Below are 71,270 nucleotides of genomic sequence, written 5' to 3'. Positions count from 1 at the left end.
TTTAAAGTTGAAATGTGTTCCCTGTATTCCATCTTATCACAATGAACTGAATAAATAAATGATTCATGCTTTTGCAAATATGTCACTATATGATACTTGCTTTCATCATAGCAAGAATTGTTTTTGCGTATAAGTTATCTGTTTTTTATTTCCTCATCTTTAGCAAACTTTCTTTTCATGTTAAGATTTTGAAACATACTAATCTGATCAATTTATGTCTTTTGGTTATAAATAAAAAAAGATGCTTTTGGTTTTACAGCAAGCACAGGTGGTGGTGGACCAACTTGGTATGAATTGGGATGAAAATTTTATGACAAAGCGTATATACCATTTTCAGCCGGTTTTATTGGCAGGTTACAATAAAGCACCTTGTTATTGAATAGAACGGGCCCTGACTAGTTGGTTGAGATGTTTCAAACATTTTTTTTTTTCTTTCTAAAGAGCGGTAATAATTACATACTGTGCGTACGAGATACACAAGGTCACATCAGCTAAAATCATGAGTCAAACTTGTGAAAACACGATTTTAAATGAGTGTGTAACAAAAATTGACCTCTTCCTAATATCATTGTCCGGGTTATCAACCTTCATTACCAGAAAGTTAAATTTATCAAAACGAAATACTTTGGCAAAGAAAGCCCAACCAATCAAAAGCCTAAACAAAACTCTACATGCTATTAAGTCTTACCAATGTAATCGGAATTCTTGCCAAAACGCTCACTAAATGCACTTCCTAATTGGTTAATTCCTATAGGGGATTCCCTTCAAATAATATTAAATGATTCAATTAAATATGTAGTGTTTCAATTTTATAATTTGTGGAAAAAGAGAATTGCAAAACCGTTATTTTTTTAACCAAAAGCGATCTTAACTCCATTGAAAATCACTCAGTAAAGAGATTAAAGAGAGTTTACAAAATTTTCTTATTTAAAACAAATACATTGAGCGAAATGTTACAACAAATTTCGAAATTTAAAGTATCATTGAAGAATTTTGCAATGATTTCAGCTAGATTAAATTCATCTTCCAATTAACCGGATTAATGATCTTTGAATTTTATTCACATTTAGATAGCATACTAGAAACTTAAAAGTGGATATCTGTAACATATTTGATTGAAATCAATGGTAAAAAATAAAAATTTTCCCTTAAAATTAGGCACCAAAAATTTTGGAATTTATTGGCCTCACTTTTTCTTGACATATAAAATTTGAGTAATGTTTAATTTTACACACGCAATCTTTTTTATAATATTTTTACAAATGGTTAATATTGAAATTTTTTACTGGTTCTTATCTAGACCGATTACTACTGACATCACTTTTATACTTACTCATAACTCATAATATCAGCAGTTTGTAAAGAAAATTATAGCTCTATTTTCCATAAAAATTAGTTCAAGTTCTTAAAACATGCCTTCATAACAGTAGTACAACAACAATTATGGGAACGATATATTTTTTTTGAGAATCTTATGGGAACAATATATGAAGCATCATCTCGGATAAAATGTTGATCGTTGGTACAACCAGTTTGTTAATTGGGTTATCACTTGAAGCATTGTAATATTCCAAAAACAATATAAAATAATATTTGTCAGTTACCTTTTGTAATTTAAATCTGAAATTCCAACTTCCAATCTCAATGACAACAACAAATTATGATGAATGTGCTATTGACAAGTTTCTTAACAAATAAGAAAAAGGAAAATCACCATTTCAATATTATAACCAAACTCAGTGTCTGTTTGGGAATAACTTATTTAGTTGAAAATGAAATATTTTTGATGAAAATAATGTAGATAAAGGTAAAAGTTACCTTTTGTAATTTAAATCTGAAATTCCAACTTCCAATCTCAATGACAACAACAAATTATGATGTATGTGCTATTGACAAGTTTCTTAACAAATAAGAAAAAGGAAAATCACCATTTCAATATTATAACCAAACTCAGTGTTTGTTTGAGAATAACTTATTTAGTTGAAAATGAAATTTTTTTGATGAAAGTAATGTAGATAAAAGTAAAAGTTAGCTGAATAGTACAGTGGACCCATAAATAGTATCAAAAAATACAGTGAGACTTATGAATAATAGCAAAAATAAGCTAAAATTGCAACTAAGCTGAAATTTTCAGCTTGTCCCAACGGATACTGAAAATCAATCCAATTTACTCCCTTTCTAGCTCTAGTGAAAAGCTAAAATTGCTAAACATACGCACTTTTAATTATACTCTCTCACCAAACTCAAACACATTACTTAATCCAAAGTATCATTACAAAATGGCCTACCTAATTTGTAGCTCTACTGAAAACTAAGATGCAACCTGCAAGATATTTTCAAACCTACCTAATTTGGGTGAGTGGCGATATTTACAGTGCATGTGGGGATTTTAACCAGTAATTTTTTTTTTTAAATAACATGTCTAAATTTTTTTAAAACTTAATTAATTTCTAAACATGTGTAATCATGCATCCCACGTAAGGATTACCCCAAAGTTAGAAGGAAAAATGGAAAATTTAAGTCGTTGGATTATTTATGGGTTTATATACAATGTATGAGGATAACACAAATAAAAATTTAAAAGTACTCATTTGGTTTTTCCAGCTCTATGGTTTTATAAAAAAATGTTACTGTGAAAGTAATGTCAATAATATGAGGGAAAAAAACAACTAATGTCAATAATGTAATAATGTGAAATAATCTTAATCCAATCACAACTTACTTTAACAAATTGTAAATATATCTTATAAAATTTTATATGCCTAAATGACTCTCTCTTTTTTATTTTCTTTTTGAATAATGTCACTTTTGAATTGGGTGGAGCCAATCGTGAGTGGAAGATATATCAATATCAGTGTCAAAAGGTGCATCTTCGTCGGTATATCAAAAAAAAAAAAAAAATATCAGTGTCGAAAGGTGCATCTTCGTCGGTGATGCAGGCAAATCTCCAATGGGATTAGTTAGGGAAGGGGCTCCCTTTTCATAAAGGGAGAGGAGGGCTCAACTTTGAAGAAAAAGCAAAGGGAAAGTGGGAGACAAAGATGTTTTGAAAAATGGTATACAATTTTATTTGGCGTAAAACTATTTTACAAAGATCACAACTGTGCTTTATTGATCAATTGAAAATATTTTTGGTTTTGACCAAGACTTCACACCCAAAAATACTGAAAATTTTTTTCCACCAAAGTGGTAGATTTTGCCTTAAAAAAAGGACTCGTGCTTTTTTTTTGGATGAAAAAAGGACTCATGCTTAAAGCAACGGGGACAAGTTTTCAAATAATTAAAATGAAAATGGCTGACTACCCATTTTATTATTCATATATTTAAGTGATGGATTACCTAAAGCTTCAAGTCACAGAGACATTTTAACCCAAACAAATTTTTTATCCACAAATTAAAAAAGAATCCGGTTAATGTATGCCCAGTATATTAACCATTTATTTTAGAAAAATTATCATGGAAAATTAAAAAAGTTATCAAAATAATGAACTATTTTTGGGTTTAGTTTACCTTCAATATTTTTTTAACTAAAATTTCATTTTATTTTAATGAGAAATTATCACATCACTCATTAATTAAATAAAATATGAAGATTAAAATCCACTACCACTTACCATTATATATTTAAAACAACAAAAAATATTCAATTAAAAATGTATTAGAGATAAGCCAAACCCATCACTCTTTTATTTTACTGTAAAAAATTTCTTAAAATGATCACTAATGTATACATACACGTAAATAAAATCCAATTAAAAAAAACAGAGAGAGAGAGAGAGAGAGAGAGAGGATACGTAGACGTAGTAGTCTAGTAGATATGAAAATGAAAGTAGATATACATTAATGGTGGGACCCAAATCTGAGTTCAAATAGTCTGTTTTATTTTTTCTAATTTACTCTATACTTTACCAATAAAAGCTTTTCATATATTCACATAATTAATTAATTAATTAGTATTAATATTAATTAATAATGATAATATTAATAAGTCAATAATGATAATATTTAATTAATTATGTTAACACGTAACAAATGAAACAAAAAAAATGGGACAGAAGATTTAGATTTCCCCAGTCAAGACCGACATCCTCAAACAAACAAAACAAAATAAAACAAGAAAAAACAACAACAAAAATCTCTCTCCTACATTTGAAGCGGACGTCGCTGTCGTCACTGGTTGACACGTGTGATCTCTCCAACCTACCCTCCCTCCCTCCCTTCCCTTTCTCTCAGATTGCCGCTCTGTTCTGTGATCATTATACCCATCCATCACAGACCAACACCAATCTCTCTCTCTCTCTCTCTCTAACAAACATTATTCTCTCTCTAACGCACACAAGCAACACATAATTCTCTCTAACGCACACACACAAACACAAACACACGCAAACATATTCTTTTCTTTCCCTTCTCTCTGTGTTTGTTTGTGTGTGTGGGGGGGGTTGAATGTTAGGATTCTGTGAATGACTTGGCGAGTCTCGTACAGGGTTTGATTCACTGATTCTTTGATAATTTTTGTGGTGCCAACTGAACTGAACTGACCAGACCGACCGACCATAATGAGTGCCGTTGGTGCTGGTGTTGGTAATCAATTGGTCTCTATTTCTCCTGATGAGCTCAAGTTTACATGTATTTTCCCTCTCTTTCTCTCTTCTTTTACTCTTAATTTTTCTGGGTATCTTTTATTTATTTATAATCAATTACGTTGTTTTTGCATTGCATGCGTCTCAATTGGAATTACCCATTTTTATTAGAAGTGTCAATTCTTAGCTGTGATTTATTTGTTTGTATTCATTAGACACAGGACTAAGGTAAAGCTACCCAAATGTTAATTATATAATTAAATTATTTTTAGGTGAATGTAAAAATTATTTGAGAACTATGGGATATATGAAATAATGGGTCTTTGATATTCTATCATAAGAAACTAATCCAAGTTTTCTGTTACCTAAAATCATAAAATTTGGAACATACAACATCTATGCACATGGCCATGCTGATGCAATCGTTTCTCAATGGTATTGGGGAGTTGCATGAAGAAAGAAACCATACAGTGTTGCTGGTTTTATTTACGAAGGATGATGTTGTTACCAATCAATATGTATATTTTTGATGGTTGGGGAAGAGGAGATTTGAATTTTGGACATCTCTGAGGTGCCAATTGAGCTACAAGCTATTGGATGAAGAAAGAAATGATACAGTGTTGCTGATTTTAGTTATTTATGAATGATGATGATGACGATACCAGTCAAGAAATACATATGTGCTAAAAATATTGGATGCACAGGTTTGATTGTATGGCTACATGGATTTTCAAAGGAGCATGGAAAAGTGATGATCTTCAAGTGGAAACATCAAGGATTGGGATTGGTTGTGGCAGAAATGAAGATTTTGGGTTGTGGATGTGTGCCAATACACTTTTTTTTGTACCTTGAGGATTTGATGTATGAGATGATGGCATGGGTAAGGCTTATATGGATTTATCAAAAAATAAAAAAAAAGAGGTTAAGGCTTATGTGGGGATGTTGGGATAGTGGATAGGTTCCAAAAGAAGGAATGATATGATAAGAGATAATTACATGCAAGAAAATTAAAAGGCAATTTAGAAAAATGGATTGAAGAAGTGGGTCACTTCTTCATCTGTTCTTGTCTGCTTCTCTTGTTTGGAACTACGTATGCTCTTGATTCAGGAACATTTGGTTTCTCCAGATTTGATTGTGTGACTATCTTTTCAATTGTATGTTGATGTTCTCTAAGCTAAGGAAAATCAGCTACAAATTTGTTTAACCTTGTGGATATATCTAAAGTTATGGAGAAAATTATGTGTTTTTCACTCTATAGTTAATGGAAATTTAAACAGGATTTATGACAACCTATGATTATTCAGAAGATCAAGGAGATTGTCTTTATGTGAGATGCTATCAAAATCTGAGTTTCCTAACTAATGTTTGCAGATTCCTTGCTTTGTAGTAATTTCTGGAAACATATGAAAGGAAATGGGGAAAACACAGAGCAACCTAGGGGGAGGGGGATGTTAGAATAAGAATAAGGTTACATTTGGAATGAATGGAGATGAGAGGAGAGGGGAAAGTGGTTGAAATGTACTAAAATAGGGTATGTTTATTTTGTAAGAGTTCTGAAATTTAAATAAATGAGTCAAAAATCATGTTGGATGTGGGGAATACAAATAGAATAGAAGAAAGAAAGATAATGATAGATTCACCTGGGTTGGTTCATTAAATATATGGAAAAAAAGAAAAAAAAGAAAGAAGAAGAATACTGATCAAGAACATGAAATTGAATCTGACAAAATTAAATACAACATGACTTAGATATAGGCCTGCTTCCATACGGCTATTTGGTTCCTTCGTATGCCTATGAATTTGTGTTTTTTGGTTGTTTGTTTTATAAGAATTTTATTCACGAAATTTCTTATGGATATCTTGGGATTCATGTAATCAGTTGAGCTGGAAAAGCAAAGCTACTGTGATCTTAAAGTTGTGAACAACACAGAAAATCATGTTGCTTTTAAGGTACTATCTCTATTACTATACAGAATCACAGATATAAACATTTTTATTTGTTGCTGGATATGTATTTAGCAAGCCATTCTAATTTCATATCAGTTACATATGACTTGAATGTTGCCCCTTCTTTTTTTTGCTAGGTTAAAACCACTTCACCTAAAAAGTACTTCGTGCGGCCCAATACTGGAGTTGTAGATCCTTGGGACTCATGCATCATAAGAGGTTCTTTTTAATACCTTGCAAAAATCTTTTGATAGATATTTTTTCCCCCTGCAAGTAATGACCTTTTGATAATCTATTGAACATATCTTTAGGAGAAACTGCCCAACATATAGACATGAGCAAAGTAGTGATTGGCCAATCAATGAACACCTGTTGGGTGATGGTTGGCTTTTGATTTGAGAAGTGTATTAGCTGGCACTAACTGACCATATGCTACTTGGTTGCACACTGTGAACCATAACAATATTTGTTCTTAAAATATCCTCCAATAGTCCCCGAAGATTTTCTTATTTTTATTGCTGCCGTTAACAAACTTCTTGATTTGCAGTCACCCTCCAAGCCCAACGAGAATATCCTCCAGATATGCAATGCAAAGATAAATTTCTTTTGCAGAGTACAATAGTGCCTCCAAATACTGATGTTGATGATCTTCCACAAGATTCTGTAAGAACGTTGATTTTGAGAGTCATGCTTTCGTTTGACTAGCTTGATCATATTCTGTTGAAATAATACTGATTTTGTACAGTTGATGTTTACTATTGAATCCAGTTTAATAAGGACAGTGGAAAGGCTATAGAGGAGTGCAAGCTTAGGGTTACATATATTTCCCCTTCCTCAGCTCAAGCAAACTCAACAGAAGAATCGTTGAAGGACTCCCAACTAAGTTCTGATAGTACTCACCTTGTAAGTTTTGTTGAAGTTTTTATTTTTTATGGTTCAGTTGCTTTATTAATAAGTCTGGCTTGGTAGAATATGTGGGGTATGTATGCATGTTTGTGCAGGCTGAAGTTTGTGCATGCATTTGATATATTATTTTAGTTTGTTGGGGGCATAGTTACCTGCACATATATGTTTCATCTTTTGAAAATGACTTTCAAAGAAGTACTTAGAAGCACTACTTCATTGCCTTGTATGAAATTAGCACCAAGATATCTTATCACAGACAAGCCAAAGAATGAAATCAGGGCTTTAAATGTGTGCCATACTATTCATAGAAAATCTGAGAATATTCCTTTTTGCAAGGTAGATGTGTTATGTGTTGAAAACAGCCTCATGAACTGTGCATGAGGCATTATGCTGTTCATCAGATTGTGCTTGTAAGTGGCAACAAAGTTTTCCTCCTAATCAATTTGGAGGAATCTCCTCTATCACGGTACTTGGCATTTTAGATGACCATCCACGGGTGTCTTAATTACATGACTCATGAAGTCATTTATTAAACAGATTGCATAATGATTAAAATAGGTCATGCAATTAAAAGCACACGTCAATGGTCATTTAAATTGCCATGTGATAGGTGTGAGGATTTTTCCTGGTTTGGAGGAAAATTCTGTCATACTTCTGTCCAGTTATTGATTTCTAGTTATCTACAACGAAGTATACATTGAAGCCGCTAGTTAAGTCCAACTTCTTAACATGATCATCGAGATGTTTACAGTGTGCTGTATATTTTTCAATTTACTTCTAATTCCTTTTTCCCCCTCTTTTCGTCCAAAATTTTCTTTTGCATGCAGAACCAGGCTTTGCAGCGACTGAAGGATGAAAGAGATACAGCTGCTCGACAAACAAAGCAACTGCAACAGGAACTGGTATGTATTATGTTTTTCCCTGATCTATTTGTTTTTAGTCTTATTTATTAGTTTGATGATGATAATGTTAAATCTCTCAGATTCTGCAAGTGAAGATGGTATATTTTTAAATGTACATGAGTGCATTAAACAATACCCCCCTGAAACTTTGATGACATCTGATTACTTTTAAAAGTCAACTGAAAACTTGTTATTGAGTCAGTTACCTTGGACTTATCAGCTTGACTGTTGGAATTATTGACAACGCTCTGTAGAGTAAAATGGTTTGAAAACAACAGAGTCATATAACCTGCCCTGGTTTAGCTCGATTGGTAGGCCTTAGGGTGTGCTCCCTCAAGGTCCTGGGATCAAGTCCAGGATTACCCGATGCACGGTTCTTGTGGGCAGGGTCATGCATCCGAGGTTTACTCTACAGGGGTGGGTCCAAAGAGCCCTATCTTGAGGAGGTTTCCCATCATAAATAATAAAATTAAAAAACAACACCACATTTGTATAGCTCATTCCATGATATTCTGATCAGCATATGAGTATCATATTGAAATCCTCTGGATCAATTTGATTGTTTAATTGTCTCTTTCACCTGTTGATGGGAGCTCAGAATGATCAGTGAAAGTTAATATCATCTTCATTTTTATGTGTAGATATGCTGCACAAGATAATAGAGTTTCTCTATAATTTACTCTATGAAATATAAAGCTGCTGACATTTGTGACTACTAGCTAATATATCTGTTCTCTCCAATAGGAGATGCTGAAGAGACGAAGAATTCGAAAAAGTGATCGTGGCTTCTCATTCACCTTTGCTATCTTTGTGGCACTTATTGGCATCATGGTTGGCTTCCTCTTGAACCTCTCATTGACCTCACCGTCTACAGAATGAATTGATACCTTTCAGAACTTCAGGAGATATTATTTTCACTTCTTAATTTCATTGTATAATTCTCACACTCAGTTGGATGGAAAGTTCACTTATTTTCTTTTCTTCTGTATGTTGATCATGTTAAATCTGTTGTGATCAGCTGTTTTAGAGAACAAGTTTCTATTCCATCACTCCCAATGTGGCAGTGAATATTATTCGTTTAATCCCAAATGTTAATATTGCCAACTTCATTTGACATTTCTGGCATTCTTATGGGGCTGCTTGCCAGCTGATGAAGGCTGAGTGCCACCTTGAAAGCACTGCCCCTTCAACCTTTGAGAATTAACATTCCGAGGGAACCCAGTATGATCAGATGGAGGTTAATGTGTCATCGCAAATTTTTTTTTTTTTTTTTTTTTTGATAAGCATCGCAAAAGAATTTTAATTTAGATATTGCTCAAATTCAGTTAGCAATACCTAGTATATTAGGTTTTTTAATTAAATCAAACAAATGGTTACATTGATCAATAATCTATAAACAGTGTTTTTAAATTTAGTAAACGCACATAAGAAACTTATGCAATACATAATAATAACAATAGAAATAAAAACATGTAAAACAAGTGAAGCTTAAAATATACTAGAATAGACTACGATAATGAATTTTGAATTGTAGATATTGATATTGAAATTCAGAACACTTAGGATAAAGCTAGATCCTAGATGTAAGTGGGAATTGAAGGATTGGGAATTTATGTATACGAGAAGAAATGAGATAAGGAAAGAGGAATACTAGAAGAGATGTAATAAGTAAGAAAAACGATGGTTTCTTTTTTTTGGAGAATACTCATCTTATAGAAGTTTATTTCTTATAGCTCTCCTTTATTGTCATTAATTGTCCTGTTGATTTCTTTGGTCTTTGTTGCCATTATTTTGTCTTTAATTTTCTTTCTTTCTTGACAGCTATTATTGACTTTTTGAATCACTTTTGAAATTAGATGAAATTAGAGAAATGCACTTCTTTGTATTTTATTTTTAGATAATTTTGGATGAATGCTTCGTTTCACTTTATTGCTTTTATTAAAGACACGGGAGATGAGAAATTTTTTTTTTTGGTATAAAAAATACACATTTTTGGGAAAAAAAAAAGCTATAAAAGTAAAATAACAACATACAAGTCGGAAACATAAAAAAATGTTGGCAAGCAATATACAAAGAGATGGTTACCACATGGATTTATTTACAATTTTCAAGAGAGAAGACAATGCTAGTTTGATAAAATTTGATCAAAATCTTGCTCATTTGGAATGGGTGAATTCTGGTCTAATTAATTCTGCTAATTTCATTTTCATGGGAGCGTGGTACAAAATTTTAAAAATTGGATTGCGTTGCTTTCTTTCAGACAAGCTCAAAAACGTGGCCCCCATTTTCTACTTTACTTTCTACTTCTAGTAATGCCAGTTCAAAATTTGCCAAAAACAGCAAACTATCCAAAAATCAAAAGGGTACTCCCGTCATTTTGTCTATACCAAATCTAAAACACAAAAAGAGAGAGAGAGAGAAATGGCGGGAATGTGCACGTGCCAATTCTCAAACCCTACTCGTGCCAAATTCCCGCCTCTCATTCCCTCTCTTAACATTTCTGCAAAAATCTTCCATTATTCACTGTCTAAAGTTTAAACTCCAATTTCTCTCTCAGATCTGAAGCTCTATGGAAACTCGTCTCGCAGACTCGGCTTCCGAACTCAGCCTCACCACCACCACCACCGCCACCGCTACAGAGTCGGAGAAAGCGTGGCACTTCCTCGCGATCCTCCTATCTCTAGGCCGACCGGCTCCCCCAGCCGAGCTCGCTTCCCGATGTGCCTTGTTCCGCGCCACCTCCGACCTCGTCGAGTCGCTATGCTCCATCCCTAACTCGCCGCTCTTCTTCACCGCCGATCTCCACGTCACTCTCTCCCCGCTCGCCCTAACTTCTCTCGCTCAGTTCGCCACAACTTCCAATTTGATTCACCTCTTCTCGCCTTCGCGGATCCGCATCGGAGTTCCCCAAGCCTATTGGCTGTGGAATCAGATCGATTTTGTCACAACGTGCTCTCGGAAGCGCAAACTGATTTCGTTTTCGGATTGTGAACTTTCGCCAGTGCCGAAAAGAAGAGCGATTTTGAATTACACAGTTGGTAAGGAGACATTTTTTTTTTTTTTGTTCTTTTCAAAAAAAAAAAAATCAAATTTTGTGAAAACACACTGAATTTTGATGATTAATTACAGCAGAAGAAGAGGAAAAAACGTCGTCGTGTTCGCGGAAATCAATTCAGTATGTTTGTCCAAAGGTATCTTTTTAATTTTGTTAATTTTGGTTTTTGTTGAATTTAACTTGAATTGCAATTCAAATTGCTGAAGTAATTTGCTTTTCCAATGTGAGACTATGCTAGATTTGAATTTATCACATTTGCTGTGGTTATGTGAAATTCAAGAGGATAGTTTTGTGTTGATGTATCTAATAAGGTGTTGTGCAATTGGTTAAGAGCTCCTTTTGTAATTCTTGTTTATGTGAGTTTTGACTAAGGACTCTGCGGCTTCATGTTGCTTGTGTTGAGGACTGATTGTATTTGCATGTATGTTCTCTACTTCTTCCCTTAGATGACACATCATCACTCCATAGGTACTAAAATCTGCCACTTTAAGTTTGTTAAGGGCTAAAAGCGATCACTTTAAACTTCAGGAACTAAAATTGTTCACGAGTTAAATTTTAGAGACAAATGATGTATTTTGACCTTAACTTATTCATAAAATAAAATAAATAAAAATAAGATACCTGCCTCATTATTGTAACAGACGTACAGTTGCTAGAATTATCTTATGAGACTGTGTTGGCTAATCCTAATCAGTGTGAAATGTCCAAATGCAAGTGATTTGCATCTTTTATTGTCAGTGCATGACACTAGTGTTCTACTGTATAATGAAATGGCCTTCAATACTGACTTTGTTTGGGTGACACCTCTCTCTCTTTCTAGAATAACAAGTGTGGTTTTCATGAAATTGTGTGTGTTTTCTTTTTTTCCCCTATTATTTTCTATTTTGTTTGAAGCAAAATTTCGTTGGGCCTTTTTGTTTATATTATTTCAAGAAAATACTTGTTTCATTTAATGAGGTGCAAGCTAGCAAATTACTCTTCCAGATAGCTTTTGAATCATATCATTCATTCAGGTGCAGCTTCAAATGGCTGACGATATTTGTAGGAGCATAAACATGCAGCCGAGTAACATGTCAGTAATGGTGAATAAGTTGATGCTCACACCCTCCATGTTTGCCAAATCCAGTGCTGGTCAACTAACTTGTAAACTGAAGAACCTGGAATATGTAGAGGGTGACATTAATTCAAGCATACTTCTGCAAAGGACGGTGACTAAATCAATAACAGCATGTGAGCCTGATCCAGGAGCCACTCTTCCAGATACCATTTTGGACCATCCATTTCTGTGTGAAGATGCTAAAATAAATGATTTTGATCTCGGAAGTATAGCGAATCTTGATGCCAGATGTTGCCCACTAGAGGCTAGGGATGTTAATGATGCTTCTAAAGCTAGACAAGTTATAGTGTTTGAAAATGAAAGCATTATGGAAGGCCAGGAGGAAGAAGAATTTGTGGATTCTGTAACTCTTAAAGGGGAAACAGAAAACCCTTTACGCCTGTTTAATACTGTTCTTTTGGACCTTTTGCCTGAAAATGATTTGAAGAATGTGAATTCTATTGATATGATGTCTTTAAACAAAGAGCAAAAACCTACACATTTAGCAAAAACCTACACATTTGGAAACCCGGGCTGTCTCTCCAGGAGCTGATCTCTCTGTAGCTCAGAAGCAGTTGTCAAAACCCTCTGCCAAAACAAAGGCAAGTCACAAGGATGGGATGGCTCCAAGACTGCATGCTCTGTCAAAGTCTTTAGAGCATAGTAAAGCTGTTGATTCTCTCAAAAAGAAGCAGCAGCATAGAAGGGATCAAACGTCAGTCAGCATGGCGCAAAAATTAAAGCGTAAATATGATGACATGCGTATTCAGGAAAGAAGGGGAAGCTCTACTTCTGTTTATCCCAAGGTAGCTCCAATCTGAAATATCCATATCTTATATTGTACTTGGTGGTCAACATCTATGTCCAGCTGCCTGGGTCTAAATTTGAGCTAATTTTCTGACCAAAATGGGAATAAATGAACTTATCCGCTGAGTTTTAGTTGTTAATGACTATAGATGCTTACTTTGTAGGATCAACAGGAGCCAAAAGCACTTCCAGACTTTGATTCTTATATAGTAGTAGAAGAAGAAGGTTCAGGTATCAAAAGCTTTGATTCCCTCCTGGTATCTTTCCCACATTTCTGGCAATCCATTGATTGTTATGCAGGTCATTGATTGATTTGTCTGATCCCAAACTTGCAGGTGGTTATGGCACTGTTTACAGGGCAAAGAGAAGAAGTGATGGAGTCACTGTTGCAATTAAATGTATGTGAGACAACATTATATGTCATGCCATTGACTGTTTTAGTCCTGGAATCTGTTTAGCTGCACATTATCACTAAAGTGCCTGCAATCTTGGACTTAATTTGACTTCTTTTTACTTTTCTTACTTCAATGTGAACTACGATTAAATCCAGTAAAACTGGAATGCACTGGGGCCTAAACTGCCATTACAAGTGAAGGGGGGGGGGGGGTGTTAGATTTTCTCATCAATAGAAAAATTGCCTAGGATTTGTAAATTTCCCATTTGCGATTCTGTAACATTGGAAACCAAGCCTTCTTTGTTTTTGTTTTTATTTTTTTTATTTTTTATCAAAGATGATGTTCCTATCTAGAAACGGTATTAGGATTTATTTGAGTTTGTTCTCTACATCTTGCTCTTTCTTGTAGTTTTCTCTTCTGGTTGTCTGATATGGAAGGCTATGTTCATTTGATCTAGTAATCCTATGTAATCAACCTAGACTAATTTAGTCATTATAGGGGCTGTATGGTTTCATACTAAGGGTATGGATTGCATACTAAGCATATTGGCATATTCTTTTGTGTTCTTACAACAACCATTTGGAGTTTCTGCTTATTGCATCCCCTCATACATAAGCTTTCATGATGGAATCACTTTTAAAGTAGACTTTTTCAATTTTCACGAGTCTAAAGAATGTGAAACACTTGTGTTGGACATGATATGACCTGGATTTAGGTATGGGAGAATCTGGGATTTATCAAACTCACCAACTTGTCATTCCTGACATTGATGCTCAACAACTTAAATGAGGAAGAAAGTTCCCTCAACCTCAAGTTTGCTTTGTTTCTAAGTAGCTCTATATGAGTGAAGTGCCTATGTCGGACATCCTAAGTTACATATGTACTTCATTTTTGGCGTGGTGTAGAACTTAAATTGGTTGTTAGATCTTTAGCCATATCTCTGTGTTCAAATATTCTGAGAGTAGAAGAGTTTGACACCTAGACACATACTTTCACCCAACACTCAAAACCCAAGTCTATGTACTGTAGTGTAGCCAATATTATCATAAAGAATGCCGCCACTGTTTGTCTTCTGTAGGAATAGTGACATACTAGAAGTATGAGAAACTTGTCAAAAGAACAAGAAAATGATCAGAGTACAAGATTACTCCCTGATCTCACGTATTTTAATGGCTCTGCAGGCCCACACACTAATGCTCATAGGCGCCATGTTAGCAATGAACAGAAGATGTTGGAACGGTTTGGGTAAGGATTTCATGGAAGTTCATTTATATGAACTGCATTGTGTTTTGCAGCCAACAAGTTGTGATTTAATATGCAAGTTATTGTTTTAATTCAGGGGTAAAAACTTTATTATTAAATATGAAGGCTGTCTCACGAATGGAAATTCCGATTGCTTTGTTCTAGAGCATGTTGAGCATGATAGGCCTGAGGTAATTATTCGATACTCGTTTCTTTTTCTTTTTTACTTTCTTTCTTTCTTGTCTGATCATGGATGTTGACTTTGCCATAACTCTCAGGTACTAAAGAAAGAAATTGACGTGCTTCAGCTCAGATGGTATGGCTATTGCATGTTCAGAGCACTTTTGAGTCTCCATAAGCAGGTAAATACCTATATGTTTTATTTGAATTCATGTACTTTTTGCATGACTAGGGATTCTTAGAATTTTTGTTTCTGCATTTGCAGGGAATAGTTCATAGAGACGTTAAACCTGGCAATTTCCTTTTCTCTCGTAAGGCCCATAAAGGTTATCTCATCGATTTTAACCTTGCCGTGGTTAGTTACACTTCTCTTGTTATTCTAATTTTTGTATCTAGTTTATTTCTGCTGAATTTTTCCCTCATAGATTATAACCTGTTGGGTTACTACTGTGTTTCTTTATATGTTTGACAGGATTTGCATCAAAAGTATGGAAACACTTGTAAGTCTTGGTTCCTCTCAAGTTTTGTGTTTTAATCTACCGATGGACTGGATTTAGTATAAGTAACACTGGACTGTGTACACCTCCAATTTTCTAAACCAACACTCCCCCCCCCCCCCGCCCCCCTCCTCTTAATGTGAGAAAAAGGGAGTGTCTTTGTTGTCTAATGTATTCTGCTCTTACTTTCACAGAATCAAACTAAAGCTGTTGCTGCTCATTTGTATACATTTACAGGCAAATCAAGGATGGGATACGATTTAAGCGTCAATCGTGTTATGGTTCAGAATGCCAAATCTACACCTCCAACCAAAGGTGGGAAGTTCCCAGCTGCTAAAACTATGCAAGCAGTCAATCAGGAGACAACTAAAGTCTCCAAGTCAACTTTAGATCCTAAAAACCTGAAAAAAAAGGGGCATGTAATCAAAAGTCAAGGTGCAGATGGCTCAGGCATAACCTCTGTGAAGGATGTGACAAGCACCAGGACTCCTTCAGCAGAAAGGCGGAGGGAACCTATGCCATGCCAAGGTAGGAAGGAGCTCATCAGCCTGTTACAGGAAACGATGCAGAGTCCAAATCATGAAGCATCAAGTGTTCCAGCCCCCATGAGAAAGAGAGTTGCTGCCACTCCTGGAAAAGTGGATAGCAAGCTTGGCTATATTACTCCCATGCCCCTGCATTCATCTGTCATTGGTGTTGCTGGTGCTGGCTTAACAAAGAAAAGAGGTGTGTTACTTATAGCAATTGAGACAATTTTGGATGGAAGTAAACTGTATTCTTCCTATTGATCCCGTTTAATTTGTTGTTAGGGGATGGAAAGCACAAGAGGGAAGGTCCTTGTGTTGGAACCAAAGGCTTTCGGGCTCCTGAGGTGAAAAATATAATCAACCTTAATGACTGATTAATTTGATCTGAATTTTTTCAAATTGTTCCTACCCTGACACTCCGGAACTGTTGCAGAATCATGCTGCCTGGTCTTAAAATTAAGATTCTAGCAGAGAGAGCTGCAAGCTCATTTATCAATAGAATTGTGCTTGATTTTTGTTTTCAAATAGGATTAGAGAAGCTCATGTTTTGGGTTGAGTGATTGGTGCAGGTCCTGTTCAAATCTCCACATCAAGGCCCGAAGGTTGACATCTGGTCTGCTGGGGTCACCTTACTATACCTGATGATTGGAAGAATGCCTTTTTTCGGAGATCCTGAACAGTAAGAATCATTGTTTTCTTTTTTTTAAAGGTTTTATGCACTTAGTTTTCCATCTCCATACTCCATTTGGCCAACCATACTACTGCTGTTGTCAGGAACATAAAGGAAATATCAAAGTTTAGGGGCAGTGAAGATTTATGGGAAGTTGCCAAGCTACATGACCGTGAATCCTCATTCCCAGTGGTATTCATCATTCATATTACAATCTGTTCAATGATATATAAATTAGAAGACACCTTGTATTGAAGAATGTCATTTTTGTTGTCACAGGAACTCTATGATACACAATCGTTGCCATCTACAAAGCTGAGGGATTGGTGTGAAACCAACACAAAGAGACCAGAATTTCTTGAGGTAATCCCAAGATCGCTCTTTGATCTTGTGGACAAGTGTTTAACAGTAAACCCTAGATTGAGGATCAATGCAGAGGAAGCTCTCAAGCATGAGTTCTTTGCTCCATGCCATGAAGCTCTGAGAAAGGAGAGGCTTTGCAGGCAGGGTTTCAGCCTGGACTCTAGAACTAGCCATTCTTGACATGGACAAATTAGAGTATCAAACCTGTGAAGAATTCTGGAGAGCAAGCTTGATCAGCTTTGTGGAGGCTCTTTGTGTTCTAAACCTGCTTGTATGTTAGTTCTCAGTGCACCAATGAGCTCTAGCAAATCGCACATCCCCTCCTTGTAAGAGCAAGGTGGATAACAAGGTCTTGGGTTCAAGATCCAGCCGATGTATGTGTAACTTACCGATAAAAAAAATGTAGGTTAGCTTTCAGTCTTTAGGCTTATCATAGCAATTTCTGTTGTAATTTTGTACAATATCAACTGTCTGTTCCATTTCAATTCTTTTTATACCTTGTATAGTTTCTTCTTATAGTGTTATAATTTTTTCAATGGTATGAAGAGTTGCAAAGATATGTTTGATCCAAATTACAAAAGGAGCAACCATGCAAATTGTTACTCCCTATAATATGCATTTAGATGTTATTTATGCTGCCACTTCCCCCTTTGTTATATCATTGAATTATCCTCTAGACTTATTATATTCATAAATGCTCTTGACCGACCTCTATCTTTGAATGTGACCTGAATAATAGTAGGTGGCCTCCTTTGCAAATCAAATTCTTTTCAAAGCCACCGGCTGAATTCCACTTTGATGATAGATTATTGAAGGGATGACTTGGAACCATTGTAATGTTTGAACAGTAGATCTGCCAGGCAATACTACCTAAAGAGCATAATCAGCCGATTCAGCCCAAGGTAGAGTTATCTAGAAGAAACTTGAAAGTCTCAAATTTTGGAAGCCTTAAACTATTGCAACATTTTCATCTGATAATTATTGTGCTCTGTGTTACCTTGGATCTGGAAGCAGTGACCATCAGAATGAAGGAAAACTAAAGCAGATAATCATTAATTCTCTGGTCAGCTTCAGATTGTGCCAAAGTTCATGCATCCAAAGTTCAAAATAAAAGGGGCAAGTTGCATGACGTTGGAGACAAGGTGCCAAATAGAGAATTCGGCATAGGATTATAGATTATTAAATATTATTCCTCTGAGTTGGACATCAAAAATTGTGAAATATAAAAAAGCGATAACTTATAATTATTTTCTTTTGCTATTATTATACCCAAAACATTGACTTTACCGATAGATCCTAATCCTATATTAAACAATCTAAATGAAGCTTTCAAAAAATAGGTTAATAACTTAAGCTAATTCTCAAACCTTTAATTGCTCATTCTTTTTTTCCCCCCCTGATCTCTAAATAAATTCATTATATGTATGTTGATTGCATTCGTATTTTGATTCCTCTCTTGGATGTGCTTGAAGATGAAGTTCATATTTATTGTCAACCATACAGATCTTTGACGTATGAACCTGGAAACATCTAGAGGCAAATGTTTTTTTTTTTTTTTTTTGTTTGATTGTTTGTTTTTGTTTTGTTGGTTAGGAAAGTACGGGGCAAAATCGTGCGGATTTTTTAACATATCCTTAGTTGAGCTTTGTTTTGGTTTGACTTGTGCGGCCACTTCTTTTTTACTACATCCTTTGTTCTTGCGTGTTAATGAAACGTTCTGTGTCATATATATATATATATATATATATATATGTATATAGGCAGTATCTGCCCCTTCCTTGTTTCGATAAATAATTCGGAGAGAAAGAGGACTTTTTTTTTTTTTTTTTATTATGTCCTATCTAGAATCTTCTACTGCAGTAGAGAAAATTTTTGTTATCAATTTGTACAATACAAAGTTTGATTTGAACTCATATGGAAGTATAGAATCTTCTGCTGAAGTAGAGAAAATTTTTGTTATCAATTTGTACCATGCAAAGTTTGATTTCAACTCAATCATCTGTACTCTTATCAAAATTTATCACGATGATCTTATAAATCTCAAAATTAATTTATTAGTGATTTCTTACTAAATTTCACAGCAATTTTTGGTTTAAAAAAAAAAAAAATCAAAGAACCCGTTAGAATATCAGCTTCCATTTTTATTGTGGAACCTCATTTCGACAATATTCACCGTTGAAAATGCTTGTTTCATAATTGTAATAAATTAAAAAAATGAAGAATAAGTATAAGAACCATTTTATAAACAAATTGATAGGTTATTGATCTTGCGAATAAAATTTATTTACCAAAAAATAAATATTATTAGTTTTAAAAATATTTGTGTGTCTCTTAAGGATTTAGAGCTAAGCTAAGAATAAACAACTTCATTACATGCGCAATATAATAATTGCTTAATAGCAAAGTCATCTTGTTGATGACAAAAGAAAAACACCCAAACAATTCTTTACACAAAGCTAAACGTTTCAACAACACTCAAATTTAAGTCTCAAATTATTAATTTAGGGTCTTAAAAAAGCAGACAATCAAAGTATCATACTAAAATACATGGCCATAAAAAAATATATATATATATATATTTTTTTTTTTATGAGCGGATTTTTTTGGGGTAAGGAATTTGGTGTTATTTATTTTGTTAGTAAAAAAAAAATGTTTTTGTTTTGGAAGGGAGCCACCGGCATAAATATGGGTTAAGTAGCCATTTTAACTTTTGGGAATGACATTCAATTATGGGGGCTGAATTTTTTGAATTAAAATTTTTAAATATATCTATTAATATATACTATTAGAAATGTTTTAAAATTCAAGAGGAGTCACCCCTTGATCTATTCTTAATTCCGCCTCTGATTTTATTATATAATATAATTTTTTTTGGGACCCAATTTTTATTTTTTATTTTTATCATTGGATAAAGGATAAAGATTTGAATCCCATTTATTTAAAAAATTAATTGGAGTCTTAGCTTAATATAACGAGGAATGAGCAATTATTATAGAACTGATGTTATAAATTCAAATTCTATGATGTCTATAAAATAAAAACAAAAAAACATTTACTAGCCTAATTTTTTAATTTCTATAAATAATTTTTTGGGAAAAATTAAATTATATCATATTAATTTTAATTAATTGATTATGTATCTATTTTTTATATATAATTTGATAGTTACGAGAAAGAGATTTAAACCCTAACCTAAACTACAATATTTTATCTCCCACCAAAGATAGTTGATTTCAAATATTATTGTTAAAAGAAATGTATCATAAAATTTTAATTGTAAATAATAGTAGAAAGTGAATGAGTAAATTTTTTATAAACATGAATTCCAAAGCTCAATGATATACTTTATAAGGAAATAATTTTTTTAATAATATAATTTTTGTCACTAAAATTTGCATAAATTCCATTCTTTTTTTCCCCCAAATTTTGCAAAAAGCTTTTTCAAATAGTTTAGGAGAAAAAAAGAATTTTAATATTTAAAGACATAATTATAAAACGAACTTTTTAGACTTTTTCTTATTTGATTTTTAAATTTTTTTTGTTTTGTTGTTGCTTATATGTCAAGATGCTATTGGTGATACAACGCAATTCCTTCGTCTTTTTTCTTTGTCTTACGTGTCAAAGTAACCTCATCGAACTCACCAATGAGTCTAGTCAACAACTAAAGGTCTTTTTTAAGTTTGAACGACCTCTTGATTTACCTTTTTACCCCTACAGTTATAAACCGTGTCCCCCCTGCAACTTCCTTCCAATTTCCATCCCAATACCCGGTAATCACAACCTCACTGCCCTCTTAAATTCACCACCTTTTTTTGGTGGTCCTTATAAAATTGGATTAAATTTCTTAATTAATTTCCTACCTAACTTTTCCCTCAATTTTTTTTTTCTTCTAACTAACCTCAAACATTAATAAGTTTTTTTTTAAATGAATTAATAAAATTTTAATAATTTTATGCTGGAATTACCTGAAATATTCTAGAGTCTCTTAAACTATTATTAAAGGTATATTTATCATAATCTTAGTATTAAAGTAAATTGAGGTGACTTTTGACTAGCATTTTTATACGTGTATGGTTCCGACCTTTAATATCAATTTTCAAAATACTAAAAACAAAAAAAAATTATTTGGTAGACCATTTCTATTTTTGAGATTTAAAAAAATACAAAAAGTAATAGAATTTGTAGATTACATTTTTTTTTGGGATAATAATAAGAAAATAGAGCTCATCTTGTACTTTTTTTTTTTAATGATAAGTTTCAAATTTGAAATGTGAGAATTTTTTTTGTGACGAAGATAAGCATCTTAATTTAAGGGATAAAAGAATTTAGACAAATCTGTAGGGTCCACTATTTTCAATTTATTTATAACTATATCATTAAAAACATTTTCTGTATCTGAAAACATCCCTTAGCCATTTCAAAATTCACAGTTTTTTAAAAACTGTATTTAAAAAATATTAGTCAAACAATAAATTCAAGTGTGAGACCCACCATTTTATAGATTGCAAAAAAAAAAAAAACTATATTTAAATACTCTTACCAAACCTGTCCTATACATTCTCTAAAAATAGTCGTTTGGTAATATTGTTCTAATTGTTGTAAAAATACGGGTGAGTACTGAGTTTGCTGAAAATAGAAAAGTGTTGTTTAACAACACTGACAAACACGCCCTTCAAAGTACCCAGCGTTCACGGATCTGAAACACCATAAGGATATATCCGTAAATAAGTACAAAGAAAAGGGCATTACAGTTCTTCTACGAAGCCCAGAAGTTTCGACGAAACAACCCACCTAACCCATATATAATGATAAAGAATCCCAAAACTTAACCACGGCTGAGATTTCTCTATTAACGCTTACTTTCTCACTCATTTTCTCTCGCGCCGATCAAGAATCAATGGACGCTTTCTCGTCGTTCTACAATTCCTATGGCTCCACACAGAGCCGCTGGAGCTACGATTCTCTCAAGAATTTTCGCCAGATCTCTCCCCTAGTCCAGGCTCATCTCAAGAAGGTACTGATTTTTCTCGCTAATATTTTCTCTCGCTTTTAGTGTTTGTTTCGCTTCGCTGAAAATTCTTGGCAAAAAAAAAAAATGAATGGAAATGATAGGAGAAGCCCGATCTTATGTTGTAGAGATGTTTAATTTTGTAATTTTTCTATTTATTTGACATTTTCTCGGAGAATTTAGGTTTTGTTTGTTTACCGTGAAAGTTTGACCGAAAATGTGAAAGAAATCAAAGAAAATTAATTTTAGGGACAAATTTATCTAGCCGCAGTGATATATAGAATTATCTGAACTATTATGTAGAGAAAAACAGAGGACGTGGAAAAGAAATGAGAGTATGATTTGGATGCTTGATGATTTTTTTTTTTTTTTTTTTTTTTTTTTATAATAAATGTTTTCATAGTTTAGACCGAATTTTGCTTTGTCTTTGGATCTTGATTGTAGATTTTCCTTAATAACGGTGCAATTTTCTTTGTTAAATTACCTAAAAAATTGAGAAACCCTAGTTTTCTTAAAAAAATTTTGATGGTATTTTATTCTTTAGAGTTGCTGAGAGAAATTAGGTAGGGAAAGGAAGTATATGAAAATATAATTGTATTGTTGTGACTATTGAATTTTCAAGATTTACAATCTGGTTAAATTTCTATCAATGATTTTAGGGTTTAACTAGTCATGGTTCATGTTGGGTTTTGAAAGTGAGTTTCTGTGAATTGTGTTATGATACTTAGGGGACATTTGAACTTTGAGGCTTAAAAGAGAATGTGCTATGAAATTTTGTTGACAATTTTGGTTACCTCTCTAATTTCATAAAATGAAATGTTGCAGGTGTACCTGACACTATGCTGTACTTTGGTCGCTTCTGCTGCCGGGGCTTACCTGCATTTCCTCTGGAACATAGGTGGCATGTTGACCACGATTGCTTGCTTTGGAAGCATTCTGTGGCTATTCTCCACCCCTTTTCATCAAGAGGTATTCACTGTTGATTTTTGTTGCTTTCTTATCTGTTTATGTCTCGTGTGTCTGGTTTTTACTCTAGTTTTTGTGTGTGGTGTTTTCTTGGTAAGCAGAAAAAGAAGCTTTCTCTGCTGATGGCAGCTGCCACCTTTGAGGGGGCTTCACTTGGTCCTCTGTTTAATTTAGCCAACGCGGTTGACCCAAGGTATGTATGGCCCGTCAATCAAAGTGTTTCCGTTGTTACCTGTTCTATTTACCTATGCTAACAACATTCCATCAATTATTTTGTAAGCTTAAATAAATTGTTGGTCCCTAAGGTTTAGCCCATGAGCGATTTTAGTGCTCGCTTTTTGTCTTTTAGATGACATGACCAAACTAATAGTTATGTCATCACTCCATAGTGACTAAAAGCAATGACTTTAAACTTCAGGTTATAAAATCGTTCATGGGATAAACTCTAGGGACCAACAATGTAGCGAATAAATTGAGGGATTGTTTTTGTGGACTGAAGACAATAAAATGTTTTCATCAGTAATATTTTTGTTTTTGTTTTATTTGCCTCTTGATATGTTGATTGAAATTTCACCTCTCTCTACTTTTACTCCTTAAATGATGTTGGAATAGAAGATGCTAACGCATGAAATTTTTTGTCTCTTCCAGTATTTTGGTTACTGCTTTTGTTGGGACTGCACTAGCATTTGGCTGTTTCTCAGCAGCAGCTATGTTAGCAAGGCGCAGAGAGTACCTCTACCTTGGTGGTTTGCTATCTTCTGGCCTTAGCATCCTCCTGTGGCTACATTTTGCTTCTGCAATCTTTGGGGGCTCTACAGCCATCTTCAAGTTTGAGGTGAGGAGATTAATAATTACAAATCTTTTTACTTTTTTTTTTTAGTGGTTAGATTTTCCGTTTTTGCTTATTGAAATAGATGGTGGCAGTTATCTAACTCAATTTTTCTTGTTCGCTTTTGCAGTTGTACTTTGGGCTTCTGTTGTTTATCGGCTTCATCGTTGTGGACACCCAGGATATTATTGAGAAAGCTCATTCGGGTGATATGGACTATGTGAATCACGCAATGCTTCTTTTCACTGATTTTATTGCTGTTTTTGTCCGAGTTCTTGTTATCATGGTGAGTCAAGCTACAATGCAATCAAACAGTCTCTTCCTATTGTGAACCTTGGCAGTGTTAATAACCACTTTTGTTTGCTGCCTATGTATATTTATGTGGAACTTACATGGCTCTATTTGTTGTGCAGTTGAAGAATTCCATTGAGAAGGGCGAGAAGAAGAAGAAAAGGAGGGATTAAGAGTGTATTTAAGGAGCAGCAGCCGGACGAGTGATGCTTCTTGAAACCTTGGCTTACTAATGTGAAATCTTGTCCATAAATATGTTCTTTTCTTAACTGAACCAAATGACTGTTAAGTGTTAATACTTCGGAATATGTACTTACGGGGTAGTTGTGTTGGTATGTGTTTTTTGGCTGCTGGTATATGTTCGGAATTTCGTTTGAGATCAAGACATTGGTTTCTTTCAGCTTTCTATCAATGGATGCTCTCTACTTGTGGCCTTGTAAATTGATGGTTTAAAATTTAAATTATGATTATGACCATATTAGTCTAACCTTGTATAGACGCCGTTGTATTCATGTGTTCTCTTTTACCTTGTCTGTCTGCAGTCTTTGATTCTAACTTAGTCGGATTCATTTCTAACCTGAAGAACTCTGTGTTCTCTTTTACCAATGTCTCTGCAGACTTTGATTCTAACGTAGCATAGACGTCTAGAATTCATGTCTGACTTGAACTTGCCCTCTTTTGTACGGGTATTAGTAGTTTTTGTTTGTTGAGGGCTATAATTTCCTCCACGTTCATTCGCCTGTTGGCATTTGCAACCAGCAAATCTGAATTTACTGAAATAATAAGTACTAGCCCGGAAAAATAATAAAAATTAGTAGTAAGAAAATTTAGATTTGTCCTATTTTCAGTTGGTTTTTTTTTTTTTTTTTTTTTTTTTTTTTTTTTTTTTTTTTTTTTTAAGTAATAAAAAGTAGAAGTTCTCCTCGATTTGGATGCATGCTCCAAAGTTAACAGATATGGATCGTTTTGTATGCATAGAATCGTTTCAGGATGTGTTTGTTACAAATGGAAAGGATACCATTTGAATGAGGAGAAAAAAAAAAAAAATTCTAGAGGAAAATGTTTAGCTCTAAATTAGTTTAGAGGTATTTTTTTTTACAATTTAACTTATTATGTGGTAATTGAAGAAACATGCGACTTGTTTAAATAATATAATATATTTAGATAGTTTTATAAATTGTCATCTTGATTTGGAATTAATTTTTGTGAAAATCCAAGCATGAGTCCCAAAGCCATCTAGTAATACCAATATTCTTTTAGTAAAACCTCTTATAATACTAAATCTTTTAGTATCTTGATTAATGTATTCATTAAAAAAATAAAGATTTAATTTATAAGGAATGTTATTATAAGTATGGTTCTATGGTAAAATTTTTATCCTTGAATAAAGGACGTGAGATTAAATCTGGTTTGAACTTTGCAGCGTACCTTACTCTCCACAAGAATCTGCAAAGAAATGGACAAACTCAATCGTAGCTTCCTTTGGGGAGACACCGTCACCAAAAAGAAAACTATCTTCTAAACTAGGAAACAATCACAAAGTCCAAACACCTAGGTGGTCTTGGTATCAAGAGAAGCCTATGTCGTAACAAAGCCCTCCCTGGCTCCCTGCCAAAAGAGTGTGGGCTATCTATACGAATTCTTCTGAACACTGGGTGGATATGCTTACGAAAAAGTATCCCCATAGAGAAAATCCTCCACTTGGTTCAATCTTTGCAAAGCCCATGACATTTCTGATAGAGGGACCGGTTTGCTTGTTAGAAACAAAGTCTCCATTAACTCCTGGCATGATAATTGGACTGGGTGGAGACTCCTCTATGAAACCATCTAAGGTCCTCTCAATATGAATCAAAGCTTCCTTTAAGTCTGCACTCCTCCTCTAATGGGAAATTTGATACACACTCTATTTATCACCTTGCCCTCAACCTTAAGCCCCTGGCCACCCTCCCTGATATCTCGTGGAACATTACATTTCCCATTGCACTTAGACTATCTGGACAACTCGAACAAAACTGCCATAGAATGCCAACCTTTTGAACATCATTCAATTCTCAAAAGGATCGAATCCCTCGCAACTAAAATTTTCTTCTCCCTGCCATAGAAAACAAAGTTGACCAGACAAAAAATAGCAACCTCATTAGATGGAAACCACCTCCTCTAGATTTCTTCACACTTAACACTAATGGATTTGCTTGTAGTAACCCTAGCAAAGCCGCTACTCGTGGACTTATTAGAGACTATAGAGGGGCATGGATTGGCAGCAGAATTATGGGGACTCCAAGATGGACTTACCCTTGCAAACAACCTCAAATTCACAAGCTCCATATAGAGCTCACATCTCACTGTACCTTGATTGATGACTCTCACCCTTGTAGTGCTCTAATTTCTGGCTAAAAGTCCCTCCTCTAGCTTTTTGATGAAGCTCACATTAGTCGTGCTCACCGTGAAGGAAACTCAATTAGTGATCATTTTGTGTTATATTTAATCCTCATTCTTGTATTTTGTATTAGTTTTTAGATGATGCTTGGGGTGTTGCATACCCTAGAATTTGTACCATTTAAATTTTAGTTAATCTAATCTTTCCTTTTCACCAAAAAAAAAAAAAAAAAAAAAAACAGTTATTATAGAATGAATAGATGTTGTAAGTTCAAATCCTATCACTTCTAAAATATATCTATTTTTTAAATCTTAACATTGCACTTGGCTTTTTTTTTTCTTTTTTTTTTTAAAAATAAAAATAATAAAAAAACTATAAGTTCGATAGTTACAATGGGAGAGTGATAATTTGAACTCAAAATAACTCTGCTAAAAACACTATGAGGTACTAGTTCAGCTACAAGGTTCTTGACATTGTATTTGGCGCTAATATTAATAATATGGTGTTGGTAGCTATAAACTATTGTGAGGGTGGCGGCAACAGTGACAATGGTGGCAAGGTTTTTGGATGTTGTAAACTTGTAATAGTAGTAGTGTACCTGAAGGGGAAGGTAGCTATGTTGCAAGGTAGTGATGTGGCAATGGTGCGATGGTAGTGTGGCGATGACAACAATGCTGATGATATTAATGTGAAGAGTAATAGTGAGTTTTATGGGGGCTTGAATTTGTTAAATCACATCTTCTATGGAAGTTAAACTAGAAATTTGGACACAAAATTTCCAAGTTCATGGGATTTTTGAAATACTCTTTTGTCAACTTAAATCGGAGAAGAGTTTTAGGTGGTCTCTACGATTGTGCAAGATGAAAACATCCCCATCCCATCCATTCTTAATTTTTGCCTTTTGGAACTGGATGGAGATGAGTTAATCCCCAAATTGTAATTTATGTGATTGTTTTAATGAATTTTTTTTACTCAGCAAATAATAATAATAATAATAATAATTATGCAAGGGAATGACTAAAGGGGCAAAAGCGTATAACTAATATATATATATATATATATATAAAACCGAAGCTTTTTAAGCTTCCACAATTTTCCACGTCATCACAATATTTAAATTAAATTTAAATTATATATATATATAAAACCGAAGCTTTTTAAGCTCCCACAATTTTTCACGTCAGCACAATATTTAAATTAAATTTAAATTAAATTAAATTTTCCACCTCATCACTGTTTTCCTTTTTCAATGCAAATTAGACTTTTAGCCAAATAAGGACACTCTCCCACCGCCTCTACTCTCTCCTATTTAAGAATTGCTTGCGTAGAAAACCTAAGCCCCAAAAACTTATTTTTGCCGCAACACAATTTTCTCCTTAAAACTTATTTTTCTTCAAGATTTTTTTTGAGGGCGGCTCATGCTTCACAATTCACATATTCCACTTATGTATTGGACTCCTCTCCTTCTTCGGCCAATGCATCAAGGTTAGGGTTATTTGATTTGTTCAATAAAAATTATAGATTTGTTGCTTTTTCTTTTAAGTTTGTCAATTGTTGTTTTGTTTATTTAATTGTTGGGCCTGAATCTTTTAATTAAATCTTCAAATTTTTATTGAACAAATCAAATAACCCTAACCTTGATGCATTGACCGAAGAAGGAGAGGAGTCCAATACATAAGTGGAAAAGCTATAATCATGGATTCCCTTCTTTCTATTGTATTTCTCTATTGCGTAATTATATATATATATATATATATATTGTTTTATTTCAATACTTTTGAAGCTTTGAATCTTCTGATTTTTAAAATTTTTTTTTTTGGCCTTTTGGAAGTTTTAACATCATAACTTTTGGGTTTTATTTTTTCTATTATCAGAAATTATCTAGAAGATTTCAATGAATATCCATGGATTATTCTTTTTGAGGGTAACCCATCTTTATCTTATATTTCTATTCCTAACTTTTTTTTCCTATATTTTTTCTTTAATTGTCCATGTTTACGTCTCTTTTGTTTTTCTTATTTTTTCTTTAATTGTCCGTGTTTATGTCTCTTTTTGTGTGAGTATGTATCATCGTATCTGGGTACTTAGGCAAAATCTATAAAGACTAAAGATGCTTTTTTTTTTTTTTTGGTAATGAATCCTGTGTTTTTCATGACTTTAGTGAGTCATATTCTTAATGATCGAAATGGTTTTGTTTGACGTGGATTTTGTTCATATTGGTTTCAAAGTTTATTTCTTGGCTTATATTATAGATTGTAATATATTTATTCATAAAACTGTTTAGTTGAGTTTGTTTTCGAAATTGTTTTCAGTGTTGGACATTTTCTTGAAGCATGTTGGTACCATATATTAAAATATTGTTAAGTTGATAATAATAATAATAATAATATAGTTTAATAAATGTCTGAAACGTATAGCTGTTAACAAATATTTTAGCTATATGATTTTATTTTACAAATTCAATTTTGGTGTTGTAGTAAAATAAACAAAGATTAAATTATATATTGTACTCAATACATTTTCCGTGCATCGTACGGGTTAGCGACTAGTTATCTTAATGTGTATTGTAAGTCATCACTCTCCTCATGCACCTAGGCATTTAACAACAGTAACAATCTAATGCTCCAAAAACAGGTACAATTGTTGAGTAAATACAGTTCTTATCAGGCATGGTAACAGACTAATATTGGGGTAGGAATGAATCATGGGTGCTCAATTCTCACCTCATCTTTTCTTCGAGGTGGGGAACATCTGCATAGAGCAAGAACATGGTGGGAATATGGGCATTTTACCTTCCTAATGAGGTGAAGCCACCGTAGATGATAGTAAAAGAGATGAGAGAGAAGGTCAAGGGAAACGTTAAGATTATTGAGAGATAAAGACGAGTGTGACTATAAAAGTATTGAGAGATAAAGACAAGTACAATATGTTCCTCCGATGAATAGCATCAATTGTTTAATAGAACAGGGGGTATATGCATATCTGATCAACAAAACAAAAAAAGACGTCATCAGCAAAACTATAAATGTTTCTGCTACTAGCCTGTACTACAGAGATAGCTAGCTAGCTAGCTAGAGTCTTCTCTTCTTCCTGGAAAGTGGAACCACTTGATCTATTCACAGAAGCTCATCATCAAACAAACTAATAGAGGATTAAGAGGAAGGGATATCAACCAAAAGTTAAGCAAGAGTGTTTCTTCCTTGTATTTGTCATGTCAAACTTCTTGTTCCTTCATCTTATGCCTTACAGTATTTCGGCCCCTTCCAGTTTTCTTCTTTATCAACATCTTCAGGTGCTTCTAGATGCCTACTGTGGTGATGTTTCTCATGTTTTTGCTCTCTTCTTTGACCTCATCTGATGCTTCAAATCTCTTTTGAATATTTAAATTTGTTTGGACTTGGATCTGCTAGTAAAGAGTAGATGGAAGCGGAATTAGCAGGATCACTTACATGCATAACATCCACCTCATGATTAAAGACCTCTTGCTGAGTAGGAAGGTTATTGTCATCTACATCAACCTCCTTCACAGTCACATTCAACAGTTCATGTTCACTCTTCACTTTCCTATCATGTCCATTGCCAACATCCTCTATACGTGACAGGCGGTCTGTCTGCGTTGAATAGTCCATGGAGCCAGTAAACTTTGGAAGGGAAGATACTGGTGAATCCATAAAATTCTTGATGCAACCTGAGGTTACAGGTGATAATCTACCATCAGTATTCACGTAAGTTGGATGCTTTCCACCACCAGGTGCAGACCAGAGATCTTTTCTAACATTTGTTGCTTCAGTGGTTCTTTCACCAAAATAATCAAGAGAACATATTGATCTTGATGAAGATTTAGAATTAAGTAAAAGCTCTCTCCTAGGGGTTCCCTTTCTCTCCAGCTGCTTACTTGCATTAACATTTTGATTCACATAGTAACCACTGTCATCCACCCGAAGACCTGCACTTCTGTTACTCAAAAAGTTCTCTATAGAGGGCGACCTTCTTGAAACTTTAGGTATACTCATGTTGATGTCCTTGCTTTGCTGAGTTCTATTCCTAATGCTATAATCATTAATAGGACTTCTTGACATGCTGTGACTACCTGTAACTCTTGAAGGTTTGTAGCATCTAGAATCATGCAACTCGGATCTAAAATACCCAGAACCTGGGGAACTAGAGTCAACAGGACGATGTCTCCAAGTAGGTGATCTAGATCGAGATCTTCTCCTTGTTGTGTGCCTGCCTTTATTCTGGTGGTAGTTTGAATCAATTTTGCCACCAGAAAAGTATCTATTACGTCTGTGACTAGACTTGTAATGGTGCTTGTGATCATCCCAACAGTCATGGTCACTGGAACGTCTATGATGCCCATGACTGGTGGTATCTTTTGATGAATGGTCCTTGTGCTCCTTACATTCTTTCTTGTATCTAGTAGGAGATCTGGATTTCGACCTTAGAAATCGCGAAGATGGAGACTGTGAACAAGATTGCAACTCTTTAACACCCCTAGACATGTTGAGTATTCAAAGGACAAGACAAATCATGTATTAAAGATCATAATTAGCAAGAAATATGTCAGTGATTAACAGAAAATTGAACTAGATAAAAAAGAATGTCACAACTATAACATGGAACCAGGTATGTTTTCATGGAATTTAAGCTAAAAATTATGACAAAATAGGCATTTTTGTTTGTTTCTTAATATATTTGTATTGGTTAAAAACACAACCTACTGAAGGTACACATACTAAGAGCTTCATAAATGATTTTCTTAACATAATAATTTATGGAGCACCCAATATAATATATGACATCATTTCAATTCTCATGAATAACTCAGTTAGAGTATGCTTCTACACCTAAATCAAATAGAACTAGTTTCCCAACAGTTCTTTCTCTCAAGTCTTGACACAGAGTTGGTAGAGTACTAATGAGATATTATATGATTTTTATCTTGGGCAGGTACACTTCCTTCAAATTTCTGTAAGTTCAATGTCATCACTCAATACATTCAAGCATTGACGGCTTGCATTTAACAAATTTCTAGACCCCTCTTATGACACGGCTGACAAGTGTATATAAATGATGCATTAACAAACTTTTTATTAGATCTTAGTATTACGTATGTTGAACTACTTGTGGCTTTTTTATCATAATATGCATGCAGGTATGAAGTCTTAGTTTATGATTTTATTACTTACATTGTTGCTCTTTGGTGGAAATCCATTCAACAATGATGCAAATATTCAAGTTAAAACTACTAAATGAATTTTGAGAATTTTCTATAACCTTTATATATATATATATATATATATTTTTTTTTTTTTTTCTTCTTGGGAGAAAATGGAATAATATGCTCCACCATAGAAAAATCCAATAATAAAAAATAGATGCAATAGAACTGACATTAAGAGGGCGTTTGGGCTTCGCGTCTGTGCGTCCACGTTTTCTCCAGTTCACGTTTTCTCCTTTTTTTTTTTTTTTGGCCCGCATTTGTTGACTTTGGGAGACAAATTTTGCTGTTATGAACAGTGAATGTACTGTTTACGCACTGTGCTGACACTGTTCATGTATTAAAAAATATTAAAAATGGATCCCACGGTACTATTTACACATTTAAAAATTATTTTACTGCAGTGTTTTCAGTTTTCAGTTTTCAGTTTCAGCAACAATAAACTCAATTCAAACGGACCCTAAATAGAGTTGACATGAATGATAGGATATTTATGGATTTTACCATTGAGATTCAAATTCCTCAACTTTCTCTTTTGGTGCAGCATCTTTGTCCCCAATCAAAATTTTGCCAACTTTTGTTGCACGAGCTGCGGTTTCTTTGACAGCAGCTTTTATGCTTGCTTCTTGTTCGTCAACCAGCTTCTTGAACCTCAGCTTCTCACTTGCTAGCGACTGTTCAAAATAATACTGCTGCAGAGTTAAGGCATCATATAGAGAAGGTAGCCCAACATCTGGAGAAGATTGCGGGGATGTATTTGTTGTATGATGTTCAGAAGTCATAGTTAAAATCACTAGTAGCTATGACATTAATCCTATATTCATTATCTTTCTATTGTTCCACCTCCACTTGCAATTTCAAGGAAAAAAGAAGAGAAACAAATCACTCATACAATGAGTTGAAATCTGTAAGACAACAAATGGTAATTGTTCTAAATAAAAATTCTAAAACACTTTATGGCAATTTATTTTCACAGCATTCATCTTCTTTGTCACAAAACACTAATCTATTCAAGATTTTCACAGATCTTTCTCTATTTCTATCTCTATCTGTGGGTTTCTTAATTATCTTGTCCCTTTAATTATTGTAGTAATGTTTTTTGGGTGATTCTTTTAGTCAAATAAACATTTACGTCCTACAATAACTCGTGGAGGAGATGATACATAGAGAGAGGGAATGATGCAGTAATAAGGTGATAGGAATTAAGGGACTGATATTATGAGTTTAGGCTAGTAATGCCACCTTTAAATTCTTATTAGTCAGGTCATATGCCATAATCACGCACCATTAATTTTATTTTTATATGTAAAGATGAGCTTTGTTGTTAAAAAAATACAAGCTACCCTTGACTACACAAGTAGTCTACCTGCTGTAGGCCTATAAAATCAACAGAACGCAAATCCAAAATTCTACCAACAAGGAAAATGAAAAACCATTCATCACAGACATCCAATCATACAAAGAACACAAGATAAAACATTTCAAGTCCAGTATGGAAGGTTCCTTCTTCTAAAAAACGTGATGATCTCACTCTCTTCAAATGGCCCACATGAGACAATGGAATAGCCTCCAAAATTCTGTAGCACGACTCCTACCCCCCCCCCCCCCCCCCCACACAAAAAAAAAAAAAAACTCCCATGACACCACGTAGTTACCTTCCCTCCTTCAAGCACACATGCAGGTGCTCACACACACCATAGATGAATAAAATAGTATGTATAATGGTTCCTTAAGAACTACAAGGGACATCTTTGACTAGAGTTCGCAATTGAAGGGATTGGTAAGGCTTGATGACCATGCTGTTTACTTAGTCAAGTTCTACAGATTTTTTAACATCAGGAAATTAACCCAATGATTTTTTTTTTCTTCAGGGCAGTAGAATAGGTACTCGGTGTGAGGCAGCATTTTAGAAGCAAGAATGACATTACCACAAAGACATCTAATTCTCATCAGCAGGTGGATATTTTCTAGCCCTTAAATGTTGTTAGTTTCTAAGGTTGATAATTTATTACTAAGTTCTTCATCCTTTTTTAAGCCTCAAAGTGAAAAAGTGGTGAGTTCTATCTAATCACATAGACTTTGGTACAAGTCATAAAGAACCCTCATATGGTAATGATTAAAGCCAAATTAGTTCCGTAAACTGTATAACTTTTATGGTCAAGTGAAAAGAGAAATTATTATTATATTCAGAGTAGCTTTATAGTGTTTTCAACAAGAAACTGGATGATAGCCACTGGGTTCTAGGATGGCATATTTTAAATGAAGGATCAAGGATCAAAAAGCTCATAAAGCACATAACCATCACCAGATTTCAAAGTAGTTTCTCTTTTCCTTCTCTAACAATTGTCTTTGTTGGGAATTAGGTGGTGTCCCTATATGTTACATTAACTACTCAAAGAGGCTCCTCAAGGTGATATCTCCCCAACAGTCTTCAATTATTTATCATATTCAACCTTACAGATACGTTGGATAAACATATATGTTATATGATATTTTATAAATAAATAATTTAATAAGCATGCATTAACATTTAGATGTGAAACATGGATGTCTAGTAATAAAATATCTATTCCTTTGCTTTTGAGACCAATGGATGTGAACTAGCACATTTTGAGCAATTGTTTCAACTCCATTCATAACATTCAGATCATTCATCTATCTATGTAACGGTAATAAACATTAAGGTAACCACTCAACAAACATTTCTCCTGTTGCAAACTTCGCATTACCAAAATATTTGCAGCTCAATTCATCCCAATAAACCTTCCCTCAATAACTCAAACCCACCTACAAAAAATTCTTATCTAAGACCACACGTAACCCTAAACAATACTTTCTAACCCAAAAAAAAAAAAAAAAAAAAACTTAATACTTTCAACTTCTCCATTTTCCCATTATGGGTTTCAATTGCTTTTACAGAAAATATGAGGGAAAAAAAAAAAAGAGCTAAATGAGAACTTCCTTAATCAGCAAGTTTTACAATTTTCATATATTCCCCATCACATTCTTCAATAACCATATGGTAAAACAAAGTGGTAATTTTAACAACAATTATTATTGAATATAAAATGAATCAAAACTCAACATTTATACATGAAACTAAAAAGAATTTTTATGAAAAGAACAAAGAATCCCAGATCTAGGTTCCTCATCTTTTACTTTACCAATTATGCATTGCCAATAGCTCTATTCTTTCTCAGATTTATTATACAATAAGTCTATAACACAAACAAGTACAAAATTTATGGTAACAAAAAATCGTCAATATATAAAAAAAGAACAGGAGTTAGAGCAATGTGGACCTGAAAACACAGTTGGTGGCTTGTTGCCAAAAGCTTTGGAGGGTCACACAGAATAACAATCTCTTTTCTCCGTACCGTGTGAGTTTGAGAGTTGAACTGTCTTGTTTTGCTTTATGAAACGTGCACATGAAAAAATAAATAAAAGCAGCGTGTTTGAGGTGGAGGTTTAAAAAATGGAGTAACGCTGTTGCCACACAATTTGTGTCACAACTAGCTTATGTGATGAGTTTATGTAAAAACATTTCTTTATCACTTACAACTTGTCACGTCAATGAGTTGTGACACAAATTATGCTATTTTATGTGGCACCACTAGTATATGGAAATTTTTTTTACTACAAAGCATTGGGCTTTAACCATAATAGAAAGGTCACATGCTTTCTGCACGTGACTGGCTTGACTTTAAATATGTTTAGAGTCAAATTTTATCCTTAAAAAAAATGAGTTGTGCTAGGGACACAATAAATTGTTATAACATTTTCACTTAGGTGTCACTTTGTCAGTCACTCATAGGTTAAAATAAAATAATAAGATATTAGACTTATAATTAAAAACAAGACTGTTGTGAAAATGTCATGATTTTCTCTAAAAAAGATAAGACATGGCTTGAGTCTAGTGTCCTGGATTCAATATAATGCAGTCACATGTCCATGTAGTATTGGGTCTAATGCATTTGAACTAAGCCTTGCTAAAAAAATAATAATAATATAAAAATCCTAATATATACTGGCCCCAAAATTTTAACTGTTGTAGCTTGAAAGTTATTGAGTTCTTCTATGGACTCAATAAAATTTCATAACTAGTTGAGTTGTCAACCCATTGTAGGTAAAAAATGAAATAATTTTTTAAAAAAAGATATATATATATATACCGGGACCCACCATAACTCAAAATAAGGATAATATGAAAATATTGTGAAATTTTGTTATGTCTCAAGACTTTCTCAAACTTATTAGTCCCTAATGTTCATGCGAGTGATTTTAGTCATGTTTTAAAACACAAATTTATTAGTCCTTCCATCTAATTTGGTTTTTTCTTTTCTTTTTTTGTATACATGGTTAATGGAGCAATAGTGTGACCTATTTTTAATGACACAATATCTATTTTTCTTTTTTTTTAAAAACAACGCAATAACTTAGTCAAACCCAAACCCTTATGTGTGCCCTAAGTTTTGACCTAAGTTCAGACTTAAATATTAAACAAATCAAACTCTAACATAATAATGTGCTTGTGAATAAGTTTGCGAACATAAAACCCAATTAAAAATATAGATTATACCTAACAAATAAAAAAAACATTGATTATATTCTATTATAAATAGATTGGAGATTAACTCATATAAATTTATAAACAAGTTCAAAATATAGAAGATTATTATTTTAACTTATTGATAAATAGATAATCCATTGTGTAGTAAAATTATATATGGTTTTTTACAATATAAGATTGTTGAATTTAAATTTTAAAAGTTCATAAGCAAAAATCATTTTATCTAATTGACTCAAACAATATAATTTCAACTTTTTTTAAAATAATGTGGAACCTCATTAAGGCAAGTCCCTTGGGTCCTATCCTTAAGAAGTAAACCACGAATACACGACCTCATCCCGTTAGAATCATGTAACAGATAATTAATTATGAAGTGGTCAAAAACTGTAGTCTTCGTGTTTATCAAATAATAACAATTTTTAATTAAAAAAAAATATTAGTTAAGAAAAGAATATGTTAATCAAGTAACTTATGAACAAATTCAAACTTGTTCAACAATAAAATAAACCAACTCTAAAATAGGTTAACAAATTTGAACTTGTTTGACAAGAAAATAAACCAACCTTAAATAGCTTATAACATTCATACTAACTGAAAAAATAACCCTTTTAACCAAGAACACTATAGCTCAATTGAGATTCTTATTATTTGTAATAGAAACATCTATGATCCAAATGTCATCCTTTAATATAAAAAAAATAAAATTAAAAACACATTTTTAAAGGTAAATTACCTATTTGGCCTCTAATGTTTACATTATGTATCAATTTGGTCTATAACATTTCAATTGTGTTAGTTTAGTCTCTATCATTTTTGTACTGTGTCAAAATAGCTCATGCCATTGAATAATGGATGAAAAATGATGGCATGGCTACTGATTGTATTAAAATATTATTTTATTGCCACCTAAGCTACCATGTGTTTTTATTTTTTATTTTAAATGAAACAAAACAAAAATAAAACTTCATCTTGGAGGTTAGGATTGGAATAGTGGTAGCTTAGGTGGCATAATATTTTAATATAACCATTAACAACAATAAGTATTTTTCAAAGAAGTACTATGTTCACAATATTTTTAGTTTTTTTACAACAAATTTTAGGTAATAGATTATTATTGGTTTTAATTTGAACCAGCTTCTAAAATTACTTTTTTACCCCCCAACAACAGTATGTAACAACTTGTCACCTAAAATTTGTTGCAAAGGTGTGATAAAAATATTGTCGACATAACATTTTTCTATTTTTTACCCATTACTTATGGCATAAACTTAGATTCCGTTTGGAAACAGCTTATTTAGGGTCTGTTTGGGATCTGCTTATTTTACTAAAATTGAAATTTTTTTGTTAAAAGTACTGTAGATAAATGTAAAAATTAGTTGAAATAGTATAGTGAGATCTATGAATAGTATTAAAAAGTGCAGTGAGACCCATAAATAATAGGAAAAATAAGCTGAATAGTAAAATAAGTTGACAAAATTAATCATATCAAACGGACGCTTAGCTGAAATTAAAAATTTAGTACTTTAAGTAAAGTTAAAAGATAGTTAGAATAGTATAGTGATGCCCATAAATAATATAAAAAAGTATCATAAGACTCATAAATGATAGTAAAAATAAACTAAATAGTAAAAAAAACTTACTTTTTTAAGCAAATGTCCAACGCAACCTTACACTGTAAAACCAAATAGGTAATTCAGCTTTTTATTTTTTTATTTTTTTTATTTTAGTTTTTAGTTTTTAATTTTAAATTGTTTATAAATGAAGCAAAACACCTTTTTAGCCTAAAATTTAACCAGGTAAAAACAATTGTTTTTTTTTTAATTAAAAAAAAAATGAAAGAAAGAAAGTAAAACGCTTGTGCATCAGGCTCGACCTCAACGGACTGTGTACACCAATATTTTCTAGTGCTTCAACACATCAATTGAGTTTGATAGTTGAGACACTATCTTTCTTCACTCTCTCTCTCTCTCTCTCTCAAAGCTCGAGCTCGAGCTCGAGCTCGCGCCATTTTCAGTAAGGAGGAGAGTTCTGTTCGTCGACTTCACCGACACAGGGAAAGGGCTTTCCAACGGCACCAATCGAAACTCATTTCAGGTACGCTTCGATTTTCCCCCAAAGTTTATTCATCCCGATCGAAACCCATGTGAAATTTTGTCCATTGAGGATGGGTATGATGCCCGGTTGTGTGTGCGTGTCAAATTTTGGCGTTGGTGGCGGCTTTGGGTTTAATAGAGTTGATAGATTTGTAAAATTTCATATGGGTTTCGATCATTTTGTGTTGTAGTTTATAGAGTTGATAGATTTTCCCATGTAAAACTCAGGAGCACAACATGAGCTTTGGTTTTTATAGGTGGTGGTGGTGTGTTTCAGTTTTTGCTACTGAGTTTCTGTTTTGAAAGTATGGAGTTTTATGTCAGTATAGAGTTGATTTGGTTCCCAAAGCATTACAAATTCTAGCCTCAGTCAGTGAATTTACATACTTTCATAGCAATTCTGTCCCATTAGTGTGTTGGCACTTGGCAGCCTTATACCCAATTCGCGGGTTAATCTTGTAACGCCTCTTATTGGCGTGGGCAGTCATTTAGTGTGAAATGACATGAATATGGTTGGCTAGGGAGAGTAATGAATGTTCTTGGTTTATTCTGTCATGATTGGGATGAGTTGGGCTTTGTGGGAATTACAGTAGCAAAACTAGATAGAATGAAATTGAGAAAGTAGGTATTTGCAGTAGAAGATTGTGTAACAGAAGATGTATCTCTAGATAAAATGAAATTTTCAACTAGTATTGTGTAATTAACTGAATTTCTGGCCCAAAGGCTGTGGTGATCAGAGTTTATTCAAATTGCTCAACAAACTACAAGAAATTCGCTAAAATCTGTCAAATGAAAGTATTACTAAAATCACATTCAAATTTCTCAACAAACTACAAGTAATTGGCTGCACTCTATACAATATACATATTAAAATGGATAGAGTGCGCTGTAATGAATTGTAGTTGTTAAATCTATGCGGTCTAATTGTGCACTCTCCGAAATTGGAGTGAAATTCACTTTGCTAAATTCTACAATTCTATATTGTAGTGCACCTTCTGAAATTCCTTTTAACAGTCTTTTAAACTGTCTAAATTTCTTTTAAAACTACAAGAATTGTAGTTTATTCATTTAGGTTTTTATGATCAAAGAAAACCTGATACATTTAGGTTTGTTAAGTGAACGACCCATTTGAAACCTCCTTCAAAATATATTCAGAAGATATAATAGTGATTTGGCAAAGTAGTCGAGAACGAAGCCTCCGATTGCCATGGAAAGAATCACGCCTAATGAACTTATGGTGTTGAACAGAAGCACGGTGTGATCTTGATTGTTTGTCATCTATAGCTAGTTGTATGATTATCTCCAACTCATCATCATTGGAGTATGAGGATTCATTAGCAATTATGTTAAATACAGGATGGTCAAAAGAAAACAAAGAATGAGTGAAGGAAAGATAATTTTGGGTTGAGAGAAAACAAAGTTGACTGAATGTGAGAGTGAAAATGAGAGTGTTTGGGTTGAGGTGGACTCAAATTTGAGAGGAAACGGTCTCCTTTATAATAAGAGAATATGGTCATTAAAATATAACTGTTGGAGAAATATTACTATTGCAAAAAATGACCATTGGGGTGTTGGAAAATGTTAGCATTTGAAAAAAATGACCGTTACAAAATTGAATAAAGAAATAATGTTTTAATAGAGTAGAGATAGAGTACTGACCTTGATGTAGGTGTTTGTGAATAGTAGATTAGCTAAAATAGAAAAAAGTGGGCTTTTTAGATCAAATTTGGCTAAAATTATATTGAGCCTGGTGTGGATGCTCTAATATAGTTTGGTGAGGAGCTTGAGCTTGGTTTGTATTTGAAATAAAATCAAATGAACAATTTTAACTTTAGTACTCTACTTGGCTCAGCTCGTTTACTACCCTAATTTAGACTGACACTAGTCTTTGCTCACCCAACAACTGACACATAAACCTATTGTAACACAGCTTGTCAAAGACATTTATACAACAAAGCAGGGTAGTTTGGGCAACATGTTGATCTAAACCTGGATTCGGATAACCCAAGAATTCAAATACACCCAAACGACACTTGTTGATTGACGGCCAGACCAGCTCACAGTCACACTGCTCCCTCAGAATCCCATCATTTCAGGGTCAGAATCTCTCACTTCTCTTTTCTTCTTCTTTGAATTAAATGTCAAAATTAGGGCTTTCCTTCGGCCGTGAATTCAATTTTCAACCAAGCTTGTAATCCGTCTACTTCTGATGTTCTATCAAATTCCTGACACGTTCCTGTTTGGTTGCCGAGAAACTTAGAAGCTGAGGGAAAAAGAAAAAGAATAAAGTTTGCATACACACACACACACACAGATTCCAATAATGAATTGTCACTTTCGAAGTGATTTTCTCCCTATTGAAACCGAACATTGCACCGATCATATCTCTTAGTAATTTACTTGCAAAATGTTTGCGAAACGATACCTAGTGTTTTCCTATATTTTCATGGCAACCAAACAGGGCGCTTTAGCTGAATCATTTTGAATTCACACTTTAAAACTCTGGCATTGAAGTCATAGAAATTGTGATTTATATGCTATTGAATTAAATTCATATGAATGTTAATTGTTGCAGGAAGGTAGAATTATTATTAGTATGAATAAGCTATTAGATTTTGGAAGGAAGGCCCTATTCTATGTTAGGGTTCTTTCTGGGTACGAAGAGCGCAGAATCCGATCATTTAGGTTGGAGCTTGAGCAGCGTATGAAACAGGTGTTGCTTAATTTTCAATGTCATTTCTGTAGTGCTTTCTTTGTTGTATTATGATGTTGTGTATTCTGTGTGTTCTTAAGTTGCGCTACATGTTTCATTTGCCGTTGTAATTGAAGGGGATGCTTTTTGCTTATGAACCAAGTAGGGTAAGTTGGGTTGTTTATCTTTTTCAAACTTCCTTGCTTTTTAGAGAGCTTTTATCCCAGAGCAAGACATCAATTTGAAGGGTTCATCATTGGTATTGCATTATTTGAATAATATATATATATATATATATATATTCATGTGTGTGCAAGTGTATATATAGAGTTAGAAAAGGCGTGGTTTAAAAACACATGGTAATTTACTAGTTAATGTCTATAGTGTTTGTTAGGCTACCCATGATGCCTTCAATGTTTCCACCCTCTCTGTCTTGCTTGCTTGTCTTGGTGTCTGTTCATGTCAAATGATCAACTTCAAGAATGCTTAACTTTCTACAAAATAGAGTTGGCTCATCTTCTTATACAAAAATCAATTTAAATGTGCATGACCTTTTGACTCATTTGGTTACTCTTCCTTTTCTTCAGTTCTCTAGCAACTTCTGTGTTTCACCTTATTTACTTTCTACCAATTGGTGATACCCAGACCTTGCAGCAGGTGTTTTATAGTTGAATAAGACTCTTTGTGGAAATGCATAGAGTTCCTATTTCCTTTAAAAAGAATTGTTTGGGGGTTGGGTTTTTTTTTTTTTTTTTTTCCTTTTTCTTTTTCTTTTTTTTTTTTTTTTTTTTTTTGGGGGGGGGGGGGGGTGGGGTGGGGTGTGTGTGGGTGGGGGAGGAGAGATAAGACATTGATCTTGTAGGTGGGTTTTTGATCTGGTATTGATCCGGTATACCAGTGAGAAAAGTAGGAAGACAATGATTCTATCTTGAAGGGGCTAGGCCCCACCACCTACAGCAATACTAATCTGAAACTGATAGAACATTCCTGATCAGAACTTGTACATCTCATTGTAGGAAGCCTTTGTAATTCCTATCTGTCAGATGGTGTGTAATTTTATTACATTTGGTGGAGTAATGTTCAATTTGTTTTGAGCTTGGTTTTCTGCAAGATATACAAGTTTTGATGGGTGAGAAGATTCTTTTCCTGACTGAAATGATCATATGAGAATAATGTTTGAGTCTAACAGATCTTATATTGAAAAAAAAAATTAAAATCTAATTTTAATTCGTACAGGAGTCTCCCAATTGATTTGATTACTCCTAGTTTTGAAAAAGAGTTAAATGACACAGGCACACACCACAGTCAATTGTAATGGTGATTCTCCCCCATCATATTTGTCTTGGCTGTCAACTAGGGAAGCACACCAAACTACCATTTTCTCAGCTTTATCTCCTTTGTTGCTTTTTGGATTTTGTTCATATTTAGCATTCACCATTCATATGATAAACATGGTTTATCTCCATGTGCTTGACACTCTTTCTCTCTCTGTCCAGGCACAAGAAAGGAAGGCTGCCTTAAGAAAGGTCCCAGAACAGGCTATTTTAGCAGAGGTTCGCCGTATGGTTGAGGAGATGCAAAATTTAAATAAGAAGCTTGAAGAAACTGTAAGTTTTGGTTTCACCTGTGGTGGATAATTGAAGAAGGTTTATTGGATTATTTGAAGCTCTACTTTTAACATTCAGTTGATTGCATTTGTGAAAAAATTCTTTTTAATTCACTATAAAACGATGTGAATTTTCATTAATCAATATTGAGCTTGAAACATAGGAAATAACAGTGCTAAAGCATACAAAAAAGTTACCCCTAAGCCTTCTTGATTGAAGATTATAGAAGGGAGCCTTATGTCTTAACAATGTTAGTCTTAGTGATGACTTTTTGATGTACTTTTTAAGTTTATTTCATTGTAATGGTTATATTAGAATTTTAGAGACGCGAAGGAAACTAAACAGATTGAATAAAGTATATCTATAAAGATTATGGAGATGTGGAGTTGAAATGGGACAGCTTTGGAGGCATGCCATTTGTATCAAATATGGAGAAGCATTTGGGGGGGGGGGGGGGGGGGTGGTCAAGTCAACAAAGCTGGTTAGGGGCCAGATGTGAGCCTATGGAAAAGCATTAGAGGCGGCAGGGCTTCTTTTTCTTGACAATCTCCCCTTTCAATGTTAGGAACCTAGTAGTTCCTAATGGGATTGGATGGAAATTATAGGGGAATGTATGTGAATTGTAGGGAAATTGACTTAATTCGAGGTAGTCACAAAGTGCTTGGAAGTAGTTGGTGTGTTCAATGTTCAAGATCCTTTGGAGTATTGGGTTAGTGGCCGGTTTCCCCTCATGAAGATGTCAACTACAACAACACCTTGTGGGCAAAGTGTTTTGAAGGAGAGGGAAATGTTAGGAACCCACATTTGGGTATAGAATGCATTTAGTTAGTTAGTTACAATCCCAAGCATGTTAAACACATTTAACACACGTTGGAAATATTAATGCACACGGGGAATTATAGGACCATTACGATAATGCCATGTGGGCCAGTAGAATATTTCTATGGTTTTATAAATATCTACTTGTAATCACATTTCCATCATTGAAGAATAAACCAATTGATTGCTTAGTGCATTTCCTTTCTCTCTCTCTTAATATTTCTCTATGGAATGTGACTGCCTCGAATTAAGTCAATTTCCCTACAATTCACATACATTCCCCTACAATTCCCATCCAATCCCATTAGGAACTACTAGGTTCCTAACATTCTCCTTCCCCTATAAAGATTATGGAGATTTGGAGTTGAGTGAGAACAGCTTTGGAGGCATTCATTTTTTGTTAAATATGGAGAAGCATGGGGGGTTGGTAAATGAAGCTGGTTAGGGGATCACATGGGGTGAACCCATGGAAAAGTATTAGAGGAGATGGGAATTTTTTTGTAGAATATCTCCCTTTTTTTACCTCCCCTTGGGGACAAAACTCGCTTATCAAAAATAAAATTCTAGACATTAAATTTGTTGTTGGGGGCACATGAGTTTGATTTTGGAATGACTTATGGTGTAGAGATCTTTTCCCTGGCAATGGAAAATAATGCTTCAATTGCCTCTTATTTAGGTGATACAACTGAGAGAGGAGTGTGGTATTGGAATCCTCAATTAAGTAGACCATTTCAAGATTGGGGATTGGATTCCATGGGGATCTCTTTGATTTGTTGTATCCTAGTTTGCCATCTAGCCAAGGTAAGGATCACATATCCTTAAAGCTAACAAAAAGTGGAACCAAAAGGTCAGATGCAATAGAGGTGAAGGATTTTCGGCCTATTAGTCTGATAGGGGGGTTTACAAAATAATTGCTAAAGTATTGGCTAATAGATTGAAAGAGATGATTGGGGATGTTATTTCGAAGTCTCAGAATGCCTTCGTTAAGAATAGGCAAATTCTAGACTCATGTCTCATTGCAAATGAGCTTGGACAGTAGGCTGAGATCAGGAGTTCTGGGGGTGTTGTGTAAGTTGGATGTAGAGAAGGCTTATGATCATGTGAATTGGGGTTTCCTAATGTATATGCTTGAGCGGTTCGGTTTCCTAGAAAAATGGAGAAAATGGATTTTTTTTTCTGTATATCCATGGCCAAATTTTCAATTTTGATTAATGGAGCTCCATGTGGTTTCTTTGAGAATTATAGAGGTTTTCGACAAGGTGGCCCTTTGTCCTCATTGTTGTTTGTTTTTGTTATGGAAGCAGTTAGCAAAATGATGGATAAGGCAATGACAGAAGGTCGATTGTCTGGATTTAGTGTGGGTACCTCCACAAGTGATCGCTTATAGGTAACTCATCTTCTCTTTGCAGATGATACGTTGGTTATGTGCGATGCTGATATCAACCAGATGTTGTTTTTGCGCCTGATTTTGTCATGGTTTGAGATTATATTGGGATTGAAAATTAATTTGGATAAGTCTGATCTATTTCTTGTGGGAGTGGTTCCAAATTTTGAGATGCTAGTAGGTGTTTTGGGTTGTAAGCAAGGCTTACTTCCTATGAAATATTTAGACCTTCCATTGGGTGCAAAATGGAAAGATAGAGCAGTTTGGAATCCCATCATTGAGAAGGTGGAAAGGAGGTTAATGGGATGGAAAAGATTGTATCTATCTAAAGGGGGGAGACTTACTCTCATAAAAAGTACTTTATCCAATTTACGTACTTATCTCCTCTCCCTTTTTCCAATTCTAGCACATATGGCATACCGTATAGAATGACTTAAACGAAATTTTCTTTGGGGTGGTCTAGGAGATGATTCTAAAGGTATGCTCTCCTATCCAGTTTGGGGGTCTAGCAATTCGAAATTTGAGATACTTTAATGAAGCGCTATTGGGAAAATGGTTGTGGAGATTTGGGGTATGAGAGGGAAGCTTTATGGAGAAGGGTTATAAGGGTTAAATATGGAGTTAAGGAGGGAGATTGGTGCTCTAATTCTATTCCAGGCTCCTATGGGATGAGTTTATGGAAAACTATTAGTAGTGGTTGGTCTACTTTTTCTCACTACATTCAGTTTCATATTGGAGATGAGACTAGAGTGAAATTTTGGCAGGATATCCGGTGTGGGGATCATCCTTTAAGTACGTGTTTTCCAGATTTATTCAGAATCAGTAATGATAAGGAGGCTTATGTGGCTGATCTCATGCAGTTTCCTAACGGGGTTCTTCTTTGGGACTTGGAATTCTTGTGAGAAATTCATGATAGGGAATCAAAATTGTTGTCTGTTTTTTGGGATGTTATATATGGAGTCTCATTGAGAGGTATTGGTGAGGATAAGATGTGTTGGACACTTGCTAAGAGCAAGGTCTTTGAGGTAAGCAGTTATTACTAGGCTTTGTTGGGTGTATGTACTCAGTCCTTCCCTTGGAGAAGTATTTGGAAGCAAAAGGTTCCTTCCAGAGTCACGTTTTTTATTTGGACTGCAGCTTTAGGAACTATCTTGACTATTGATAATTTACGTAAGAAGAAGGTGTTGATTCTAGATTGCTGTTATATGTGCAAAAGTAATGGAGAATTAGTAGACCATCTTTTACTACATTGTCCTATTGTTTCTGAGTTGTGGTCTAAAGTGTTCATCATGTTTGGTATCTATTGGGTGATGCCAAAGACTGGTTTAGCTCCTTGCATGTTGGCAAGGAAATTTTGGTCATCATCGTAATGGTGTTATTTGGATGGATGTCCTCATTGTTTGATGTGGTGCATTTGGAGGGAGAGAAACAACCGGTGTTTTGAAGACTCTGAAAGGACTACAATCGATTTAAAACTTTTCTTCTTTAAAACTCTATCAGATTGGATGTCTATCATAGGAAGTCATTCTATTTTTTTGGTTTATGATTTGATGGATGCTTGTAATTTATGTATTTGATTGTTTTGGTCCCCTGCTGTATACTTCCTATATACCTAGGTGACTCATTATTATGTCTCTAAATAATATTTTCTTTACTCTCAAAAAAAAAAAAAAAAAAATGATGGAAAGTCTGATGTTTGATATGCATTGAGGAGATCTATGGAAAAACATTTCCTTAGAGCTCAGGAGGATATGGGGTGCTCAGGTACCTCGAGTTGTTTTTTCACTTGGACAGCAGCATTGGGTAAAATTTTAAATGTGAATAATTTAAGAAAACAAAACATTGTGATTATTGATCACCTATCAAAAAAAATATATATATTGTGATTATTGAATGGTGTTGTATTTATAGGTATAGTGAGGAGACAGTTTAGTACTTACTACTTCATTGTTTAGTGGGTAGAGTTTTTTTTTTTTTTTTTGAGGAAAGTGGGTAGATATATTTGGTCTCTTGTGATTGCATTATTTAGGGTATCTTGGTTTATGTCAAAGATTGTGATTCAAATGTTGGCTTGTTGGCAAGGAAGTTTTCATCATCAAAGGAGTTTGAAAATCCAGCAGGATATTCCATATCTGCATATAGTGGGCAATTTGGAGAGAGAGGAAGAGTCTTTGAAGTTTGCTTGTATTGAATGTCCTCACCATGTTATTAAACAGTCTCTGTTGAGATCCTTTTCTGATTGGATGAATGCTTTGGGCGGCATACCTTCATCATCTTTTTTAGATATTTTAGATCCCTTGAATTTCATATTGTAATTCCTTAGTCATAATTTGATACGCATCCAGTGTAATTGAACTCTTAAAAAAAGTGTACTCAATCTGTCTTCTTTAATGAAAAAATTTATTTCTTATAAAAGAGTGTAGCTATGAATGTGAAATGATACCTTAAATTTTTCATTCAACCTTCTAAAGAGCATTGCATGATCTAACTTTTAAGCCCTCTCATAGAATTCAAATGCTTTCAGTGTTTAATACTTTCTGCTTTCCATCAAATTTTTAAAAACTTGTCTATTAATATCTCAAAAGCTGAGTGCCGGAGCATATGGTGATATTTCCTTCTAGTTGATCTTAAATTAGACCCTTATTTCTAGCATGGAAGATGTTTGGCTGAATGAGTCATTTCATTTTTCTATTAATAATGGAAGATATTTCACTATCTTAAATGAGCCCCTTCTGTTTTCTTTTTGTTCGTTGCCCCTGTTGAAATCTATGAGTTGTTTTGTGACAAAATCGTGTTTATGTGCAGGAGGCTGCTATTGAACAGTACTTCAAACCAATTGATAAAGAAGCTGAGGTCATAATGAAAATGCAACTAGACGGAGAGGAGAAGACACTGAAGGAGATGATGAAAACGATGCAACAACAGGCTTTGCTTGAAAAAGCTGAAGCAGAAAAAATCGCAAATGCGAATCAGGTTGGTGCAAAACAGAGCGAGGACCAAGCGTCCACCAAAACCCCTCAACAAGCTCAAACGAGATAACTCTCTGTAACGTTGATGACCAAAATTTTTGATATAATTTTGTATGAGTGCATTTCTGTTTTGGTTATCATTTTAGATGTGCTTATTGGGAGTTGATAGGAACCATTAGGTCGGTTGAAATAACGTAGGAACCATTTGGTCACATCCAGTTAATAATTCAACATGAGTGCATTTCTGTTTTGGTTATCATTTTATATGTGCATATTGGAAGTTGATAGGAACCATTTGGTCGGTTGAAATAACGTAGGAACCATTTGGTCACATCCAGTTCATAATACGACTGATTCTTCTATTCACTAAAGATTGTAGTTGTGTAATTCATTTAAACTTTGTTGGAAGTTCATAAAGGAATAGAATGGAATAAAGTAATATTTTTTAAATATTTTAAAATAAAAGAAGGAAATGTAAGTAAACTTATTTGGAAGAAACATAAAATGAACGAGATTGAATAATTTTATAACATTATTATTTATCCCTAATTTAAAATAAAGGGCTGAATATTCATGGATATTTTGGGAGTTTTAGTAAAAATTTCATTAAACCTAATTTCATTTTTTTCATTTCTCTCGGATGAATGAAAATTTGAGGTTATGAGCAAAATGAATATTCTAAAATGATTTTGTTCATTTAATTTTTTTACATTCATTTCTAACCTCCCAAACAAAGGTGTTAGTTTTTGCTTTGCGGCCGAAACATATGAATTATCCATTCATAAATTCTATTCCAGTTTGTGTAGATTGATAGACATAGGGTAAGAATTGTCAAGGTGGATCTATTATTAATGAATGGATGGATGCAAAGCAAAAGTAGTTTGAACATGAAGGAGAGTCCTGCGCTCATTTATAATATACCAAAATACGAAGAAAAGGAAGATTGCAATGTGGGGCAGCCCAAGTTCTGATAGCTCAAGCTCAGTCCAGAGCTGATTGAAACATGTGGCCCCAAATGCAGCTACTTAATATTGTCCTTTTCTTTAGGCCCAGGATTGAAATTGATCGTACGAAGTTGGGGAAAAGTTCGTGACTTGGTTGGTCCTCACCTTCCACCCTTAATTGAACATCATTATAGGCGATCTTTCGCCATCTTTTTTTTTCAAAAAGCTCATTGATCTTGTGAATTAGATTGCAACTTTTCAAAGCTAGATTGCCACTTAACGATTTTCAATATCTATTGTTAAAGGAAAATTCTTGTATGAGACGGTCCAATGAGATACTTTCTCATTGTTATAACTTAAAAGACATTGAGTTACATAAATATGCGCGTAGGTTTGAGTTTTTTTTTGCTTAATGGAGTTATCTTTTTCAACTCAAAGAAAAAGACTATTTATATGTAGTTTTTCTTATATAACTATTCTTAGTGAGTCAAGTTACTTATTTAAATAATACACTATTTAGAATACTGAAAAAGAATTCTCGCGGTTTGGAGTATACTTTGTTCTAACAAAAATTACTCAAGTGCATAAATCTTTTTAAATATCCCTTTAATATTACCAAAAACTTTACTTGATAGAAAATATATAGATATATAATAATATCTTTAGGAAAAACGTTGGCCACGCAAAGAAACTTCAACTTGATTAATGGCGGGTCGTGACTCATAAGTCATAACCTGCTCAGCTATCCCTTCCCCTGTACTTGTCGTTTCCTTTTTTCATAGTTTTTTACCTTCCTTCTGGGGTGAAATTCAGTAGTAGTTTCATAAGAAAAGTTCAATATTAACTAGGCCTTTAAATATTAAAAAAAAAAATCAAAATTCCAACCCAAAAACCTGTCTATAACCCTTCTTTTAGTAGATTTTTTAATGTTAAAGAAAAGCTAAATATAGAGTTTGGTTTATTTCATTTTCAGTCAGTATGCTAAAGAACAAAGAAGCCCTATTTTCACTCAAAAAAAAAAAAAAAAAAAGAAGCCCTATTAATTTAAAAAAAAAAAACTAATTAAAAATTAAAAAGTGATGTTAAGAATACTACAAATTTAACTACACGAGTCTTCCAAATTAATGTTTCACCAATAGTATAAAAACAATTTAAATATTATTTATTATATTATTTATGTCACATCAATCATATTTGTACCATATCAAATTGTAAAATTTTTGTAATAAATTTATAGTAATTTTAATACTTTCCACAGTTTGAAACTCCATTTGTCAATCTTCGGTTATAACGTGTCCATCATGCTACTGCATCATCCGTATGCAACAAATAGTCAATCCCAATGAAAAACATTGTCTTTTTTGTTTTTATTTTTCGCAATTACATTTCTTTTGCACTCCATGTACAATTATTCTTCTTATTAATATCTTTATTTACTTTAGTTTTAGTTTTTGTTATTGGATGAATTATTTTGTATCTTAGTGAAAAGGTCAAAAGAGGTTCTGATTCGGGAGGACCATGATGATTCAATTACGAAGATTATGGTCAATTATGTTCCCTAGGTGAGGTCGGTATAACCATTCAGACGGAACCTTTACTCTTTGAGATAAAACTGGTGAAGGCTTAGCATCATCATCATCGTCATCAAACTTCAATTCTTTTTAAGTTTGAAACCATACCAGAGTTGTTGGAACTGAATGGAGTAGTAAGGGTAGAATGACATTCAAAAGCCAATGGGTGCTCTTATGTATGTTGTAGACCTGGCAACCGGGTTAGGTCGATTGGGTTTAAATTTAGGTAAAATTTTTATTATATTAGAGTGGATGGTTATTTCTATTACTTTTACACATAATGACTTATATTTTTTATTAAAAAATTAATATGCTTTCTAATCTCTATTTTGTGCTTTTTTTTTCAATATAAATAGAGTAATAAAAAAAAAAAAAAACTCAAAAGATAAAAAAGTTGGAAAACACACAAATCCTTAATTTTATAGTTCAATAATTAATTCTAATAGTCTACTAGTCTAATAATTTCACCAAAAAAGAAAAGAAAAGAAAAGATAATGTGTATACGTGATATACATAAAACATGAAATTAAATTAAATCGTATATAAACTAAAGTGTGTTTTCAGATTAACTTTTCATTGAAACTTGAAAGCTTATTTTTGCAAAGTTGTCAAAATTATAGTATGTAAAAATTGAAGCTTTCAAAAAACTGCATGAAACCACTAACTAAAAAAAAAAAAAAAAAGCAAACTAAATTCATTATATATATATATATATAAAACTTTAAGAATAAGATATAATATCTTATGTAAGGACTCAATTTGTGACGATCCCAAATTCGTATTGGGTTCTAACGTTAAAGGTTCAAGCAATAAATTTGTAGAGAGTGGACTAAAAGGCTAGGCCTTGGTGAACGGACAGTCGTTAGTCATGATGTTCATGATGATCGCACAGAGCTGAATTGAGTTTATCCAAGAAGGCTTTCTCCTCGGCACAGCCTAGGTGGCTCCGGTCCTTGGACCTCACTCGAGGAGCTTAATGTTCTTATTATTCCTTTTACGCTAGGTTACAATGGTCCTAGAGACGATACATAATGCTCTTCCCCCCCTTCTTTCCCGTGGATGAATTCTTACATTATATAGCCCTTCTCAGTTGATCCTGACCTTCCATCAGTTGATCAGGCAGGTAACTACTCGAGTGCTTGTCCCATCAGCCCCCTTCCCCCACCTTCTGTTAGTTGCAGTAATCGAAACCACACTGTTCAGTGGTCCTTTCCCCATTAATGCGACCAGGATGTTTGTTGGCGCATTCAATGCGGAGGTGACAGCTTTTCCTTGAACCGCTCCTACACTGTACTCGCCCTTTCTTCTGGAAGCGATCTGGGGGCTGCCTTTGATGACATGCCGTTCTTTCCTTCTAAGTTTTGGGATGCCGAGGACAGGATCGTCCTCGGCTACATCTCTAGGCCATTTGGATTTTCGTTACATGTCCTCGGCAACGTCTCTCCTTGGCGCGGGCCTTGGGCCCTAATGTAAAGTGGGCCGGGATCACAAACTCTGGCCCCACATCTTAGGTTAAAAAAATAATTAGGAAGAAAATTTATAATAAACTTATGAAAAACTACTCAATATTATTAGTATATCTGACATTGAAAACATTTATATTCGAGAATTACTTATCAAGTTGATGAATAATATCATTAGTATTTTAATATAACTTTAGTATATAATTACAAGCATATATTAAAAATGAGTTAAAAAGAAAATTAAGTTTAAAATTTTATAATAAAGGTTTGATGTGGGTGTTTGGTGCTGTTAAATTATCGATTGTCCCAAAATTTTAAACTATTAGGATATGATAAATTTAATCATTTAACCATATACTTCTAACAATGTCTCCCACATGTGGGCCGAAACTACCTTTTAATAGGTGAGGCCCAACACGTGAGAATTTAAATGGGAGGTAGAGTGGAGGAGACAGGGATCAAACTCAGGACCTCCTGCTTTGATACTATGTTAAATTACCGATTATCCCAAAAGATTAAGCTATTTAGAATATGGTAAATTTAATTATTTAACTACATACTTTTAACAAGTGCTTGTTCTATCTACCAAATCAAGTCATATCAAAATCCGGTATGATTTACAAGAAGGTAGTGAATAGAGGAAAAAAAGTTTAGGAGGCTACTCGCGAATCAGGATAGCATGGGGTAGATTTTGTGTGTGTAACTAGGTGAACTTTACAAGTGTGAGATCTATTCCTATGTAATTGAGGTGTTATATATTATGGTTATATATATGGGAAAATTATGTTGCACACATTTGTGCATTTACACATTACTAACGTATAACTGAAAACGTGACGTGATTCATGTTTTGGGTAATGTGTGTGCAACAAATACTGCCATATATATATATATGTGTGTGTGTGTGCGCGCGCATGTGTGTGTGTATATATATATATATATATATATATTCTAAGGTGGGTAGGTATCCGAGTAGGTGTATTAGGATGTGCATCAGCGTGATAATTAATGACACAAAAGAAATATTAGTTGTGGCGGTGGACAAAAGCTTTGAGGATTGACTACATTATCACATGAGAGATGTGGTCCGAAAGTAGAGTAAGGACACTAAACTGGCAAAATTGTCCTCGGCGCACTACTACTCATCAACATGTTTCATAATCAACAAGGCAATGCCCCCATAAAAGAAATTTAAAGAATGTAAGTCAATAAGATAAGCGACCCCTGATTTTGGAAAAGTATTTATATATAGACAGACCTATCTACACTCAAGGGACAAAGCCTTGGTGTTTGGCATGATTGATGTTTTGCCTTGTCGTTCTCACTCACAAGACTCGATAACATTGTGGAACCTAACCCAACCTTAAAATCTTTCAATATCTAGGTACAGAACCAAATAGCCTTAAACCAATGATCCTAAGTATAGGCTTTAGTATTTTATTTTTGCACCACCTAGACATGGGGTTAGAGGGATGATTCGTCCAAGTTAAAGAGGGATTGTGGGTTAAGGTCATTCTATCACTTGAAGAGGAAGAACAAAGTTTCCAATAAAAAATTGTTGTTGGAAATATCGGTGTATTTTCAAAATCTGACGGGAGAAGTTAACAAATGGTCAAATGCTTTCATTTTATATATGAGCTATAGATATGAGAAGTTTTATTGTAACTTCCTAACAGGAAAAATGGAAAATGTTAACGGGCACAACAAGGTGTCTGTTAAGGATGATATATTGTAGGGTTTATTTAATAAAAAATTAAAATAAATTGATAAAATGACTAAAAATAGTATTGAAATGATAAGTGAAATTTAAAATATTGTTTTTATTAGCTTTACACCCTATAAAATTGGTAAAAAAATCTGACAAAAAGTTGACAATATTGACATAAAATTGTTTCTTAAAGGGCACCTGTACCCATTAACACTACCCAAGAAAAAATTACTATGGTTCAATTGAGGAAACAAAGGGGAAAGAGTGCAACTAAATTTCAATTGTGAAATATTCTGAAACAATAAGACTAGTGGGGAAAAAAAAGTTTCACAAATTTTTTTCCTAATTATTAAGATGACATATTGTGATTAATATATAATAAAAATGAAGTAAATCATGACTTGAGATTCGATAGTTCTCCAATAATTCCAACACCTTTTGTTTGTGGTGCTTGAACATTAAGATTCAAATCCTACTAGCCTACTTCTCCAATTTACTTTAAAATAGATATATGGTAGTGATAAATGCACGTAAAAGTTAAATTTTATTAATCATATGTAACTATCTTAATAAATCGTAAAAAATATTATTTTTTTTAATCTACAAGTGCATTTGGAAATGCTATCACGACTTCAAAGAATTATGTACACCCCATTGTTTCTATCCCCTCCAGGATTTGGTGCCCTTATAGACAGATTAAGAAAATTCCATTTGCATTCGAAGCATAGTCAGAGAAAACATTAATTAAAAAATAAAAAGTTTCAAAGTAACTTCTATTTGACCTTATAAGTAGTATAATATTGAAACTCCAATTGCTTGGATCCCATGGCATTTGACGGTGTATTCTTTTGAAAATATTGTATTTGACAAATTCCGATGTATATGATTCAATCAAATGCATCAATTTGAGGACATTTTCGCCTGATTGACTCAGTTTCCAATATTTAAAATATCAAAGGATGAGATTCAACTAGGTCCGCATTAAGGTGGTTTTTCTTTTCTTTTTCCTGAATGCATTACAAGGTGAATGTAGTGATGTAACATAAGGCCAAGGCATATATTAATAGAAAATTGATTTAGATTTAATGTTTTCCTGAATGTATTTAGGTTTACTTAATAGACAAAAATTACAAGGAAAAATTAAAATTGCTTGACCTAATTTAATGATCATCGACCTTAATTAGATAGTGCTCTTTTTTATTATTATAATGGAGAAATCAATTTTCAAATTCAATCTATAGAAATGCAGGGAATTTGGTAAAAAAAATACGGTTACATAGTTACACGGAAAGAAATAGAAGGAAAGGGTAGAAAAAAGTGGCTACTTGTAGGTTCTAGTTAGCTTAATTGATAAAGTCTTTAATGATTGAATAAGAGATTTGGAGTTCAATCTTCACCGACATCAAAAACCGATTGATGTCTTGATCTGATAATAAAATGCTATCATCAGAAGCATACACTATAGGTTAAAACTCTAAAAAAAAAAAAGAAAAAAAAAAGCTACTTCAATCCTTGTATCTCCTTTTATTCCAAACATACTATAGTCTTAGTGTACTAATTGAAAACATTAATTGTAAATTGCACAATAAATTAACATCATTTATACCAAGAGTTTTGTAATTCAATTAATTAGCATTTTCAAATGGTTTCAATAAAGACATTCACGTTTCAATCCTCTATGATAAAAAAAAAAAAATTATCATTATTTGTTACAACTTAATTTAATGTTATGAGAAGGACTCGGTACATTGGTTGCAAGTCAAATTCTAGAAAAATAAGGATCGAGAAAAAAGAGAAATTACTTTTAAAAATAGAAAAGGAAGTTGAAAAAAAAAAAAAAAAAGGGGGGGGGGGGGGGGCACAACTTTCAATTTCATCTCCCAACAACCCACCACACCTGCGGCTCTTTATCGTCTCAATAAATTGAGCACTATTATTGTATGACTTTGCGATTTTTTTGATAAGAAGAACAACCTCTTTCAAACTTACCTTTCCTCGAATTTCTCTTTATAATAATCAAGCCTTAGAAGATATACGGTCATTTGACCTAAGGAACCTTTGATTTATTTCAAGTTTTCAACCAAAGGGGGGTTATTTATTTATTTAATGATTATCATACCCTCATTTTTGTAAATCATATGTATACATTTGTGCCTTTATATTTTAAATGTTAACAGTTGATTCATCAAAAAAAAAAAAAAGAAAAAAATGTTAACAGTTGTGTTTACCTTTTATTTTATGTGGATTGGTATGGTTATTTTAAATGGGTCATGCTAACGAGTGCCCTTAGGGCACTCGTTAACAGTCCATTTTAGAAAAGTTTTGACATCATTTTTATGGGAAATGAAAAAAACTGTCAAAATATTAATTATTTTTTTTCTTTTCCTATAAAAACTTTTTTTAATTGGATTCTTAATAAGTGCCCTAAGGGCACTCGTTAGCATTTTCTATTTTAAATATGTGAATGTGGACTACTATTATTTCTCTTTATTTTTGGGCTTATAATGGGATGGATCAATATTCTGATTTCTGATTACAAGAGGAAGCTTCTACTCTCACTTTATAAAGTAGCAATTGCTCCACACCAACACCACCACCCCCCCCCCACACACACACACACACACACACACACACACACACACACACACACACACACATTTCTCTCTTCAACTTGCAACTAACATTGTTTGACAAATCAAGGGTTCATAAGGGCTCATCATAATACTTAGGAGGTATGTTATTGTGAAGAAATAACTTATTTCTTCACAATAACATCCTACATTCTGTAATTTCAAAAAGTGTATTTGGGTAATTTCTTACACGAACATATTAAAAAAAATGTGAATATCAGTCACGCATGAAATTATGTGTACAAAGTGTACATCAACGATATGTAAGGACATTTTTCCTATTAAATTTTTTTTCCTTTTCTAATGTGTTTTGATGTAAGTTTATAAAAGATCAAAACTAGTATTTACAAATGTTGGACCTGATAAATTTTCAATTATCCCAAAAACTTAAACTTACAAAAATGATAAATTTAATCACTTAATTAATATTTAAACATATAGGAAATGATAAATTTCAACATTTAACCAATATTCAACTAAACCTTGACTTAGGGGACCAAACCCTCACTATTCTCTAAAATGGAGATAATTCATTTTAAGGTGAAGATTTATTATTATTATTTTTTATTTGTAGAGAAAATGGCAACTTGTTATTGCTAAAATAAAATAGTTACAAGAGAAAAAAAAAATGCTGAAAAAGAATAGTCTCTCATATAAAATTACAGCGAAAACCAAACCAAGATTTGAGGAGAAATAGCATCACAAACTGTAAACAAATCCTATGCTCTCCAAGAAACAGTATTATAATTTGATCCACCTCAATGACACCAAGTCCACACAGGAGAAAACCATATCTAGGAAAGAGAAGCCCACTCCACATTGAAGACACAAGAGTTCGATAGACAAGAGGAGGATATCACTCGATGCTTGAGATCCATTGTTTTTGTGCTAAAAGAGCTTAGATCCAGACTGTCGAGTCAAATCTGGGGCAAAAACTCCCACAAGAGATTTAGAGAGTGACCCGACTGCCACCAACGAAGGACATGCATTCGATCTAGGCCAGTGTAAGACCTACGGTAGGGACGAAGAAAAGCACCACTAAGGGCAACGAAAGATCCATGAGGGAAATTGAAAGGCCTTATAAAAGAGAAGACTGAGACTTCACAAATAGGAGTGGCGATCGTGGTAGAGGTGCTAACATGAGTTGAGAGCCTCTCTCTCTCTCTAAAAGTTCCAAAAATTTCCATCCACTAGTTTTTTAATTTATGATGGAGATGTAGTATTTCACAAATTTAAAAATGAATGTGATATCGTTTCTAAAATAAATAAATAAATAATCCAATATTGTATTTTTTGGTGGGATGAAATTTTAAATTGCATGACACCATATAAATTATTAGATTATGTAAAAGTAAAACTTTGTCATAAAATGGAAACACTGTTTTAAATCAAATAGAGAGAATCTTTTTTCTAAAGTGGTGAGAAGGTGAATAGAATTGAGATAGGTAAAAGTTACCAATGTTAGCCTAAAAGATGTATATTTTTATATATATAAAAATTAAAAAAAAAAAAAGAAAAAGAAAAAGAAAAGAACAACAACAACTGCATACATGACTTGTGTCATTCCCCTAATATGTGGCATAAATTTTATGTAAAGTCTTGTTTTTATTGAAATATGTTTCTCAATATCATCCGCTTGGACAGTTGTGTAGGAAAGCATACGTTGAAGTTAAGGCTTTATACTTTTTTTTTTTTTTTTTAATATTACACATTACAATTTTAAACTTTCTTTTGCTAGATGAATAATATTTTTATAATGATGGTGATAAATTATTGAATATCTTAAAGCATAACTATTAAAATATTGTAGATTTAATCATTTAATCCAATAGATATTATTACCCTGATAAAACTAGAAGATCCTAACTCTGAATTACCATTTCAAACTTTCATAAAGTTCTGGCAAGCTAGCCATAGTTTAATTCAAGCTGATGTGATGATTAGAATGCACTAATGACGAAGGTAAGGGAATCTTGGTAGTAGTTATCTTTACCCGGAAGAACTTCCAATAGAAAATCTACTTTGCCATATGTAACTTTTATGCTTTTGTTTTTGAGCAAATTTTAGAAAATGTAGCAAGCTGCTTTACACTCATTCCAAGTATAAGATACTCCTAAACATGCGTAGTTGATAGATTAGTGCTTTAATCCTAAAGTAATGAAGAAATCTTCTTTTTTTTAAAACAATTTGTGATCCTAACATATATGCTTTCGGCCCCATTATAACATGTATTTCATCAAATGCTAATCCCGATCAGAGCCCACCATATCTTGTTTGCTGTTTTAGCATACTTGGGAGGTGTAAATTTCATATTTTTATATTGGGAATACCTCCATCATTTCATTTGCTTTAATCACACCCATTTTATGCCTAATGGCCCTAATGGGTGGGTACATTTCTATCGTCTTTTACCTGTTTGAAGTTTGAACTTAATCGACATGCTTGCATGTTGTTTGGACTTTTTGATAAATGCAATCTATTTGACCTCATACGTGGCCCAATAAAATTTGCAAATGTGGAGGGCCTAAAAATGAAGAATAAAAAAAAAAAACACATCCATGTTCGTAAAGTTTTGGTTTCAATTTTGACGAAAATGTTATTTTTGGTTCAATATTTTGGGATCATTGTTAATTTGGTTATTTTTATTTTCAACTTATAGTCAATTTAGTATTTACATTTTGGTAATAGTTAAATTAGTAATTGTTATTTTCAATTTGTAGTTATTCTAGGTCCAAATCTTGGTTTTTTTAGTTGCTAAGTTGATATGTGTGTCTACCAGAGTTAAAATATTGGTAAATTTGATTTGTATTTTTGTGTTTGATTGTCAACAAAATGCAAGAAAAACTGTAATTTGGAGATAGAGACTAAATTGACTACAAGTTGAAAATAACATGGACTAAATTAATTGCTATCAAAATGCAGAAATGAAATTGACATTGATCCCAAAAATGTAGGGAACAAAATAGTACTTTTGGGCTGGAGAGGGTTCAAATAAAGGAGGAAAACCATACAATATTATTAAATCATAAGACTCATAGTGCTGCAATTTTATGAAATATGCACTTCTATATCTTTTGATTGATGGTAAAAATATTCATACTCAACAGTTTTTTTTTTCCCTCCCTTTCTTAAGATAATTTTAGCATTAATAATATTTTTTTAGCATTAATAACATTTTCAAAAAGAAAAAGTTTGGCTCCAAACTAATTTCAAATTATCTTCTTCTAACCTACTATGTGTATATGGTAATTGAATTGAGAATATCTGTGTAATTTTAATCATGTAACTTTTTTAACGAGTCATATGACTTATATAAATAGTACACATTGATAATTTTATAAATAGTCATATAATGAGTTGGAAAAAATATCTCTAAACCGGTTTTGAGCCTATTTTTGTCATTTTCAAAACATTATTTTTGGAAACCTTTTACAGGTATGGATGACAAGGGTAGGTTTGTCAATTTTCACCATATGAGTAATTATCAGGAAGGAAATTACCATATGAGTGATATGACCCCAAATATGATAGGTTTAATATTTTTAAATAGTTTTTTTTTGGTAATCTTATTTTTTTAAATAGTTATGGAATGAATTTGAGGTTAAACTTTTAAACCCAATAAAATTTGAGTTTTTTTTTTCATTAAAAACAAAAGAAATTTGAGTTTTAACTTTTAACAGCCAATTTGATTATGCTTTTAAAATTTTAAAATATTCCTACTATTAATTATTACTTCAAAAAAAAAAACTTATTAATTATTACTTCTTTTTTTTTTTTTTTTGAGAAGATTATTAATTATTACTTGAATTTGATTTAATTATATTTTCAGGGATGGACCCATGTTAGGGTAAGGTGAGGCCATGGTTCCTCTGCCCAAAATTATATAAATATATATTTATATACATATAAATATATATATCTGTGTGTGTATAAAAATTGGGTCTCAAAAATTACATTAGGCCATCAATTTAATCAGTTGGCCTAGCCCCTAGAGAGGCCTCCTTTATTTATTATTTATTATTATTTTTTTGTTGGCATTGCATTGCATTCTCTTGTTTTACGGACTTAATGAGATCTCTTCTTGACGATTCTATATTTCAACTAGGTTGGGTTAGGTTTTTAATTTTATTTCAATTTTTTTTTGGTTCTTGTTTGTAGCTAAGGAATCCGAGGGGAATGAGGGTAACTAATATTTTTTTTGTAACTATCTAGTTAGTAGGCCACCGTTAGAAACTAAATAAACTTCTAACATCTCGAGCCTCAGAGGCTCGATTTTCAGGTTATAAACCGAGCCTTAAAGGCTCGGTTTTCATCCTCTTATGCTTCCTGATGTGGCCGATTGTACACATGGAAATCGAGTCTTATAAACTCGATTTTCAAAGGCGACTCTCAGATGCTCGATATCTGTGCTACAACATGCCATGTAGATGCCACATTGAAATCGAGTTTTAGAGACTCGGTTTGCTAAAAGTGAAACCGAGTCTCAGAAACTCGATTTTGAAGCTGTGGTTAAGAACTACTCCACTTGTCAATCAAGTCTGGGTCCCTATATCAAATCTAATTTTTTGTCTGTGTCTCACGGGTCTCATACTCTGGAACACTCAGACAAACAACATTCAGTCTTCTTCTCCTCTGTCACTCCTCTTTCACTTATTTCACTCCTCTTTCACTCATACAATCTCAACACATGTGCACATCCAAAATGTCAGGTAAGGGTCTGTTGATTGTTTAGTGTATATAGTGTAGGATTTTGCTAGTGTTAGTGTATATAGTGTGAAGATATATTTGTATCATGGGTATGTATTTTTTGTTTGGTTTTGATATTTCTCTTTAGTTTTTGTTTTGTGCCCTTTCTCTGAAGTATGTTGTTTTATTTATTTACTTATTTATTTTTTTAATGTCAAGTTGAGCATTTGAATGTAAAAAATTAAGAATGAAGATGAATGCATTTGGAAGGGAATAATTCTTCTACCATGAGGGCATCTTGGTGGTTTTTGACCAAAGTTAGCAGTGGGACATTAAAAATGAAATTAGAGTTTAGAGAATAATATTTACTCTAATTGAGGAGATTTCATTGGTTTTATAATAGAGGTAGCAGTGAGAGAAAAAATGAAAAAAAAAAAAGAAAAGGGAAAGGCAGATGTATGAAATTACAGTTAAAAGGAAGTAAATTGAGGGTGGAAAATATTTTGAGATGTGAGGTTGCAAAGTAATTGCAAACCTACTTTTTTAATGAATCTGCTGGCTAATTAGGTACGCCACTAATTAACATTTAATATATGCTTTTGATCACATTTAGTATTATTTTATTCAATTTGATGATGAAATTTGCAATTGAATGTGAATGTATGTTTTAATGTATTAGTAGTAGTTTGTGACTTGATTTTTTTCAACATGATTTGATATTTTCATCCCTAACGAGAACAGCTCAATATGTGAAATTTTTAGCCCTCACCCAACCCAACCTAGGCTGAAATTAGTTGCCTTGTTGTGATTGAATTGACTCAAGGTGGGTCAAGTTATGCTTCTCTAAGGTGGGTCAAGTTATGCTTCTCTTAATAGTAGTAGTAGTACTTGGAGATATCAATAGCTTTTTTCTGCCTATTTACAACAGCCAACTTTCAAGCAACAGTCAGTCTTCACAGTCATGATTGTAACTATTCACTTAATAGAAATAATAATTTCCTATTACTTATTAGTATTAATGAAGCAAACATTGTTTTCATGTATCAGGAAACATTTCCATGTATTACAAACACTAGATTGTTCTTTCCCATTTCAAAATAAACCTTTGTTAAAATTAGCTCTACCAATAATCATAACTCTCACCCATTGTGGGGAATTTACTACGAACACATCAATGCATATCAAATTTATGTCATGCACATTCAATAAAATTCCAAGCACACCCCAACCATAAACGTTTTGCTCAATGAAACAGATCAATAGACAAATCAAAGATGGGGTGGGGAGGAGGCATCAAAACAACCATTATTACTCATAGACGTGTCAAGAATTAAGCCTAATCATAAGCTAGTAACCAACATTTCAAAATTCTACAAAGAAGTTGTATGTTGCTCATAAGAAACTCAATACCTAACATCTAAATAACCATCTAAATCCAAAACTCAATACCCTAAACCCTAAACAAACCCAAAATATAAACAAACCCAGAAACATAATCCGAACTCAAAAAACAATAAAGCTTCAATCTTTTTTAACAGTTCTATTAGAAATTCAAAACAGAAACCAAAAAAAAAAAAAAAAAACAAACTTTCACAAAAGATTCTTTGATTTTTCCCACTGTTTCTCAGCATACACACGGTGAAACACACTTTGCATTTTGCATAAAGGGACTCACCTTTTTTTTTTTTTTTGTTTTCAGAGATCGCGTAGACTGAAGGACTTCAAAGCTCTGTGATGACCGTTTCATACATCTCTATTCTTTTAGCGAGGGTATTTGTGTGAGGGTGGAGAGGGTGACTCACAAAAGCGTGAGACTGGGTTGGTGAGTGAGAGAGTGAGAGGGTGAGCGATGGTCGGCGTCGGTGAGGCTGAGAGAGTGAGAGGGTGAGCGACGGTCGGCGTCGGTGAGGCTGACACAATGAGAGTGGGTCGGTGACAGGTTTTTAGTGTGAGAGTGGGTCGGTTTATGTGAGAGTGAGAGTGCTCTGGTTTGTGTGAGAGTGAGAGGGTGTGAGTGTGAGTGAGGGTGAGAGAATAGAGACGGAGACATCTTTAAATTTTGAAAAAGCCCTATTGGAAACCGAGTCTCTAAAACTTAATTTCCAGGGGCTTCCACGTGGATCATCCATGTTGGCATACTAATTGCCACGTCATACACAAGTGGAAATCGAGTCTTAGAGACTCGATTTCCATATGAATGCCAAGTGGCAAATAAGCCACATCAGATCTAATCCGAACATACAAACCGAGCCTCAAAGACTCGATTTATAGTCCCAAAATCGAGTCTTTGAGACTCGAGATGTTAGTATGTAAAATACTTTGGTAACCACTCCTACTAACTAGATAGTTGGCAAATCTTGGTTAAATTGCAATTTTGTTCGGAATCCGAGGAAGACTTATTGTGAGATCTCACTTGGATCTTCACTTTTTCTTTTGAGAAGTGACTAGTGAGATTTATTTATTTATTTTTGAGGCTGAGAAATGAAGAAACTAACTTGGATAAAAATTAAAACTTAAAAATTTTAATTAAAAGTACTCCTTTTTCCTTTATCATTCCATTTTTGGTTTTGAATGGCGGCAATTTACATTGAACATTCTAATGGTTCTACTTATCAGATTTTCATTCTCAAATGAATTTTAGTGCTGAAGTAAATATGATAACAATTGTGGGGGCCAGTTAGCCAAAAAGTACTGTTAAAACTGTACGTATTGGGCCTATGGCCCAATCCGAGGATATTTACTTGTCTGAAGATGGTCAAATAATGTTGATATGGGAATGATAGAAGAGGAAGAGATAAAGATTGTACATAATAGTCCAAAAGACGTCCGAGGAGAAAAGTCATATCGGAAATGTGGATCCGAGGTCAGTAGGAATGTCCTATCGTCCTGAACATCCTTCAAGGTTGCATCACAGTTAGAAGTCAGACATTGAATAAGAGAGGTGTAGAGAAAGGCAACAAATATCTACAAAAGCTGCTACCTCCACGTTAAATGCATCCTAGCTAACTCTCTGGCCGCATTAATGTGGAGGTGATACCTGAACAGTGGTGAAGCAACCTTACAGCTGCTTGTTGAAGGTTCTAGGTGGTGTTGGATGGGACAAGAATGAGTTCCTAGAATCTAACCTACACGTATATGGTGGGGATGATGCCAAAAATTATAATATATAGCCTGAAAAGGAGAACAGGGGGGGCATCGGAAAACCAAGAAATCTTTGTAATAATCCTTTGAACTGTTGTAACCTTGATCATCAACTTGACATTATAACATGGCTCCTCAGATTGTGCCGATGACAAATTTTCTTACCTTACTTGTATTTGATTCTCTTAAATAAACAACTGTTACTGTATTTCTTACTAAATAGAACTAGTTCTTTCACCCACACTCTACAAATTCATTGTTTGGGCTCGTTGGGCTAAAACCCAATCCTATATTGGGTCCAATCCAAATTCAGTCCCTACAATTGGTGCCGTCTGTGGGAAGAACTTGGTCTATTTTGAAAGTATTTCGGGTGCAACATTTAAGATGGAAGAAGCAGGTCCACACCAGGCAGTAACAGGTCCACACCAGGTGGATGCAAATCTACACCAAGCAGAATCAAGGGGGTCTCAACATAGCAATCCGTGTAGGAGCCTCGACCGGAGAGGAGATCGTGAGGGAAGTGTGCACGTAGCGCATATTAGTAAAAGCCAGTCTCGAGGGAAGAGCCGTGTTTCCTATGCAAAGAACAATAGAGACATGGAACATGAGATCGATGAGTTAAAAAGGGAATTGCGCCACGCACGGCGAAGACGTTTATCACCCAACTCCGAGCTGTCCTCCAAGGAGGCAGATGGTGCTAGTTATAGACAGAGGTCCAGAATTTCGCCCAACGAGTCTTTCTCCTACAACTAGGAGTACCACCATAGACATAGATATAAGAGCCCGCCTCGTAAAGGCCTGGGGAACGATGCCATGATCAAGGAGTTGAGTCAAATCTCTAAATCACCATTCACATGAAACATAGAAGGTGTGAGGCTTCCTTGGTGATTCCATTAGCCCACATTCACCATTTATAATGGTCGAACAAATCTGGTGGAACATGTCAGTCACTTCAATCAAAGGATGGCAGTTCATTCCAAGGATGAGGCTTTGATGTGTAAGGTCTTTCCATCTAGTTTGGGCCCCGTGGCGATGAGGTGGTTCGATGGTTTAAGGGTGAATTCTATTGATTCCTTTAAGAAGCTCACCCGGGCCTTTGGTGCTCGCTTTATCACTTGTAGCAGGGTTCCTCGGCCTTTGGGTTCCTTATTGTCTATGTCTATGCAGGAGGGGGAGACTCTGAAGACATATTCGAATATATACTAGGAGATGTTTAACGAAATAGACGGAGACTACGATGATGTGGTCATTAGTACTTTTAAGGCCGGTTTCCCAGCCGAGCATGATTTGAGGAAATCTCTGACTGGTAAGCCTGTTACCAGTGTGCGCCAACTTATGGATCGAATTGACAAGTACAAAAGGGTAGAAGAAGACCAGCTACAGGGGAAAGGAAAGGCTAAGGTGATCCCTCAGGAGAGGAAGGATTTCAGGTTGGACCAGTACAATAATAACTGACCTCGGAAAGACTTTGTTGGGTAGCTAGGATCCGCTAACACCCAAGTGGTTAATGCTGTGTTCCGAGAACCAGTACAACAAGTTCTGGAGAATATTAAAAACGAGCCGTTCTTCAAATGGCCGAACAAGATGGCAGGAGATCCTATGAGGCGTAATCAAAGCCTTTATTGCCAATATCATCAGGACCATGTACACACTACCGAGGATTGCAGAAACTTGTGGGACCATTTAGACCAATTGGTCTAGGAAGGGAAATTAAAGCAACTCTTACATCATTCTAGTAGCCGGGAGAGCCAAACGGGTTCAGAGTTTCGAGGAGATGCTTCTTCGAGACTCCCTTTAGGCACGATAAATGTCATATTTGTTGCCCCAGGGAGGATCGGATCTTACCCCTCCAGAGTAATGTCAGTATCTCGTTACCCAGTTAAGGAATCCAGTTCAATGCCGAAGAGAGTCAAAATGGGCATCCCGCTGGTGTTAGGTTTTTCAGATGAAAACAAACTTAGAACTATACAGCTTTACGATGATGCTTTGATGGTTACACTTAGAATTGGTGGGTACGATGTGAAAATGGTGATGATCGACCAGGGCAATGGAGCTGAGATTATGTATCCTGGCCTATATAAGGGGCTAAATTTGAAACCTGAGAATTTAACAGCCTACAATTCTCCTCTGGTGAGTTTTGAAGGTAAAATGGTCATTCCGAAGGGTCAGATCAGACTACCCGTACAGACTGACTCAGAGGTGGTGGAGGTGGACTTCATTGTTGTAGATGCTTTCTCTCCATATACGACCATTATGGGCAGACCCTGGCTTCATACTCTGGGAGCTGTCTCCTCCATTCTTCACCAAAAGGTGAAATATCCCTCTAGGGGCCAGGTTTTGGAAATGTTAGGAAGTCAGTCTACTGCTAGGCAATGCCTGGTAGCGGCCATCCAACATTGGCCTAAGGCTGAAATCTCGGCCACTATTGAGAATTGTTTATAGCAATCAGAAACTCCGGCGTTACTCTTCAATAGACCAGCCGACGAAGCGAAATGTGAAGATCTGGAAAAGGTAATTGTTGGTGATGATCCGGAGAAGTTCTTTTAGGTTGGGGCTCAACTGCCTCTATAGGAGAGGGAACAATTGGTTGAATTTCTTTGAAAAAATGTTGATGTGTTCGCGTGGAGCGCGTACGAAGCCTCGGGTGTGGATCCAAGTTTCATTTGTCATCATTTGAATATTAACCCTTCCATCACTCTCAAGAGACAGCCACCTCGGCGTCCGTCTAAAGAGCATGCCAAGGCTGTCAGAAATGAGGTAACAAAACTCAAACAGGCAGAGGCTATCAAGGAAGTTTTCTATCCTCAGTGGCTAGCTAACATGATGGTGGTGAAAAAGAAAAATGGGAAATGACGTGTGTGTGTGGACTTCACAGATCTTAATAAGGCTTGTCCAAAAGACCCTTTCCCTATGTCTCGGATAGATCAGTTGGTGGATGCGACGGTAGGCCATCCTCAGATGAGTTTCTTGGATGCCTTTCAAGGATATCACCAGATACCACTAGAACTGGATGATCAGGAAAAGACAGCTTTTGTCACTCCCACTGGAAACTATCATTACAAAGTGATGCCCTTTGGTTTGAAAAATGCAGGGTCTACTTATCAACAGATGATGACTAAAATGTTTGAACCACAGTTGGGCAGGAGCATTGAAGTCTATATTGATGATATGGTGGTAAAGAGTAAAGTGGTGTCTGAGCATGTGGGAGACCTCACAAACATTTTTGAAATTCCGAAGAAGCATAAGTTGCGTCTGAATGCTTCCAAGTTTCGTTTGGTTTTGGCTTGAGTAAGTTTTTAGGCTACATGGTGATTCATAGGGGAATTGAGGTGAACCTTGATCAGATTAAGGCTATTAACAGCTTGCAACCACCTTGGAATCCCAAGGAGGTCCAGAAATTGACCGGGATGATTGCTGCTTTGAATCGATTTATATCTAGGTCAGCAGATAAGTGCAGACCCTTTTTCCTTTTGCTGCATAAATGGAAAGGATTTGAATGGACCGAGGAGTGGGTTGTAGCATTTCAACAGCTTAAAGAGTACCTATCTCAGCCACCCATCATGTCCAATCTTGAGGTGGATGAGGTTCTGTTTGCCTACTTGGCAGTAGCCTCTCATGCGGTAAGTTTTGTTTTGATACGAGTAGATAGTGGCATACAACGGCCAGTCTATTATGTGAGCAAGTCACTTCATGAAGCCGAGGTGCGTTATTTACCACTGGATAAGGCCATCTTGGCGGTAGTGTATGCTACACGAAAACTTCCCTTTTACTTCCAGGTACACACCGTGGTTGTCCTAACTCAATTTTCGCTCAAGTCAATACTTTGGAACGCGGATTATACCAGGAAGATTGCCAAATGGGGCACGATTCTAGGAGCTTTTGATATCAAGTATATGCCTCGGACCTTTGTAAAAGGCCAGGTCCTCGTCGACCTGGTAGCCGAGTTTGCTGAACTTCTTGAAGAAGTAGAGGTAAAGCAGCATGGCATGGATGAAAAATCGATTGACCTGATCTCCACACAAGACCTTTCACCCAGTATATGTGGATGGAGTAGCAAACCAATGGGTATCAGGAGTGGGGCTGGTTCTGGTATCTCCTGAGAAGATCACCACTGAAAAATCATTAAGGTTGGGGTTTTCGGCTACAAACAATGAAGCAGAATATGAAGCTTTGTTGATGGGAATGGCGATGGTCCAGAAAATGGGTGGAAAAGCAGTAGAAATGTTTTCAGATTCAAGACTGGTCGTAGGCCAGGTAAAAGGGGAATTGGAAGCCCGAAATGCAAGAATGCAGGAATATTTGGGTCAAGTTAGGCGCATTCAAACAGAATTTTAATCTTTCGACTTATCGCATATTCCTAGAAGTGGAAATACCCATGCAAATTCCCTGGCTACCCTTGCCACTTCCTCGACAAAGGATTTGCCCCGAGTAATACTTGTCGAAGACATATGCACCCCTACCCTAATAAAGAGAAACTTGCTCCAAGTCCATCAAATCAGGGTAGGGCCGAGCTGGATGGATCCTATACTTCTATTCCTTGAAAAAGACATATTGTTTGAGGAGAAGTCAGAAGCTGAGAAAGTGCGAAGGAAAGCTCTTCGGTTTTGGCTGTCAAAGGACAAAAAGTTGTAGAAACGTTTTTTTTGTGGACCATATCTACTTTGTGTACATCTCGAGGCATCAGAATTACTCCTGGAAGAACTACATGAAGGAATTTGTGGAAGTCACACATGAGGAAAATCTTTATCTCACCAAGCCATTACTCAAGGATACTGGTGGCCGGGCATGCAAAAGGAAGCACAAGAATATGTTAAAAAATGTGATCAGTGTCAGAGATTCCCACCAAACATTCATCAGTCCGGAGGAGTTCTTAATCCTCTTTCTAGCCCTTGGCCTTTTACTTAGTGGGGCTTGGATATTGTAGGTCCTTTCCCTAAGGTAGTAGAAAACAAAAAGTATCTGCTAGTTGGCACAGACTATTTCACCAAATGGGTTGAAACTAAACCTTTGGCTACTATCAGAGATGTGGATGTCAAGAGATTTATCTGGAAGAATATCATTACTCGATTTGGGGTCTCCCATACTCTCATCTCGGACAATGGTCTTTAATTTGATAGTAAAGCTTTCAGGAAGTACTATTGTGATCTGGGGATAAAGAATAGATATTCCACTCCAACTTATCCACAAGGAAATGGGCAAGCTGAAGCTGTCAATAAGGTTATAGTGAATGGACTTAAAAAGAGGTTGGACGATGCAAAGGAAAGATGGGTAGAGGAATTACCACATGTCCTTTGGACGTATTGAGCAACACCTCACCGGTCAACGGGAGAAACCCCCTTTTCAATGACGTATGGGGCCAAGACTGTAATTCCTCTAGAGACTGGTTTCCCAACGCTAAGAACAAGTGCATTCACTTTGGACGGCAATGATGAGTTGGTAGAAAAGAGTTTAGATTTGATTGAAGAACGGAGAGAGAATGCAATGGTCCAACTGGCCTACTACCAGCACAAGCTCAAGCAAGGTTATGATACCAATGTAAAGCTAAGGCCGTTAGCAACAGGAGATTTGGTATTAAGAAAAGTTTTGGGTACTGCCAGGAATCCAGCCTAGAGAAAGTTAGAGCCTAATTGAGAAGGACTGTATCGCATCACTTCGGTGGCAGGAATAGGTGCGTACTAATTGGAGAATCTAGATGAAAACTGTACTTCATCCTTGGAATGTAAACAACCTAAAGAGGTATTATTATTAATAATAAAAACAGCCTTGTTTAGTTCCTTTTTAATTCATTCCAATCATATATCATGTGTTTCCCTAAACAGAAACTAAGTCATGTTAGGTTCCTCAGACCACAGACTTAGTGGAAATTAATACCATTGACATCTATTAAAGTATTAAATAGAAACTAAGTCATGTCAGGTTCCTCGGACCACAAACTTAGTGAAAATTAATACCCATTGACATCTATTAAAGTATTAAATAGAAACTAAGTCATGTCACGTTCCTCGGACCACAGACTTGGTGGAAATTAATACCCATTGACATCTATTGAAGTATTAAATAGAAACTAAGTCATGTCAGGTTCCTCAGACCACATACTTGGTGGAAATTAATATCCATTGACATCTATTGAAGTATTAAACAGAAACTAAGTCATGTCAGGTTCCTCAGACCACAAATTTAGTGGAAATTAATACCCTTTGACATCTATTGAAGTATTAAACAGAAACTAAATCATGTCAGGTTCCTCAGACCACAAACTTAGTGGAATTTAATACTCCATGACATCTATTAAAGTATTAGACAGAAACTGAGTTATGTCAAAGATATAAACCGAAGTAAGTCCATAAGCATCACTTAAAGCATTTTAAGGTGCCCTGGACTTGACTGTTATTTGGCCAAACGTTTGAATATTTTCTCAAAGTTAGAAAACTTGTTAGAGTTGATAGATTCAAAGTATGTCTTGATAGTACTGTGGATTTAATAGTCTTGATCTACTCTGAGTCTCAATTAAAAATATGTAAAAACTGTGTTTTCCCTTGTGTAAGCAACTTCGCACTTTTATGGCGTATAGTTATGTTCAAACAAAGAATAGTTAAAATGAAAATTGCATAAATTAAAAAAAAATAATAATAACCCATATAAATTTGGAAAAGTAAAGTGCACAATTCATTAAAACATATCTTAAAGAAAGGAAATTCCATTACAAAAATTGTAACTACTGATGGTTTTTAGACCCCTTAAAACTCAATTGAATTAACCTAGGTAATTAGCCAAGTTGTTACTTAGTTCAATTTAACAAATCTAGGTTATCACAATCACAACAATCATATCATGTATAGCAGCGGAAAGATAAATAACACAAAGATATGATCACCCAGGAAACCAAACCGGTAAAAACCTGGGGAGGATTTGACCTAGCTATCCTCAAGGTAAACTTGAATCCACTATCTTGAAAGAATCGAAGTTCATACAATAAGACTTACAAGCCCCCACGCTTGACTTCTTATTACTACCCACCAGTAGAACTTACTGACATGACCACGTGCAAACTCCGAATCCACGGACTCCTTCTTTCTTGGATTCACCACCAGATACAAGCACACCTACTTGTGTTTTCTTTAAGCTTCAATG

At 34.3% G+C, this 71,270-nt stretch overlaps 6 protein-coding genes across 8 annotated transcripts; 5 read left to right on the top strand and 1 right to left on the bottom strand.

Moving 5' to 3' along the window:
- The first annotated feature begins 4,165 nt into the window (after positions 1–4,165).
- On the top strand, positions 4,166–9,454 carry LOC115970706 (vesicle-associated protein 2-1). The gene is made up of 7 exons (XM_031090292.1): positions 4,166–4,629; positions 6,463–6,533; positions 6,668–6,749; positions 7,078–7,193; positions 7,299–7,433; positions 8,264–8,338; positions 9,083–9,454. Exons 1-7 carry the CDS (start codon positions 4,560–4,562, stop codon positions 9,215–9,217), a joined length of 684 nt encoding a protein of 227 aa, XP_030946152.1. The 5' UTR covers positions 4,166–4,559; the 3' UTR covers positions 9,218–9,454.
- A 1,395-nt stretch (positions 9,455–10,849) lies between these two features.
- LOC115970187 lies at positions 10,850–13,042 on the top strand. The gene is made up of 3 exons (XM_031089848.1): positions 10,850–11,376; positions 11,468–11,529; positions 12,407–13,042. The coding sequence occupies exons 1-3, from the start codon at positions 10,908–10,910 to the stop codon at positions 13,040–13,042; spliced, it is 1,167 nt and encodes a 388-aa protein (XP_030945708.1). The 5' UTR covers positions 10,850–10,907.
- Positions 13,000–17,664, top strand: LOC115972361 (cell cycle serine/threonine-protein kinase hsk1-like). The gene is made up of 13 exons (XM_031092628.1): positions 13,000–13,295; positions 13,461–13,527; positions 13,632–13,694; positions 14,873–14,936; positions 15,031–15,124; positions 15,212–15,295; positions 15,379–15,468; positions 15,586–15,613; positions 15,848–16,336; positions 16,420–16,481; positions 16,707–16,816; positions 16,912–16,999; positions 17,087–17,664. Exons 1-13 carry the CDS (start codon positions 13,110–13,112, stop codon positions 17,348–17,350), a joined length of 1,689 nt encoding a protein of 562 aa, XP_030948488.1. The 5' UTR covers positions 13,000–13,109; the 3' UTR covers positions 17,351–17,664.
- Positions 17,665–21,982: 4,318 nt separating this feature from the next.
- LOC115971763 (bax inhibitor 1-like) lies at positions 21,983–24,760 on the top strand. Its single transcript, XM_031091793.1, has 6 exons — positions 21,983–22,184; positions 23,004–23,147; positions 23,246–23,337; positions 23,793–23,979; positions 24,104–24,259; positions 24,387–24,760. The coding sequence occupies exons 1-6, from the start codon at positions 22,068–22,070 to the stop codon at positions 24,435–24,437; spliced, it is 747 nt and encodes a 248-aa protein (XP_030947653.1). The 5' UTR covers positions 21,983–22,067; the 3' UTR covers positions 24,438–24,760.
- Positions 24,761–29,492: 4,732 nt separating this feature from the next.
- LOC115969790 lies at positions 29,493–35,274 on the bottom strand. Its single transcript, XM_031089405.1, has 3 exons — positions 35,165–35,274; positions 32,367–32,536; positions 29,493–31,135 (listed from the first exon to the last, which is right to left on the bottom strand). Exon 3 carries the CDS (start codon positions 30,718–30,720, stop codon positions 30,004–30,006), a length of 717 nt encoding a protein of 238 aa, XP_030945265.1. The 5' UTR covers positions 30,721–31,135; positions 32,367–32,536; positions 35,165–35,274; the 3' UTR covers positions 29,493–30,003.
- Positions 35,275–38,288: 3,014 nt separating this feature from the next.
- LOC115972035 lies at positions 38,289–48,255 on the top strand. Of its 3 annotated transcripts, XM_031092169.1 has the most exons (6): positions 38,289–38,526; positions 40,456–40,622; positions 41,101–41,238; positions 41,355–41,384; positions 42,714–42,824; positions 47,833–48,255. In XM_031092169.1, the coding sequence occupies exons 3-6, from the start codon at positions 41,122–41,124 to the stop codon at positions 48,064–48,066; spliced, it is 492 nt and encodes a 163-aa protein (XP_030948029.1). In that variant the 5' UTR covers positions 38,289–38,526; positions 40,456–40,622; positions 41,101–41,121; the 3' UTR covers positions 48,067–48,255. The 3 variants fall into 3 exon arrangements, with proteins under 3 accessions (XP_030948029.1, XP_030948030.1, XP_030948031.1); XM_031092170.1 differs by lacking the exon at positions 40,456–40,622; XM_031092171.1 differs by lacking the exon at positions 41,355–41,384 and having other exon boundaries at positions 38,295–38,526.
- The last annotated feature ends 23,015 nt before the right edge of the window (positions 48,256–71,270 follow it).

This window comes from Quercus lobata, chromosome 12 (genome assembly GCF_001633185.2).
Source record: "Quercus lobata isolate SW786 chromosome 12, ValleyOak3.0 Primary Assembly, whole genome shotgun sequence".
NCBI classification, from domain to species: Eukaryota; Viridiplantae; Streptophyta; class Magnoliopsida; order Fagales; family Fagaceae; genus Quercus; species Quercus lobata.
The sequence above is the reverse complement of the archived record's forward strand: the minus strand, read 5'-3'. Positions and strand labels throughout refer to the sequence as shown.

Excerpts from the sequence above, each read along its gene's own strand:
- LOC115970187 (XM_031089848.1), top strand. The coding sequence starts at position 10,908 with ATGGAAACTCGTCTCGCAGACTCGGCTTCCGAACTCAGCCTCACCACC. Across the intron at positions 11,377-11,467 it reads GATTTTGAATTACACAGTTG|CAGAAGAAGAGGAAAAAACG; the intron begins GTAAGGAGACAT and ends GATTAATTACAG. Across the intron at positions 11,530-12,406 it reads TTCAGTATGTTTGTCCAAAG|GTGCAGCTTCAAATGGCTGA; the intron begins GTATCTTTTTAA and ends TCATTCATTCAG.
- LOC115972035 (XM_031092170.1), top strand. The coding sequence starts at position 41,122 with ATGAATAAGCTATTAGATTTTGGAAGGAAGGCCCTATTCTATGTTAGG. Across the intron at positions 41,385-42,713 it reads TTGCTTATGAACCAAGTAGG|GCACAAGAAAGGAAGGCTGC; the intron begins GTAAGTTGGGTT and ends CTCTCTGTCCAG. Across the intron at positions 42,825-47,832 it reads ATAAGAAGCTTGAAGAAACT|GAGGCTGCTATTGAACAGTA; the intron begins GTAAGTTTTGGT and ends GTTTATGTGCAG.
- LOC115971763 (XM_031091793.1), top strand. The coding sequence starts at position 22,068 with ATGGACGCTTTCTCGTCGTTCTACAATTCCTATGGCTCCACACAGAGC. Across the intron at positions 23,148-23,245 it reads CCACCCCTTTTCATCAAGAG|AAAAAGAAGCTTTCTCTGCT; the intron begins GTATTCACTGTT and ends CTTGGTAAGCAG. Across the intron at positions 23,338-23,792 it reads GCCAACGCGGTTGACCCAAG|TATTTTGGTTACTGCTTTTG; the intron begins GTATGTATGGCC and ends TGTCTCTTCCAG.
- LOC115969790 (XM_031089405.1), bottom strand. The coding sequence starts at position 30,720 with ATGTCAAGAAGTCCTATTAATGATTATAGCATTAGGAATAGAACTCAG.
- LOC115972361 (XM_031092628.1), top strand. The coding sequence starts at position 13,110 with ATGGCTCCAAGACTGCATGCTCTGTCAAAGTCTTTAGAGCATAGTAAA. Across the intron at positions 13,528-13,631 it reads AGTAGAAGAAGAAGGTTCAG|GTGGTTATGGCACTGTTTAC; the intron begins GTATCAAAAGCT and ends CCAAACTTGCAG. Across the intron at positions 15,125-15,211 it reads TTGAGCATGATAGGCCTGAG|GTACTAAAGAAAGAAATTGA; the intron begins GTAATTATTCGA and ends CATAACTCTCAG.
- LOC115970706 (XM_031090292.1), top strand. The coding sequence starts at position 4,560 with ATGAGTGCCGTTGGTGCTGGTGTTGGTAATCAATTGGTCTCTATTTCT. Across the intron at positions 4,630-6,462 it reads TGATGAGCTCAAGTTTACAT|TTGAGCTGGAAAAGCAAAGC; the intron begins GTATTTTCCCTC and ends TCATGTAATCAG. Across the intron at positions 6,750-7,077 it reads GGACTCATGCATCATAAGAG|TCACCCTCCAAGCCCAACGA; the intron begins GTTCTTTTTAAT and ends CTTGATTTGCAG.